The sequence below is a fragment of the Gossypium hirsutum genome, chromosome A03 (genome assembly GCF_007990345.1).
Source record: "Gossypium hirsutum isolate 1008001.06 chromosome A03, Gossypium_hirsutum_v2.1, whole genome shotgun sequence".
Lineage (NCBI taxonomy): Eukaryota > Viridiplantae > Streptophyta > Magnoliopsida > Malvales > Malvaceae > Gossypium > Gossypium hirsutum.
In genome coordinates, this window is record NC_053426.1 from 17,545,983 (window position 1) to 17,618,071 (window position 72,089).

At 34.0% G+C, this 72,089-nt stretch overlaps 1 non-coding gene across 1 annotated transcript; it reads right to left on the reverse strand.

Moving 5' to 3' along the window:
- Positions 1-29,814: 29,814 nt before the first annotated feature.
- On the reverse strand, positions 29,815-29,921 carry LOC121226124 (small nucleolar RNA R71). The gene has a single exon (XR_005924002.1). It is a non-coding gene; the product is annotated as a small nucleolar RNA R71 (small nucleolar RNA).
- Between the last annotated feature and the right edge of the window lie 42,168 nt (positions 29,922-72,089).

Below are 72,089 nucleotides of genomic sequence, written 5' to 3' on the forward strand. Positions count from 1 at the left end.
AGTTCGTATTAAATGCTGTTTTGATGAATGTATGTATTAAATAAGATTAATTTTGCATTATAGATCAAGAGAAACGAGATTCAAGTCGCGATCAAGGGAAAAACAAAGTTTATGAAGAATAGGCTCGATTGCTAATAATTTTGTACCGAGGTAAGTTCATGTGTAAATGTAGTAACATAATTGTCATTTTAAGCAATTTAATGTTGTTTATATGATATGATGCTGATTATTATCATGAAATATTATGCTTTGTGGCTATTGTTGAATAATATGTAATTATGTGAATTACTTGATGAGTATGAACTATCACCGAGTATCGGTTTCAATATTCCGTGGAAGACGGTAAAGATGTGTGATTGAAAAAAAAGCCCGTTTGAACCTTGGGAATAGATTAGAATACAAATGACATGTCACTAGGATATTTGAGTTCCGAACTCGTTGAGTTGAGTCCGAGTTCGTGAGATGTAACTAGGCATCCGAGCTCGTTGAGTTGAGTTCGAGTTCACTTATGGATGCGAACGCCCGAGCTCGTTGAGTTGAGTCCGAGTTCACTTATGGGCGGGTTACATGGTAGCTTTGGCTACATAAGTTCCGCAGGCTATTGAGTTTGTCTAGCTACGGGTATGACACTTACGTTCATGAATCCGTGTATTCGAATTATATTCCGATGTGTTCAACGGGTAAAGTTCTACTCAAATGGAGGAATACTCGAGATATGAATTTTTAAGCGACTGTGACGCAGATTGCTAGCTTGACTGGAAATTTTAAAAATAAATTGTTTGAGTTGTTTAAGTAATGAATTAAGTCTGTTAACACCTCGTGTTTGACTCCGGCGACGGTCTCAGGTACAGGGCGTTACAGTGAGCACACAAATCGAGAACATGTGGTAAACCGAAACTAGGCCACAAAAAGCCTGATACCTCTCCTAATCAACTTCAGGTTGGCGATAAAGTCTTACTGGATGCCGCAGATCCCCACATTGTCACTACTACACCATATGAGGAAATCCCTCTTACGGTACTCAGTATTTTCCCATTCGGTACGGTTGAGGTGAGTCATCCCAAGTTCGGCACTTTTAAGGTAAACAACACCCGATTAAAACCTTATTTTAAGATTGACAGTAGGAACGAGGAGTATGAACTCCTCAAACCACCATGATAAATCAACGAAGAGGTTAGTCGAGCTTAGACTATGAATAAGCGCTTCTCGGGAGGCAACCCGAGCACTAACATATTTTGATTTCTTTATTTTTAACTTCTCATACTTCAAATCAATTAACTTAGTCTTTGAATTGCAAAGTTTTTCAGTATATACGGCTAGGCACATGGGCGTGCCTAAAGTCGTCACCAAACAGGGGAAGAGACACAGCCGTGCGATACAGCCGTGTTGAAGCAAGACATGATTTCCCCAAAACACGAAGTGCGATAAATCCCCACGGCTGTGCGACATGGCCGTGGGTGAACTTGATAGGAAAAACACTTGCATGGGGATAGAAAACCATAGGCGTGCCAGGGACAAGGCTCGATTTTGTTTCTTCGACACGGGCATGCGACGCACCCGTGCCATTCTGCCGTGTACAACAATACATGGGCGTGGGAGAAGCGAACAGAGCTATGCACGGCCGTGTGACATGGCCGTGTTTGACACACGCCCAAGACACACAGGCTTGTGATAGTAGCCGAGCACGACCTAACTCACAAAATTTGAAAAACACGGGCTCACCCTCAAAGTACACGGGCGTGGCCCTAGGCCGTGTGACCCTCCCCTATATAAACAAACCATTGTTCATCTTCGTCCTCCATTCAAAACCCTAGCCAAAATCTACCCTCCCCCAACCCCTAATCCCTATTTCGGCCACCATTCCCCAGATTCTCACTTCTCCAACCCCCAAACCACCCTCAAATCCACTCCCCTTGCATTAATCCCCATTTTCTCCTCCCTATACCCTCTATTTTCCCACCACACGGCTTCCTCTCCGCGTCACATGTCCGTGCTCATCACCACATGCTCGTGCACCACCTTACAACAGCCTTTGGTTCACTTTCTCAACCTTATTTTTCCAATTTGTGTTGCTACATTAGTATTCTACATGCTTTGCATAGATATTGTTACTATTACAAATATGTTTTAGACAAGTTAGCAATTTGCTTTAAAATTTTCTATATTTGACTTGTTTAAGTTACTAAATAGCAAATACTAATTTTAATCCTATTGCTTAACTACTGATGTATCTTGGATTCTATCAATGCTCATGTACTTCCAGGTACATTATGTCTTCATCAAGAGGCAAGAAGGCCGCGGTCCCTTCCTCAAAGAGACGTAGGGGGCCGGGTTCTTCCTCGGTACGTGCTACAGCCAAAGTTCGGCACCCTTTCCTTGAATTTTTGCAAGCTTCCCAAGAGGAGCTATTTCAGATACTACGCGCACGAGCCATCACCATAGGTCGCTGCATCGACTGGGCTGCCGTAAAGCAAGTCTAGCTCGCTGATGCCATCCGTGCCCTTCTGTCCACAGACCTATGGGAATGGTTCTTCATTATTACCGAGCCCACTTATTTAGAGCTAGCTTTAGAATTATGTTCTACTTTTCATTTACAGGTGGTGATGACGAATAATGACGATCCAGGCATTATTCACTTTCGATTAGGCGGTCTAGTTCGTGCGATGAGTGTCCCAGAGTTTAGAGTTGCTCTGGGACTTTACACCGATGAGTTTATGGAGGAGGAGGACATGAATGCACTACTACGCAATATCCATATCTCCCCCCTTGTGCTGGAAGGCTTTGGCACCACTCTCTTCCACCTATGACCCTAGTTACTCAAAGGCCTCAGCTCTCCCCTTTTCCCTACAAGATCTCTATGCTATATTGGCACACACCTTGACCGGAAGGAGAGAGAGTATCAGCGTCGTCAACACCCACGATGCCTACTATTTATGGTGCATGGTGAATGCACACGTGACTAACTTGGCCTACTTTATTGCTTTCGCCATTCGCCATCAGACCGAGCGGCATAGGAAGGGGGTGATCTCCATCGGCCACTATGTGACGCGCCTTTCCAGACACTTCAGCATCCTCAATATTGTGGCCCAATCATCAGTGCTTACCCTGATAGGTCAGATGTCCCCACAGGGCATCACGATTATGTTACACATGAGGATGATCGAGCGCCGACGTGGGACTGATCCTCCTCAGTACCGTCTCTCGCATGCCATTGACGAGAAGGATCTTGAGGACATCCCTGATGATGTTCCATCATAACATGAGGAGCCTTCCACCGCACCTCCTAGGGAACGACTAGTTCATGCGGCTGCTTCATTGGCACATCTTTCCGACCGACTCGCCCACTTAGAGCAGTATTGCATTATGCAGTTCGAGATGATTCACGAGCGAGATCGGTGACGGGACCGACAGATGCACGATATGCAGGCCATGATGCAGCAGCTGTGCCAGCACTTTCTCATTGCCACTCCAGTACCACCACCTGAGGGCCCCACCGACGAGGATCATTGAATCCTCTTATTTTATTTATTTAGTTATTCTTATTTTTATTTTATTTTATTTATTTTATTTTTATTCTTCTTTTGATTTTTCTTTTCATTTCAATTTTATTATTTTATTTTGAAAGACATATCTATATTAGTAAATTTTACTTTTTTTTCCATTTTATGGTATTTCTAACAAGTAACTCCACTACGCTCTCTTCCACACCAACTCTTAATAAGCTCTTCATGGTTCTACAGACTTTCAAGCAAAGCTACTAGGAATATTTTAAGGAATGAGGAAACAAAAGGGAAATAATACCTCACAAGTGCCATGTTCAACGACCCAATTTCTTCATCTATCCAAGAACAATGGCAGCTACCACTTTCCCCGAACACTCTATCCTCAGAATCAAGCTCCACATCCATATAACAGGGAGTTTCACCTCCTTTCCTCTTATGATTTTCTTTATTTTGAATAATCTATCTCTGTATATTGAGGGCAATGTACATCTTAAGTGTGGGGGGGTGAACATGAAACCTAACTTTTTGCATTATTCTCAAATCCCTGAATTTGGTCTTGTGCTTAAGTGATTTTCTCATAATTTTGATAGAATGAATTCTGATTGATCTATAATTATTGTTGATATGTCGTGAATTAGACCAAGGGAATTATGCATGATTATTTGATTATCAGACCTTAAAGAATTGTGCAGGATAAGTTGATATTTTGAGAAATAAAATTTTTAGACTATTTCTCCTAAACTGAGGTATTATCTTGAAATCCTAAGTATACAGAATGACATCAAAAACTAAATTTTTTGTGAGATTTTTGAGCCTTTTAAGCATATAGCTTTCTTTCTTGCTCACTTCTTTTGTGGTTTGAGTGTGTCAACATTGAACTGTTATTCTAGAACTTGCTTTGATTATACATGTCGAGATCACGCGTATGATTTGATATACTGAGATGATAAATGCACTTAGGATTTAACCCATTTACTCCATAAAAAGCCTTCCCACATAATTAAACCCTTAGCGAACCCCCTTTGAGCCTACTAACCTTTTTTTTATTGATTAACCCTTATCATTAGCCCATTAACCCATTATTATTGAAATCCTCTTACTTAATTTACCTTTTTATCGAGATTAAATTTAATATTATTACCTCACTATGTTCCCATTTTTTGTTACTGAATCATGAAGTATGATTTCTGTATTGTATTGACTTGATTTGTTCTTAAAAAAAATGTAATTCTTAGCAAGCTAAAGTTGTCATGAACTCATGTAAAATAGTTCTAGATATTTGTTTATGGTTCAGTAATTAAGTTTTTGATAGTGGGGTAACATATTGAAATTATCTCGATTCTAACCCCTATTCTTCAGCTTGTATCCATACCTGTAACCTAAACCCCATTACAACCATGCAAAGACCTTTTGATTAGTGTATCATATCATTTACAAGTGGTGGAGATTTGATTTTCATGCTAGCCTATAGTAATAACTTTTCATGTTAGACAATCGAGTGCTTAATCTTGAACCTTAAACACTTTGAGTGATTTGAGTGAATCTTTAGTGAGGATGTCATCTCTTGTCTATTTAGGACTAAAGTTGATTACTTAGAGGAAGGAGATTACCTATGATTTTTATTATCAAAATATCCAATTTAGATTGTTTGAGGCTTTTAATGTCCATATAGTTAAATTCTCACTGTATAATTTTTTGTGGAATAGTTTGTAACATTATCAATACTGATCATGTGATTGAAAGAATGAATTCTAGTAGTAAATGAGAGTTTTGCTTGAGGACAAGCAAATGCTTAAGTGTGGGGGTATTTGATAAACACCAAATTATACAGAGTTTTACCCCAAATACTTAGCATATTTACGGATGTTTATTACTAGATTTGTAGATTTTGGTGCTCTTAATCCGGTTATTTCATGTTTTGTACTCAGGAGAGCACCAAGAGCCAAAAGGAGCCAAAAACGAGCTAAAAAGAGACAAAATGGACCAAATTGAGAAGATCACAGGGCCTAAGCCTTGCCACACGGGTATCTCACACGCCCGTGGCCTTCAGGGGTGTGGACCAAGGTTTCACGATTCACACAGCCTGGCCATTGAGCCCATACAGCCGTGGCAATTAACGAATCAAACACGGCCTGGCAATCATGTCACACGACCGTGGCACACAGGCGTGTCCCTTTTTCAAAGAGTTGTATTTTACACGAAAAAGGGTACTTAAGGAGGAAGAAAGCCAATCCAAAGCCTATATAAACAACCTAAGTATGACCCAGAGAGGGGGCCTCTTCCAGAACTTTTCTGGAATATAGAACCACATGCCAGGAATTACTTGAAGGAAGCCAGACGATCCATCCCAAAAGCCGGAGCTACTCCTAGACTGAAGATGTCTCTCAGAATTCCTTCAGGGGTTTTAGAGTTTTCTTCATGTTTTTTTATTTTTATACTTTTGAGATGTACTCTTATTTTATTATGAACTAAACCCCTTAGATACCTAAAGGAGATAAAACCTATGATGGATCTTGTTATTATTATCTGAACTGTATGATAAATACTTGATTTGTTCTTAATTATGTGTTCTTAATGCTTGAGTTAATATTCCGGATATTAATTCATGATTTGATGTGCTTATGCAGAGGAGGAATAGACCCTGCCTAAGAATAGATTTGGCATAATTAAGTAGAGTTGATCGAACGCCTAGAAATAGGGTTACGAGATTTTGCTGAATTAGGGTGAAACCTAATATGAGAATCCATAGAGTAATTTATTGCTTCCCTAGAGGTTTTAATTAAGAAAGAAATTTCAATTAATTCAACTGAGGGTTAGACGTTATTAGTCTCGAAAGGGATAATAACATAGGTTAGGGAGTCTCACGGATCAAGTCAAGTGAACAAATCGTCCGGTTCAGAATCAGATAATAAGTGAAATCTAAGTGGATTCCTCCTTGGGTGTCGTCTTTATCAATTGCTTCTCTTCAAGTCTTTTTCCAAATTTTCTCTTTACTTTAATTAAATTAGTTAATTAGTTTAGATAATTAGCTTAATAAACAAATCTTTTTATATCTAGGCTAGATAATAAAAAGATAGTTATTACTGGTACTTTTGGTTCCCTTGGATACGATATCCCTGGCTTGCCATTACTATACTATTGTTCAATAGGTGCACTTGCCTTTTCATCATGATAATGGTTAGTCTAGGTTTGATCTTCATTATAAATATTAATTACTTGTTACGAATCACGCGATCAATAAGTCTTTGGAGTGGCATTTTCGTTAGGTAGAAGACAGTGTAACAACCGATTTTGGGATCAACAGTGATGGGGTATTGTGCTTCAGTGGTCGGATCTGTGTACCGAATGATGAAGATTTGAGACTGTCGATTTTGAGAGAGGCGTATAGTAGCCCTTATACTATGCATCCCAGTGGGAGCAAGATTTATTGGGATCTCCGAGAGTTATACTGGTGGCCAGGATTGAAACGTGAGGTTACTGACTTTGTTGCTTGCTATTTGACGTGTCAGTAGGTTAAGGCTGAGCATCAGTTACCTTCGAGTTTGCTACAGCCAATTAAGGTACCGATGTGGAAATGGGAGAGAGTAACGGTAGACTTCGTTAATGGGTTACCCCTAACATCCACTAGGAAGGATTCTGTTTGGGCCATCGTGGATCGATTGACCAAGACCGCACATTTCATCCCTATGAGGACAGACTTCTCCCTACAGAAGTTGGCCAAGCTTTACATTTCTGAGATTGTGAGACTGCATGGGGTACTTGTCTCGATCATCTCTGATAGGGATCCTCGTTTCACGTCTCGGTTCTGGGGAAAACTTCATGAGGCTTTGGGTTTGAGATTGGACTTTAGTACTGCTTTTCATCCTCAGACAGATGGTCAGTCAAAGAGGGTGATTCAGTTACTGGAGGACATGTTAAGGGGCTATATTATTGACTTTCGAGGCAGTTGGGAGAAGTACTTGCCTTTAGTACTTGCCTCTAGTATACAGATGGCACCTTATGAGGCACTATATAGACGTAAGTGTCGCACTCCTTTATGCTGGACTGAGTTGGGTAAGCGATGAGTTTTGGGTCCGGAATTGGTATAAAAAACTGAAGATAAATTTTGTTTGATTCGAGAGCGTCTGAAAGCAGCTTTTGATAGACAGAAGTCCTATGCTGATCTAAAGAGGAAGGACATCGAGTATTCTATGGGGGACAGGGTTTTCCTTAGGGTCTCGCCATGGAAGAAGGTTCTGAGGTTTAGTTGCAAGGGTAAGCTGGACCCTTAATTTATTGGGCCATACCGAATTTTGAAGCAAGTAGGACCAGTCGCATATAAGTTGGAGATACTTCCAGGGTTAGATCGCATACACGATGTGTTCCACGTCTCGATGTTGAGACGCTACCGCTCTGATCCCACACACATTGTGCTTGTGGAGGAGATTGAGGTTAGACCAGATCTAACGTTTGAGGAGGAGCCGATTCAGATCTTTGATCGTGACATTAAGGTTTTGCGTAGGAAATCTATTCCTTTAGTGAAGGTGCTGTGGCGGAATCGTAGCATGAGGAGGCCACTTGGGAGCCGGAGGACTCGATGTGTCAGTAATATCCTCATATTTTCTGATCAGGTAAAATTTCGAGGACAAATTTTTCTTTTGAGGGGTAGAGTTCTAACACCCCGAAATTTATGTTTTTAATTCTGCTTGAATATGACACAAATCTGTATCTGCTTTAGTGGTTATGGTTTCTGTGTGTGTGAGAGGTCCCAAGTTTAAGCCTTAGGTTTGGAAACTTTTGGTATTTTGGTGAATAAAGCCTTACTCTTGTTCAGTGGACTTAAGTTTAAATACTAGTAGGACTATATCAGAATGGACATGCTGGTCTGGTGGTTAAGGTGTGTGTTGGAGTGAGAAAGGTATGGAGTTCGAATCTCTGCGCGAGTAAGGGATTTATTTTGTTACATTTGCTGTGTAGGAGTTTGAAATGGACTATAATGTTGATAGTGAAGAGGCTTATGGAGAAAATTAAGGGATTGGGATAGGGAAGTTATTAAAGTGTTAGCCTTTTCCATTTACCGAAATTTCTCTATAATTTTTCCCCTTCTCCATATTCTTTTTCTTTCTTTTTCTCTCTCCAACTAAAAATCCCTTTTTGCTGCCGTTTTTACTTTTTTTTAGTATTGATTTTTGGGCGTTTTCCTTCATCATTACCCATCTCTGTGGTTGGTGCGAATTTGGTAAGTGTAGGGATACTTTTGGGTCTCGTTATTGATTATGGGGTTATTAAAAGATTGTTCTTTTATTTAGAAGACAACCAAGGTGCTATGGGTTGCTAAAAACAGTGTTCTAATCAGTGAGGAACTATCGTTGTTCGTTAAAGGTAAGGTCGTCAGTAACTTTCAAGATTTGCCTATCTTTAGTAACTCGATTTAAGTGACTAACGAAGTGGCATAATGTTCAATATTAGGTTCTAGAGTGCTCGTGGTTGTATTAGCTTCAAAACGATACCAGGTGTGTACTTCGATTGCACAAAAAATGGGTTTCGGCGAAAGCCAAAATCGAAACTATCAACGCCACAAGAGCATGTGGACTACTCGTGTGGAGGCCGTGGGGCGATACATGATCGTGTGAAAGACGAGCCAAGCCGTGTGCGTGCTACACGGGCATGACGGACAGGAGCGTGTGAGGCTGGCTAGGCCGTGTGCAAGTCTAGGCCAATTTGGGCTGTGTAGGCCACACAAGCATGTGAGCCCATTTTTTTGAAATATACTGTAAGGTTGCACTGGTCTCCCAAGTCGACTGTGACCTATCCTAGGGTCGGTAAGCTTTACTTAAAGCCTTAATTCTGTGATGTGATATTGTGATGTACATGTTAGAATGTTATACCTAGAATGAATATCTGATCTGTTCTAGTATGAATGTATGATCTGTCTTTCTGCATTATAGCATGCCATTTTTGTATAATGCATTGCATCGGGGCGGGTTTGATTAAGTGAAGGAAGTATTGAAGGGCTTCATAAGCCCATTATCTGGTAGCTAAGCTGCATATTTATCATATGTGCTACAATGCAGTACCTTATGGTGTGTAGGGATGGATGGGTCGATTTTCTCCCCATATATGATGTGCAGGGATGGGTAGGTCGATTTTATCCCCACATGGTGTGTTGGGTTGGACAGAGTTAGTGTGCAAGGTTGGTAGGTTTATTCTGTTAATCTGATCTATTATGAATGCTATACCTGAGATGGGCTGAAGTCTTAAAACCATATTTGATGATGATTCTATAAGGGCCCAGGCCCGAATTATGATTGTATTCTATTGTCTGTTTGTATGCATGCTATTCTGTGGGGATGTACACACTGAGTTGCAAAAACTCACCCCCTTTATTTATTTATCTGTTCAAGTAATCCCCAGCAGTAGGCGGACCGATGCAGTGGAGGACTCGACAGTGACCACGTCTGCATACATTTTGGTTTTGACTTTTACTTTAGTTTATTCATTATCTATTTGGGGGTTTTGATGTGACTTTGGATTTGGATTCTTTTTGGATTTTAATTTGGGTTTTGAACTGTGGATGTGAATTATAGATTACAACATCAATATTATCGAATAAATTAAGAATTTTCGTAAATAGAATGGGTTCTTAAATTATAATCAGCAAACGAGTTTCAAATGCTTCCGTGATAAAGAAACGTTTTCAAAATAATATGACATTTTCATGTTTTCTGACTAGGTAAAAGATAAAAAATGATATGGTTTATGAATCGAAATGGTTTAGTTAAAAACACTCTCATGTGACATCGTCAGATTCAACCATAACATCTAGGTTGGGTTTGGGGTGTTACAAAAGAGGTGGTTAAAATAATCCTTCAAAGACTGTTGAAAATTTATGCTACCGATGTGGTTTGAAAGAGCATTGGTCATGTACCTGTCGTACACTTGAACATTTAGCGAAATTGTATCAAGCATCAATTAAAGGATATGGAAAGAATATTGGGACAAATTTTATATTTCAAAATGATGAAATGGAGGCAAAAGATGAATATATTCACTACGATACTAAAATCGACCATGCCTACAAGGGTGATGAATTTCAAGGTCTTAATGATATAACTCACCTAGATGTAATAGATTTATTTGAGAATTATAAGAAAAATTGGTGTTATTTTGACATTTTTATGTTGTTTTCAATATGTTTTATTTTCTTGCATAAAGAATAAGTTATATATTCAATAAATATTTGCAACGTTTCTAATGTCATATTTTGTTTATTTTTATGAAGAATATGAATATTCAACAAAATTTCGTTGGACCCAAAATCATTGGAGACATGTGTCTTACAGATAATGCTACAACGCATATGATACTCAATGATTAAAAAATAATTTTCACATTTGACAATAAGTTGTGTCCATGTTAATACAATATTGGGTAGTTTAAAACTTATTAAAGGCTTTGAAAGAGTTATTATATTATTACCTAAAGGTACAAATTTTTTCATTGATGATGCTTTATTTTCCACTAAGTTTCAAAGAAATTTATTGAGTTTTAAATATATTTGTCTTAATGGATATCATATTGAGACTATGAATGAGAAAAAAAATTGAATATCTATATATTATGAATGTTGAATATGGAAATAAATATGTTTTGGAAAGACTACCTATTTTTTTATCAAGTTTATGTGTAGATATTAGTGCAATTGAGACACATGTTACTACAAACCAGAAGTTTGTAGAACCACATATTTTTACTATATAGCATGACTGGTTAAAGCCATCCCAGATTTATTATTATGTGAAGAATAATTAAAATTTTAATTGGGCACTCATTAAAGAACTAGAAGATTCTTGAATTCAAAGATTTCTCTTATGTTGCTTATTTTCAAGGTAAATTGATTATTAAACCATCACCAGCAAAAAGTTAGGGTTGAGTGTCTCACATTTCTGGAACGTATTCAAGGTGATATCTGTTGGCCCATTCATCCACCATGTGGACCATTTAGATATTTTATGGTATTGATAGATGCATCTAGTAGATGGTCACATGTGTGTTCATTATCGACTCGCAACCTAGCATTTGCAAGACTACTTGCTCAAATAATTCGATTAAGAGCAAAATTTATAAATTATGGAATAAAAACTATTTTTCTTGATAATGCTGGTGAGTTTACATCTCAAGCTTTCAATAATTATTGTATGTCAATTGGGATAAAAGTTGAACATCCTATAGCTCATGTTCACACACAAAATGGTTTAGTTGAATCATTTATCAAACCCCTCCAACTAATAGCTAGACCATTGCTTATGATAACAAAACTCTCTGTTATAGCTTGGAGATATGCTATTTTGCATGCAGCAGCATTTGTGTGTATCACGCCAAAAGGTTATAATAAATACTCCTCATTACAATTGGCTTTTGGTCATGAGCCAAATAATTCCCATTTTGGAATTTTTGGATGTACGGTATATGTTCAATTGCTCCACTATAATACACAAAGATGGGTCCTCAAAGAGGTTGGGAATATATGTTGGTTATGGATCTCTTTCTATAATTAAGTATGTTAAACCATGTTAAGTATGACTCCTATTTCAGTCAAATTTGAGAAATAATCTTCCAATTAAACTCTGCTTATTTGTTTCAATCAAACTCTAATTAGTCTAGGTTATTTTATTATTATTTGACCAATGAATTTATCCTATAAATAGGCTCTTTTACAACCTTAGAAAATACACCCATTAGAAACTAGAACTCATAACACTTTTAGAGAATTTTGTGTTTACATTTTGAGGGTTATTTGTTTTTAAGTTTTTAGGGTTTAGTTTTTTTTATCTCCATCTTTTGTACTATTCGTTCTTTTGCTATTATAGTAAAATTGTCTTTGCCCATAATTTTTTATCCTCTTTGGAGGGGTTTTTCCATGTTAAATTTGTGTGTTCAATTTCTCAATTTCTTCTGCTATTTTTACTTGTTCTTTGCTTAATCGGGTTAATCCCCAATAAGTGGTATTAGAGCTAGTTCAATTTTCGTAAATTAGCCCGTTCAGAGATAGCAGCAACAAGGTTTGAAATTGAAAAGTTCAATAGTTTCACAAATTTCAATCTAATACAAGTTTAGATTATGGCAATTCTAGTTCAAACCAGTCTGAAAAAAGTTGTTATCAGGAAAAAGTCTGAGAATCTAAATCAAACAGAATGGGAAGAGTTTGATGAAAATACCTTGTCTACAGTCCAGTTGTGCCTCACGAATACGATATTGTAGGAGGTATTGATGGAGAAGACCTCATCCGACTTATGGAAAAAAGTTAGAAACTCTTTATGCGACTAAGTCTCTGGCTAGCTATTTAGTGTTGAAACAACGTCTATTTACGTTTCACATGAACGAAGGTGAGCTTCTTAGAGATCACATCAATCAATTCATTACTCTTTTAAATGATTTAAAGAACATTGAGGTTTAGATTGACAATGAAGATTAGGCAATGCTATTATTGTGCTCTTTACCCCCTTCATGCAAGTCTTTAGGGAGACCCTAATTTATAGTAGAGACAAACTCTTGTTCGAAGATATGAAGGGTCATTTGTTGAGTAGAGACAAACTCGACAATGAGTTTGGTTAAAATAGGCAAACATCCATTTTGGTAGCACCAAAGAAGTGAGACAAAAGGTGTCGTTATTGTAAAAAGTTAGATCACATCAAAGTAGATTGTTATAAACTGTGAAATAAAAGAACTGCTGAGGGTAACGAGGAAGATGTAGCTGGTGCTAATTTGGCCGATGAAAGCGGTGATGATTTCTTATTAGTGTCAATGAGCGATAACTTCAAGCTTATGTCCGATTGTATCCTAGATTCAGGATGTTATTTCCACATGTGTCCCAATAGGGAATGGTTCTCCACATACAATTTGGTTGAAGGTGGAGTTGTACACATGAGAAACGATTCATCTAGTAAGGAAATTAGTATTGGTCCTGTTAAAATTAGGATACACGATGGGACGATTAGGACACTTTCAGATGTTAGGTATATACCTGATTTACGAAAGAATTTCATTTCATTGAGTATTTTAGACTTGAAAGGATGCAGAATCAACATTGAGTCAAGCGATATTAAAATATCTCGAGGAGCTCTCATTTTGTTAAAAGGTAAAAGAACCAACAGTCTTTATATTCTGGAAGATTTTACAGTGGCTAATGAAATCGGATGTCCATCGTCTGTTATGAAGTCAACTCGTTTGAAGCGGAGGCAACTTGGTCATAGGAGGGAAAAAGGTATGACCGTTTTGTTGAAGAGATGTTCTCTTTTAGATACATATTTTGAAAAGTTAGGGCACTGTGTTCGTGAAAATCATACCCGAGTTAGTTTTGATTTGGCAATTTACAAGTCGAAGGATAGAAGTCTTTCAATTTCTAAGCACAAATTTGACTAAGTTAATTCCCTGCATAGCTCAAGATAGGCACGTAGCGGGCTTTGGCAAAGATGACATTGTAGAAATATGAGTCAAGTTGGAGATTTGTTAAGTATGACTCCTATTTCAGTCAAATTTGAGATATAATCTTCCAATTAAACTTTGTTTATTTGTTTTAATCAAACTCTGATTAGTCTATATTATTTTATTATTATTTGACCTATGAATTTAACCTATAAATAGGTTCTTTTACAACCTTAGAATATACACCCATTGGAGATTAGAACTCATAACACTTTTAGTGAATTTTGTGTTTATATTTTGAGGGTTCTTTGTTTTCAGGTTTTCGGGGTTTAATTTTTTTATCTCCATTTTTTGTACTATTTGTTCTTTTGCTATTATAGTAAAATTATCTTTACACGTGGTTTTTTTATCCTCCTTGGAGGGGTTTTTCCATGTTAAAATTACGTGTTAAATTTCTCAATTTCTTCAGCTATTTTTACTTGTTCATTACTTAACCGGGTCGATCCCTAACAAACCATTAATTGGAGATTTATTCATTGCACGATTTGTTGATTGTCACTTTGATGAAACAACATTTTCAACTTTAAGGGAAAAGAAAATACAACTAGTAAAAAAAATTACGTGAAATGGATCATCATTATTTCAATTAGATCCTCGTATAAGTCAATGTGAACAAGAAGTTCAAAAGATCATACATTTGCAAAACATCACCAATCAACTGCCAGATTCATTTACTAACCTAAAGAGAATTACAAAATCTCACATACCAACTGAAAATGCTCCAATACAAATTGATGTCCCAATAGGGCAAACTATTAGTGCAAAAAAAGTAATAAACGCCTGAAGTATGGAAGGCCATTTGGTTCAAAAGATAAAAATCCTCATAAAAAGAAATGAGTAAATATCTAATATGGTTATATTATGGAGGCAAGTGCCCAAGAAAAGGCAAAAGATATAACTAATAAAAAAACCCCAAAAGAGGTTCAGGTACTTGAAAATATTGATAATGAAGAGATCTCGATACTTTATGTTACTTTGGGAAAAAATAAAACAGAAAAAATATTGTTGTTGAAATAATTTTTCTTATAATGTAGCTATTGAAATGACAAAAGAAAGTGAGGATCCTGAGACTAAATCTATTGAGGAATGCAAAAATAGAAAAGATTGACCAAAATGGAAAGACGCAATTCAAGCAGAATTGATTTCATTTTTTAAACGTGAGGTTTTTGGACTTGTAGTCCAAACATCTAAATGTGTAAACTTGGTAGGATATAAATGAGTATTTGTGCAAAAAAAAATGAGACAAATAAAGTCGTAAGATATAAAGCACGACTTGTTGCACAAGGATTTTCCCAAAGGTCCGACATTGATTATGAATAGACATATTCTCCTGTGGTGGATGCAATCAAGTTTAGATATCTTATTAGCCTGACAGTACGTGAAAAACTTGATATGCGTCTAATGGATGTTGTTACTACCTATTTGTATGGTATACTTGATAGTGAAATTTATATGAAAATCCTTGAAGGATTTAAAATCCCAGAAGGATATAGAGTTTCTCGGGAAAATTACTCGATCAGATTAAAAAGAAGTTTATATGGATTAAAACAATCTAGACGTATATGGTACAATCATTTTAGTGAATATTTGTTAAAAGAAGGCTATAAAAATGACCCAATTTGTTCATGTGTCTTTATAAAAAGGCCTGGATCAGATTTTGTGATAATTGTTATTTATGTTGATTATTTAAATATTATTAGAACTCCCAAAGAGCTCTAAAATGCAGTAAATTGTTTAAAGGAAGAATTTGAGATAAAAGATCTTGGAAAAACAAATTTTGTCTTGGCCTATAGAGTGGGCATTAAAAAGATAGAATTCATGTTCATCAATCAAATTATACGGAAAAGATCTAAAAAAAATTTACATAGATAAAGCACATCAATTGAGTACCCCGATAGTTGTACGATCTTTAAATGTGAATAAAGATCAATTTCATCATTGCGAGAATGATGAAGAGTTTTTTGGTCTTGAAGTACCATATCTAAGTGCCATAGGAGCACTAATGTATCTTGCAAATAACACAAGACCTGATATAGCTTTTGCTGTAAACTTGTTAGCAAGATTTAGTTCTTCTCCAACACATAGACATTGGAATGGAATTAAACATGTATTTAGATATCTTGAAGGGACCATTGATATGGGGTTATTTTATTCAAATGATTTAAAATCCCTATTAGTTGACTATGCTGATGCTGGATATTTATTGAATCCACATAAAGGTCGATATCAAACATGATATTTATTTATATATGGAGGTACTGTCGTATCATGGCGTTCAACAAAGCAGACATTAGCTGTCGCCTCTTCAAATCGTGCAGAAATAATTGCAATGCATGAGGCAAGTCGAGAGTGTGTTTGGCTAAAGTTATCAACCTAACATATCTAGAAGATATATAATTTGCCTTTATAGGAAAAGATGCCAACTATCTTATACGAAGATAATGCAGCATGTATAGCTAAATTGAAGGGTAGTTGCATCAAAGGTGACAGAATGAATCATATTTCACCAAAATTATTCTTCACTCATGATCTTGCGAAGAAAGGTGATATAGAAGTTCAACAAATTTTTTTCTAGTGATAATTACATTAAAGGCATTGCCAACTTCAACCTTTGAAAGGCTACTACACAAGTTTGAATTGCGTCAACTTAAAGATATAATGTGATAAAGTCATTAGAGGGAGTCAAAAGCATGTTGCATTGTTTTCCTTTAACTAAGGTTTTGTTCAACTGGGTTTTCCTTGCAAAGGTTTTTAGCGAGGCAACTTGTAATAATAAATTATGTACTCTCTTTTTTAATTAAGTTTTTATCCTACAATGTTTTTCCTAATAAGGTTTTAACAAGACATATTGTCTTTGATGGACATCCAAAGGGGAGTGTTGTAAAATGGATGTCCATAACCCCCAAGAATTCATTTTCTTGTAACTCTTGTAGCCCCTAAAAATTTATAGGGTACCTTAATTACCTTTATTATATGTTTGTAACCTATAGTGATTGAGGCCCTATAAATAAAGGGCATGTATAAGCTTATTTGCATCCCAAGTGAAAGTTGAAGCACCCTTTCATTATTCTATTCTTCTTTCTTGTTAATTCTATAGTTCTCTTTGTTTTCTAATAGTAATATAATATTATGATTTTTAAAAACTTTTTTGTATATTGTTTATACTATGTGAAGCAAACACTCCTAAATTAACTTTTTATTAAGAGTTTGTTTTGAAAATAAAGTCAAACTTCAAGAATTATTTTTAGGGTAAACTATAAAAATAGTCACTTTTGCTTGCCTCAGATTACATTTTAGTCACTTATGTTTGAAATGTTACATTTTAGTCACTTATGTTATCATTTTGTTACGAAGTGGTTACTCTACCGTTAAACTTCATTACCTCCTTAATGACAGTCTTACGTAGCAATCCAAATGGGTTATAAATGCCAACTTGGATGCCCAGTTGCTGGGATGAAAATAGGTTTTTAATTAAATAAATTTAATTTGAATTGTCACGTAGGCCATCAAAGTTAGAATTTAAAACTTATTTGGACTGCCATGTAGGACCACCGTTAGGGAGGTAAAGGAGCTTAATAGTAGAGTGACCACTTCATAACAAAATAATAACGTAAGTGACTAAAACGTAACATTTCAAACATAATTGACTAAAATATAATTTCAGGCAAACAAAAGTGATTATTTTTGTAATTTACCCTATTTTTTAATCATTATTATTAATATAATTGAGATCAACATGTAACATTAGAAACTAGTTTTTATAAATATATTTGTTATATAATTTTTTTACTCACATATAGGTAGTCATAATTTAATCTATATATATATATATATTATATATTAAGCTCTTAATTGAATTGATGTCACGAATCAAACTGACAACAATTTAGTTTAGAATTAATTAAAATATCCTTTTATATACAAAGTAAATTAAATTATTACAATGATATTTTGGTTTATTAAGATATTTTTATTAAAATTAATAAAAACTTACTTATGATGAAATTTGAACTCTAACACAATAATAAATTTTAAACTTTTAATGTTACCATTTAATTAAAACTGTATTTAATTTTTATATCAACTTTTAATAAACATATTTATTATATAATTTTTATCTGCATTCTATTATTTAATATTTTATTCATTATACTCATTTTTTAAAATAATTTCATGATAGGTTTTGATAATATTTGTTCTTTTTGACACAATACTTAAAACTACTTATAATTTTTCCTAACCAATAAATAAAACGATAATGCGCTTTAGTGCACTCAAACTCACATCTTTCTATATTGACAACAATACTCATATTAATCAAACTAAAACTCAATCAATTCATTATATTCCTATTTAAAATAATTAAAAATGTAGTATGAACAAACTTCATCATTGAAAAATATAATTTTTAATATTGGATTTATTTAAATCTCTATGTCTACAACAAATGAAGTTACATTATTAAAACTAGTAATCAATTTACTATTAATAAGAATCATGTCAGAAATCATAAAGGTTTATGAAAAGAAAAATGTATAGTTTGGTGATCTCTTTAGCATATGCAACACTGTACTATATTTTATATTATACAGAGAAACACAATAACATGCATTTTTTGATGCAGCATATATAAAATAATATTAATGTAAGATCTCATTTTCTGTGTCTTTTGTCTTAAATTAATTTGTTGGATGCTTTAAGTTAAGTCGGTGAAGGAAAGGTATTGATTTAGGCTTACTTGATTAACCAAGTTCTTAACCCTTAAAAACAGGATCAACATTTTGTTTGATTAACTATCCAATTTTATTGAATGATAGGATGGAACATATCATCTAGATTAAAGAATATGAAACTCTACATTTGATTCGAAAGGCGATCGGATGGAAGATGTTGTATTAATTACATTAGTACCAATAAATAAAATGAAATAATTAAATTTACATGGTTAAATCACAAATTTAACAATATCGTATCTTATTTATAAAGATTAAACAAATAATTTAGCGACATTCGAGGCCTAATATATGGAAAAAAAAAAACAAGGAATAATGTATTGATACTTGTATTAGAAACTCAAAAAGACAGTTATAAGGGTACAGGTTCCAATATATGAGAGCCAACCTATATGCTCAAATATACCAAAAACAACATTAAAAATCCATAATCTACCGGTATTAAACAAATGACATATGTAGATCTTAATACATGCTCAAAACTAAACCCAAAGCGTAAATCGAATATGGCCGCTGATCCCCTCCTTAACGTTTCTTCAACTTTAAATAATCTCTAACATCAAATATATGCTCTCCCAAAACAAATCTACATTCTCTCTCTTTTTCCTTGCTTCCTCTTTCTTTATTAACCTAATTCCATCGCCAAAGAAAAAGGTTGTCCGGTTTTTGGCTACAGAAAGCCATGCCTAGTGGCCACAGATAAAAATTTTTATATTTATTTTAAAAAAAACTAAACTGTTTTTGGAACTTTTTTTCAATATTTGTTTGTAAACTGTTGACTTTGGAGAGATCCCCTCACGATTAGGGTTTGAGACCTAAAAACACCCCAGAATAGAAACTCTAAAACTAGACTTTATATGGGTTAAAGAATGGGCCTGAAACAAACCTAAAATTTGGACTTTGACTTTGTGCTTTGGATTTGGACTCTAACGGGCTCTAGTATTGGACCTAAATAATTATAATTTTATTTTCTAAACAAACCCAAATTCAATTTATTTTTTAAAATAATAATAATTTCTATTTTTTTTCATCACCAAATTTCCCAAACATGTTCAGTTAAATCAAATTTGCTAGATTCAGATACAAAACTTAATTCAAACCCCAAACTTAAACAAATTCTAATTTAAAGAAAACATAGGACACTCCTTTACATTTCATCCGAGATTTAATTAAAATTACAAGAGTGAAAATTAATTTAATCTCTATTTTTTTAAAAAAAATCAATTTATCCATTATTCAAGAATAAAAGTTTTTATTTCAATTTCAAAACTATATTAAATTTAACTTTTAAAATCAAATTCAAAAGTAGCCCTTAAACACCAGTGTTGAGTTATTTTGTCTCGTATTGTATCAATGAGAGCATTCGGGAATTTATACTATCACAGCTCACAACCTAACCCTATTGCTTTGTCTTGACCCCATTGTTCCTAGGACTGATATTCTGAGGGGGCTCTAGTCTTGCTGGACACGTGTTTCGCCCTAGGTTGCCTGCAGTGCACGTGGTCTCCTCTGTTCCTAGGACTGGCATTCTGTATAGGCTACAGGCCTACTGGATACATGTTTCGCCTTGGGGTTGCCTGTAGAGCCTGCGGTCTCTTTTCTGTGAGCTAAGTCTGCGAACTCCCCTTGCTATCCACTCGTGGTTTGCCTTGTGCTCAATCGTCTAGTGAGACCTATCCGAGTTGTGAGTAGGCGACCCAAATCCTATCTAGAATTCGGGTTGATGATTACTAATATATAACAATTTAGTCCCCCCTTTAGTGAGGCTAAGGAGGGTTACAAAGTGGCGTTGCTTAGATCCATCATGTCGAGTTTAAATGCAGCTTCTTGGGTACACTACGAGCTATTAGAACCTGACGCCTACCTTGCCACGTGCATGAGTGGATCGTGCTAGCATGGATTTGACCGTTGAGACCTTTTGGTTATTCGAATCATCATATCATAGGGAAAATTTTTCTTTAAGAAGAGGATCCTCTAAAACCCTAAAATTCATTCTTAACGCTTTTGAAATCAGAAACAGTCAAAGATTTCTCTCAAGGTAAAAATCTTTCTCTGCTTGTTTCTTTTCTTTTCTTCATCGAACATGTCAAGAATGAGAGGAGTCGGTAACCGAATAATCCTAACTCATCCACCACGAGAACGATCACTAAAGGTTCCTGTGAAGGCCAACTTCTACACCTGCACTATGGAAATGGAGGAAATGCAGTGAGTTTTGGCTGTGCAATGGATAAAGATTCCTCATTTCACCTAAGAGTTTTCTATCCCAGTGGGTTCCTATAGGTTGAGTGAAATCATCGAGGATAGCTTCCTCCTCCCTCCACATGTACTCGAGGCTAGGTTCCATCTGCCATTGCACCCTTTCTTCTGCAGCTTGCTCAATGACTATAAAATTACCCCTGGTCAAATTTTGGGTTTCTTCTAGTGGATTGTGGTAGCATACTTTATTGATTGCTGCCAGTGCGACGAGGTTCCTCTGCTTGTTATTTTCCAACACCTGTATCAACTGAAAAGCCACAATCGAGAGAACCCGTTGGGCTTTTACTACTTTTCTCCCCGTGAAAAGGTAGAGACTATTATCTCAAACAATTGTCTCAACCTTCACCTAAATCGAGGGAAGTATATCTGAGTCCAAAATAAATTCGATAATGGTTTGGATTTCCAATTGAATGGTCTACGCCAAGCCGAGACAGGTACTCTTTTCAGCGATCCTTCCCTACAGACGATGCTTTAACCCAATTTCGTAGGTTTCGCACCGGTCACCCGCTGATTCTGGAGGACCTTCTGACAGTGAGGAATGTGTTTTGATATTGTTTGGAGGTTTTTAGCCCCAACGGGTGGAGGCGCAATGGCAATAGGAAGGTCGCCCAGTCCATTGGTGCACAACTTGAAAGTAATACGTGGCCTCAAAACTCTACAGATGAATTGGGTTTAATATTACGGGGTTACAAAGAGAAACTAATGAACTTCTTTTATAGTTTTTGTGTAACAACCATTTTTCAATGGTGTCCGAAATAGTGGTTTCAAGGCCACCAAATCCGACGAGTAAGTTTGTAAATATTATTATTTAATATTTACGAGTCAAATGTGACTTTGAAATGGTTTTTTATTTGATATTTTATATTATTTAAGTGATTTATTAAGTTCGAGTGGTAAGACCTTAAAGTCAAGTAGTTTTAGAAAATGACGTATCGGGACCTTGTTTCTATAAAATGAGCCGTAAATATTTTTATGAATATTTACGGAGTTTTATTAAGGTGGTATTAAATTTTTGTTAAAAAATTTTAATGTTTCGATAGTTAATTAAGCAAAAAGGACTAAATCGTAAAAGTTGAAAAAGTCAATCGCTATTAGTTTAAAGGTGTAAATTGATTAAATAATTATATTTGGATGACCTTATTGGGTAATTTATCCATACCTAGATGGTGAGACGGTTTTAAGCTTTAAAACCTTTTAATTTTATATGTTTTATAAGTTAATTTATTATTATTAATAAAGTAAAATGGTTAGTAAAGTAATAATAATACAAAAGTGGCCATCTTTAACCTTAAGTTTTATTTGTTTCAACCGAAAGCCATGGCTATGGAGAATTGAGATTCGACCATGTTTCATTTTGTGCATGTAAGTCGATTTTGCACTCATTTTTAATGATTTTCATGTTTTTTGAAATCGTTGCAATTAGGTCCAGCTATCTTGTACCTTCGATTTTGAAACTGTTAAAGATTTTGAATGTTACTATTGATGTGTCTAGTGATTTTTTTATGTTAAATGATTAATTTTAAATATTAGTTGTTATTTAAAAGTATTTTGTTAAATGATTTTTGATGAATTTATCGATTAGGATTAAATTGTTAAAATAATGAAAATACAAGGATTTGTTGTGAAATTTTCATATAATGGGCTGTATTGAATGCCATAAGTATTCATCTAGGCTCAATTTTGGGAAAAATGGTTAAATTGCATATTTTAGGCTTAGGGACTAAATTGAATAAAAATAAAACTTTAGGGGTAATTTTGTAAAAATATAAAAAATAACTAAATTGCATAAAATATATTTTTTTAATGTATAAATTAATAGATTAAATGTAATTATTAATTTAGACCAAGATCGGGTGGAAAATCAAGGTGAATGGAAAATTACCAAAATGCCCCTATACTTTGACATTTTTGCAATGTAGCCAAGTAAGTTGGTTTGAACTGTACTATGTATAATGTTGATTAAATTGAATATTATTATATGATTTTATAGAAAATGAATCAATATATTTATGTTAATTATACAATTTATCGAGTAAAGAAATGATGAAAATTCAATGACGTACTACGACTATCGAGCTCTGTTTGAACCTTAGGAATATATAGGATACAAATGACATGTCATTATGGTTACCATGTTTCAGGCGATGGTCCTAAATGTCCTACTGGTGGCTGACTTTCGACATGTGTTACGGATACTTGACAGCTTATGTGAGTAGCACCGTGTAGCTATGTTCTGACCGGAAGCTTGTGTGAGAAGACCCATTTATGGCTCGAAAGAGAGCATCTAAGTAAAGGAAAAGGAAAGAAATGGTTTTGACCATATGTTAACACACAATGTGTGAAATTCCCGCATATCCGATATTATTCTATGTGGTTCAATGGGCATACAGATGGAAGAAACGGTAAGTGCTCCGATTGGCAATATCATGAAAGTATTGAGAGGTATGAGTTATTGATGATTAAAGTATGTATAGACATGTTCATGAAAAGTCATGTTCATGAAAAGTATGAATGCTTATATGCTATATTCATGAAATTTATTTTATCATGTGGTGATTTTTGCTAAGTTATGTGTTTAATCACCAACTTGTGACTATAGTTAATTCTATGTTTATGTCTTATGTGTCATGCAAATGAAATGGAAGTGTTCAATATGAATTAAGATATATATGCATGAAACTCATTGAAATGGTGATACATGGAAAATATGATATGTTATGAGATGGATGATAAATCCAATTGAATCATGCTCTAGTATAATGGTTATCCATGTCAAATTCATATAAATCATGTTTAAATTAACTAACATGTGTTGTTGATGTGCTTAGGCTTATGCCAAGCTTATAGCTATGATTGATGTTTATGATTATGCTTGTACTATGCAAATGAAACGGGTAAGAAAATGGAATGAAATGGTAAGTACATAACCGGGGTGTGTTATGATGTTATAAAAGGTTTAATGTGATAAATAATATATTTATATGTGAGCAAATTGCTTATGCTATGGATGAATCTACCTATGTCATGGATAAATACAATGAATTGGGAATTAATAATGTTGCTTAGACTTATGATAAGCATTAGGGACAGAATGAAAAGTAAGTAAATAGAAAGATATATAATCTTATAAATAGGTTGATGATTATATATTATGTCTCATGAAATCCTATCATGTTATGAATGGTCAATAAATATGCGATATTAATGAACTTATTCATTTGTGATTTGATGATTATGGTTTGATAAATCTTGAGACATTGGTATATTTTTATATTTAATGTATAAATTTCATTATTGAAATGTAATATTATGCTTATGGTTTATATGATCTTACTAAGCATTCATTGTTTACATAGTTATCTTTCTCTTATTTTACAGATTATCGGAAGCTCGATCAGGTCGGAAACTAGTCAGAGATCCATCACACTATCCATCAACTATATCGGTAGATTTTGATGATTTTGAGTCATGGTTATAATGGCATGTATAAGTGTTTTGTGTTTGATGAAATGGTCATTATATGACTTGTAAATTTGGGACTTTGATTGATGAATGGGTTGTTATGTTGACATGTAAATGTGATGTTATAATTGTTGTCATTTTGGCATTTTGGTGCTTAAATGGTGAATGATGGAATGGTAAGTTAAATGCATGCTATGAAATTTTGTTTTGATATGGTTGAAGGTTGTCATTGAGGTATGGTTTGATATGGAAATAGATAGTGAGTATTGAGTAGATAAATGGCTATTTTGGTAAGTTTGGATGTAGTTAACATATGGCTAAGTTTACTAAGGTTTAGTGATGATAATTGTTGAATGGTCAAATTGTTATATTCATGATTGGTATGTGAACATTGTGGTAAACGTTGGTATAGAATTAGTTCCAATGGTTGGTTTATTTATGGCTAAACTTAGCAAATGTATAATCAAGTTCCATTGTTGTGATTGAGGTGCCTTTTAGGCATATTGGTTGTATGATTAAATACTATGATGGTCTAGCTTGAATATGCATGTGTTAGGAATAATTTGGATGCATGAAAATAGGTGCAATTGGCTTGTGTAAGGGACCAAGTTTTGGGCGAGGAAAATGACTTGAAAAGGGCCTTTTTTTGTTCACACGGCCTAAGACACGGGCGTGTGTCTTAGCCATGTGTGACACACGGCCATACGACATGGCCATGTGTACCCTGTAGGTTTCAAAAGGTTGCAAGTGAGGCAGTTACACGGCCTAGCACACGGCCTGACACACGGGCGTGTGAGGCCATTTCGAGGGGTACACAGCCTGGCACATAGGCGTGTGGCTTGGTCGTGTGACCCAAGTAAGAGAGTTACATGGGCACAAAGATGGGCTGGAACACGGCCGTGTGACCCCTGTAGTATGAATTTTTCTATCTTTTGCCATAAAGTTCTAAATGTTTTCGATTTAGTCTCGAATCATTTCTAAAGTGTTTTTAAGGCCTCGAGGGCTCTAAAAAGGGACGTTATGCATGTGTTATAATGGAATATGATGTGTTTTTATAAATGATTGTAATAGAATGTTTTAAGTTAAAAGTTTTCGGTAAGGCTCCGTAACCCTATTTTAACGACAAATATGGGTTAGGGGTGTTACATTCTGTGAGATGATACCTCACCTATAGATCTTTGTTGCTTCTCTATGTAGGGAAAGTGGTAGGCAGAGTGTTAATTTGCTAACTGCTCCCACTAATCTTAGAATTGTTGGTGATGCAGGCATTGATCGCAGCTCCAGGAACGATTCGTCAGAGACTGATAGAATATTTCGCGAAATAAACGAGGCGATGGACATAGAATTTTTTATAAAGAACGCACATAAAAAGCGATAGACAACCGTAGGGACTGAAAATGTTGCTTCCACTAGTGAGAAGGAAGGAAATAGTGGGCGTTTGGAGCAGTGTCGCAAGATGAGGATGAATCCTTGGAAACAAAAAAAATTTATATACTTTTTCATACCCATTTTTACTTAAATTCATTCAAATCAAGTTAAATTCTTATCGAAAAATAATTAAATATTATAAAATAATTATATTGTGTTTAAAATATAAACATGGTGAATTTATTTAAATTTATACTTAATTTTGAGTAATTTTGACTATTTTCGACAGATTCGCACAAAGGGCGAAAATTGGCTCCGCTGACACTACTGATAGCACAAAACCGAGAAGCAATTTGAAGTTTTGAGACACATTAATTTCCAACCTAAGACGGTCCAGAAATGTGTATTAATTCATAATTTAATTAATTTTAATTTATTCCTCATTTAATTTGGGTTAAATAAATTATTTTTAATTAATTATGGAGAAAGGGTCCAGTTGAACCGCACTGGTCGAACCATATTGAGTGAACCGAACCAGCCACAAATTGGGAAGCCCAGAACCATCCATACGCTGACCCAAATAAGCATTTTAGCTGATTAAATATGCTTGCAAAAAGGGCCTTGAAGAACTTTCAAAATGCATTCAAACCCCTCCTTTAATTGTGGCTTTATGAAATTGCCCCAAGCTTAAAATAACAATGTTGAAACTCTCAACTTTACCATGTGTGTGGCCGGCCAAGGGAGGTCTCTTAGGCTGATTCTTTTTTCTATTTTTAGCTGCCATATTCAGCTATAAAATTCACCCTTGCTGATCATTCAAAGCATCCCTCATCCATCCCTCATTCCACAACATTCTCTCATTCCCTCTCTAATTTTTCTCTCATTTTTCCTTCCTATTTCCCTCTTGTTCAAGTGCTGATTTATTCTCTTGTGAAAGAGGCTCCCATCAGCTATTTTGGAGCAGAAATTAGATGTTCATAAGCCACCTTGATAGCCGAGGGCAACGAAGAACGAAGAACGGACCAAATAGTCAAGCCACGGAGAAACACCGGATTTGCTTCTTATTCCCTATCTCTTTAATTTTTGTTGTTGTTTTGACGGACATGTTTATGAATATTTATGCTACTGAAATGATTATTTTAATAAATTTAACTTAAACTTAAGTTTGTGTTGGGTTGATTATATTATGCCTGCTTGAATTGTTAAAATGATGTTTATGTTGTTATAGGCCTCGGTAAATTGCTTGGTTAAGTAAAATCATGCCAAAGTTATTCTTGCGTTACGACTGTGAGGTAGCTAATGAATTAATTATTTAAACGGATTGCAATTGTAATTAATTGAAACAGTACTTAATCAGTGCATGTTTATTCTTCTAAGGTAGCTGAAGGTTAAATTAGCAATGTATCTGGCGATATTATTGCCTTGCATAACTTGCAAGATTATTCAGATTAAACTGTTTCAAGGTAGGGATGCCTTGTTACCTCACATAGTCTTTTTTATGCTTATTAAATTAATTAATCATTTGAATTGACATAGGGATATGCAAGAGATTAGTTCAGTTTAATGAGTATGGATATGTGATAAACCGTAATTTATACATATTTTACCCCATACTTAACACATTTTATGGATGATTTTTCCTTAGAATTGGTGAATTCGATGCCCCTAATGCCTTAATTTCATGTTTTATACTTAGGCGAGCATAGGAGAGCAAAAGGAACGAGAAACGGGCCAAAAACAGAGAAAATGAGCCAACGTACGAAATCAACACGGCTTGGACTTCCTAACACGGGCAGACCACACGACCGTGTCAATTTGGAAGAATCGAAGCACGACTTACACGGATAGAACACATGCTTGTGCCATTCTAACAGGCTCGAGCACGGCCTGAAGTAATCGTACACGGGCGTGTCTCACGGGCGTGTCCCTGCCGAGCCCAAGTTTAGTCCAATTCGAAAATGGCCAATTTTGAGGGTTCTTAGGCATTCCAAAGCCTATAAATACACCCTAAAGGAGGAGGAAAAAGGGGAGGCATAGGGAGGAAGGAAGGAATTACTCGAAGAAAGCCGATTGATCCATCTCAGAAGTCAGATTCATCATCAAGACTGAAGATCTCCCCTCAATTTCCCTTCAAGAGTTTTGGGTTTTCTTTATGTTTTGTATTCATTATTCTTCTGAGATGTTTTCCTTTTTAGTTATGAACTAAATCCCCTAAATACCTACAGGGAATGAAACCTAAGACAAACCTTGTTATTATTTTCTGAATTGTATGATAAATATTTGGCTTGTTCTTAATTATGTGTTTTTAATTCTTGTCTTGATATTCCATGATATTGATTCAAGTTAAGCTCTTATTCAAAGGAGGAATAGACCCTGTCTAAGAGTACATTTGTCATAATTAAGCGGAGTTGGTTGCGCGCCTAGAGATAGGTGACAAGTTTTTTCCAGATTAGGGTGAAACCTAATAAGGGGATCTATAGATCGAGTTAATGCAACCCTAGGGAGTTAATTAGAAAGAGATTTCAATTATTCAACCTAGGGTTAGACGTTGTTAGTCTCGAGAGGGATAATAATATAACTTAGGGATTCCTACGGAACAAGTTAAATGAATAAATCGTCCGATTCGGAGTCAGAATAACAGGTGAAGTCTAGGTGGATTTTTCCTTAGGTATTGTCTTAATTCAATCGTTTTTCCAAAAGTAATCCCCCAATTCTATTTCCTATGGATTCTTAGTTAGTTAATTAGTTAGTTAAAAACAAACCCATTATTCTTAGGCTAGATAATAAAAAGACAGTTATTACTAGTACTTTTAGTTCCTTTGGGTTTGATAATCTGGTCTCGCTAAAGCTATACTACTGTTCGATACTTACACTTGCCTTCATCGTGATAATAGTTAGTTTCAAGAACGATTAATTATAAATATTTAAAACCTGTCACAAAAATCACGTATCAATATGTCAAGAGATGAATGGATTTTTGTATAAAATTTTGTTCATGAGTTAGTAAATTACTGGGTTACTGTGAATTTATTCGTAACAGTGTAAAAATGAGTTTAATAATTCTGAGTTCAAGAAATATAATTAATCCAACAGAAGTATGTTACCTTAATTAAATCTTTTTTGAAATCGTGCATTAGAACTCCTTTGTTTATTTTTAATTATTTACTTAGTTTTTTTTAAACAATTTTTGACCATCTTTTAAAATCAAATTATTTTTACTTCACCAAAGTGTTTTAAAATTAATTTCATAAATAATTCTTTGTACAGTCCCTGTGGGTACGATAACTCGACATTTACTTGTCACTTTATTACTTGTTGCGATTGTGTACACTTGCACATTTTCGTTGTTCCAAGTTTTTGGCGCCGTTGCCGGGGGACTGTTTTAAAAAAATGTAATTATTTGTGAATTTGTTAGTTTTACATTTTTGTTTATTTTTCTGTTTAATTTTTAAATTAATTTTTCTTTGATAATTTCAGGTGTTTATAAGTATTGACCAGATTATTGACTTACTTCCTGTAGACCCTAAGATAGAATGAACCTTTCGACAGCGAAGAAGACAAGCGAACCAGAGAGGACTGAAGGAATGAATTTCGAGAATATGAATCAAGGAAACAGAGCAAACCTTGCTCAAAATCCTATCCTTATTGCTGACGATAGAGATAGATCCTTAAGACAATATGCTCTGCCAGTATTTAACGGTCTTAATCTGGGCATTTGGAGACCCGAAATTGAGGCACAACAATTCGATCTAAAGCCAGTCATGTTCCAGATGCTTCAGATGGTGGGCCAATTTAGTGGAATGCCTACTAAAGATCCTCATCTTCACCTAAGACTATTTATGGAGGTGACCGACTCTTTCAAGTTAGCTGGAGTTCCTGAAGATTCATTATGATTGAAGCTGTTCCCGTACTCATTAAGGGACAGAGCTCGAGCCTGGTTGAATTCATTGACACCAAACTCAATTTCTACATGGAAAGAGTTAGCCGAAAGATTCCTCATGAAGTATTTCCCGCCAAGCAATGACTCTATGTTGAGGAACGAGATCACTGCCTTCCAACAAATGGATGATGAGTCCTTGTATGAGGCATGGGAACGATACAAAGAACTATTATGAAAATGCCATCTCCATGGAATCCCACATTGCATCCAACTTGAGACATTTTATAATGGTCTCAATGCTCACACGAGGATGGTAGTGGACACTTCTGCTAACTGTGCTCTCCTTTTTAAGTCTTATAATGAGGCTTACAAAATCATTGAGAGGATCGCCAGTAACAATTATCAATGGCCAACTAATGAAGCCGCGTCAGGATGATGAGTCGCTGGAATACATGAAGTGGACGCTCTCACTTCACTTGCATCTCAGGTATCTTCAATCTCTTCAATACTTAAGAATCTTACCACTAATGGGTCTAACAGTTTTGCAGCTCAACCACCTCACCAATTTGAGAGTATAGCCTGTGTTTATTGTGGGGAAGGACGTTTGTTCAAAGAATGTCCATCGAACCCTGAATTCGCATATTACATGGGTAACCATAACCAAAATCGAGGAAGGCAAGGACTACAATCCAACTTCTATAACCCATCATGGTGAAACCACTCGAATTTTTCCTGAAGTAACCAAGGGGCTGAAACCAGTAACAACTACGCTCAACCTAGACCGACTCAGCCGCCTAGTCTTTCCCAACAAGCTCAAAAACCAGCTCAGGCTGAATCATCCAATAGCTATTTTGAGTAATTAAATTCTTGTCGAAAAATAATTAAATATTATAAAATAATTAAATTGTGTTAAAATTTATAAACATGGTGAATTTAGTTAAATTTATACTTAATTTTGAGTAATTTTGACTATTTTTGACAGATTTGTGCAAAGGGCGAAAATTGGCTCAGCTGACACTGTTGAAAGCACAAAACCGATAAGCAATTTGAAGTTTCGAGACACATTAATTTCCATCCTAAGACAGTCTAGAAATGTGTATTAATTCATAATTTAATTAATTTTAATTTATTCCCCATTTAATTTGGGTTAAATAAATTATTTTTAATTAATTATGGAGAAAGGGTCCAGTTGAACCGCACTGGTCGAACCATATTGAGTGAACCGAACCAGCCACTAATTGGGCAGCCCAGAACCGTCCATATGCTGACCCAAATAATCATTTTATCTAATTAAATATGCTTGCAAAAAGGTCCTTGAAGAACTTTCAAAATACATTCAAACCTCTCCTTTAATTGTGGCTTTATGAAATTGCCCCAAGCTTAAAATAGCAAAGTTGAAACTCTCAACTTTGCCATGTGTGTGGTCGGCCAAGGGAGGTCTCTTAGGCTGATTCTTTTTTCTATTTTTAGCTGCCATATTCAGCTATAAAAGCCACCCCTTGCTGATCATTCAAAGCATCCCTCATCCATCCCTCATTCCACAACATTCTCTTATTCCCTCTCACTTTTCTCTCATTTTTCCATCCCATTTCCCTCTTGTTCAAGTGCCGATTTCTTCTCTTGGGAAAGAGGCTCTCATCGGCCATTTTGGATCAGCAATTAAATGTTCATAAGCCACCTTGATAGCCGAAGGCAACGAAGAATGAAGAACGGAGCAACTAGTCAAGCCACGGAGAAACACCTTATTTGCTTCTTATTCCCTATCTCTTTAATTTTTGTTGTTGTTTTGAAGAACATGTTTATGAATATTTATGCTATTGAAATGATTATTTTAATCAATTTATCTTAAACTTAAGTTTGTGTTGGGTTGATTATATTCTGCCTGCTTGAATTGTTAAAATGATGTTTATGCTGTTATAGGCCTCGATAAATTGCTTGGTTAAGTAAAATCATGCCTAAGTTATTCTTGTGTTACGAATGTGAGGTAGCTAATGAATTAATTATTTAAACGGATTGCAATTGTAATTAATTGACACAGTACCTAATCAGTGCATGTTTATTCTTCTAAGGTAGCTGAAGGTTAAATTAGCAATGTATCTGGCGATATTATTGCCTTGCATAACTTGCAAGATTATTCAGATTAAACTGTTTCAAGGTAGGGATGCCTTGTTACCTCACATAGTCTTTTTTATGCTTATTAGATTAATTAATCGTTTAAATTGACATAGGGATATGCAAGAGATTAGTTCAGTTTAATGAGTATCTATATGCAATAACATGTTTGCTTACTAGAATCTGTTTAGTCAGTTGAATTGACATAGGGATATGTCAAGAGATGAATGGATGTTTGTATGTAAGTTAGCAAATTACCGGGTTACCGTGAATTTATTCGTAACAGTGTAAACATGAGTTTAATAATTCTGAGTTCAAGAAATATAATTAATCCAACACAAGTATGTTACCTTGATTAAATCTTATGTGAAATCGTGCATTAGAACTCCTTTGTTTATTTTTAATTATTTACTTAGTCTTTTTCAAACAGTTTTTGACCATCTTTTAAAATCAAATTATTTTTACCTCACCAAAGTGTTTTACAATTAATTTCATAAATAATTCTTTTTACAATCCCTGTGGGTACGATAACTCGACATTTACTTGTCACTTTATTACTTGTTGCGATTGTGTACACTTGCACATTTCTGTTGTTCCAATCCTACTGGTCCTACCCCTACAACAGTTAATGTCCCAATTTATCCCTCGGTGACCATGCAACCAATGTCCCTCATTTTCTTGTTGATCCCTATTGATGAGGACTCTCCTCTTGTTACTTCTTATGTTCCTCTACATGTGCTTGTTAATGAAGAATCACCAGTTGAAGGTAACAAAGACTCGTTCTCGTGGCGTGGTCATTTGAACGTGTAGGATTATCCCTATAATCCTACTAATGTGACAAAAATATGGAAGGCTTCTCTACTTAAGGTTACGAGGTCATCAAGTAGTACGTAAAACCTTCAGTTTTTCGTCTCATTTCATCTCTTCAATTTCTTCTTACAAAGGGTAGCATGATTTGTGTAACAACCCATTTTCAGTGGTGTTAGAAATAGTGGTTTTGGGACCATAATTCTGACGAGTGAGTTATTATTTTAATATTTATTTAATGTCTACGAGATTATTTTAAGGTTGTATTAAAATGTCGTTAAGAAATTTTAAAGTTTAAATTCTATTAGTTAAAGAGGTCAAATGACTATGAAATCTTAAACTAATGGACTAAGATAGTAATTATACTATTTAAAGAGTTAGTGGACAAATATGGACAAGGTTAACTTGAAATTTTTTATTATTAATAAGAGTAAAATAGTAAATTAGTAAGTAAACCTAAAATAAACTAAGTAAATGTTACCATCTTCCCTATTTCTTTTTTGTTTTGGCTGAATTCACCATTGTTGAAGGGGAGAGAGCTTTGGTTTGATTTTTTTTGTATGGTATAATTTTATACCCTGTTTTTAATTATTTTTATGTTTTTGAGTTCATTTTATCATAATCTAGCTAGCACTGGGGTTAATTTGCAAAAATGTTAGAGGTTGAGAGACTTTCCATGGTTATTTTTGAATAGATTTTTGAAGTTATTTGGTAGATTATTAATCTTGGTTGTAAAATAATGTTTTGTTAAGTGATTTTTGATGAAATTGCATTTAGTGATTTATTTGTGAAAATAGTAAAATTTCATGGTAAAATTATGAAATAATAATTTAAGAGGGTTATGGGTCCCTAAGAAATTCGACTAGCTTGTATAGAGGATTAAAATGGTTAAATTTCAAATTATAAGCTTAAAGACTAAATTATGAAATGTTAAAATGTTAGGAGTAATTTCATAATTTTACATAAATATGAATTATGGATTAAATTAAATACTAGACGTACTTAATTGAATTAAATTATCTATTTAGATCAAGATAAACAACAACTGGACTTAAATCAAGGAAAGGCTAAAGCTTCAGATTAGTCTTCAAATCTACCTCTACAACCAAAGTTATCAAGGTAAATTTGTATAAATTATGATCGTATTAATGTTAGCTAAATTGCTTATTTGCTGTGTTGGGCTAATATAAACAGACTTGAAATTATATATGTATCAATGTATGAATATTTGACAGATAACAAATCTCGTTTGAACCTTAAAAATTCTTAGGACACGAATGACATGTCATTAGGAATTTCATGTTTTGGGTGTTGGTCTTGAATGTCCTACCGATGGTTGAGGTCCTGTATTTGTTGCGAATTCTCCACAGCTCGTGTGAACAGCATCGTTTAGCTAACATTTCGACCCAACCAGTGTGAGCAAACCCATTTCACAGCTCATGTGAACACTATTGAAACGGAAAGGTTACGGTTATATGGAAAGGCATACTATGTGCGAGCATTTTTGAGTATCTGATGTAATTCTAGATGGTTTAACGGGTAAAAAAGGGAATGCCATGGTAAGTAAATAATGAGATATTGAATCTTGATCTATGAAAAGGCTAATGTAATAAATGATGTGCATATGAAAGTCTATTTATATTATGGTTGAATTGATATGTATCATTGATGAATTTACTAACTTGTGATGTTGATGATGCTTGTATAGGCTTAATATGGTCTTGGTAATGATATTATCCTTATTTTATATATTATGCTAATGAAATAGTAAGTTAGGTTTGAATTTATATAAGCTTATTAAGCACTCATTGCTTACGTAGTTACTTTCCTTTGTTTTATAGATTATCAAAAGTTCGACCGGTTGGAAGCTACACAATCCATCAACCATTTTGGCAGTTTTTAGTGCATTTTGGCCAAGGTTATATATGGCATGTATTGGAATTTTTTGTAATGGTATTTCTTGGATGTGTAATGGATGTTTTGGTATGCATATATTTTGAAGTTTATGTTTGGTTTGATGAACTTTAATACCTTACCAAGTTAAATTACTTTAGCCACTTTTATGTGCTTGTATACAAAATCCTTTTGGTATGTTTGTAATGGCTTGTAACTGATCATATGTGATATCATTTGGTAGATAAAAGAACTAGGTTTTATGCTTGAAATGTGGATATGTTGCTTTGATTTGACCAATGATGTGTTGGTACAAATGTGGTGCATTTAAATGGCATATTGGTTAGATGAAATAGGACTTTTTTAATAGTATGTTTATAAGTGTTTGCATGATGCTTAGGTCAATTGAATGTGTGCACAAATTGGATGTATCGTTACATTTGTTTTAGCCTTGAAATGGCATGTTTTTAGGGTTAAAATATGGATAACATAGCTTGGGACACTGGCTGTCACTTGGTCATGTGACAGACACGCCCTGGCGACACGATCGTGTGTCACTTGTAAATTCTTAGTGTATCAAGTCAGTGTGTTACACGATCGTCTGACCCTAGTTAGTGAGTTACATGGGTGAAGACACGAGCGGGGATACGGTCATGTGTCCCTTTGTTCGATTGTTGCACAGCCTGGGCTATGTCACACGGCCATTTGACCTCTATTTTTCAATTTTTCCAACTTTTTCCCAATTCTTCTGACTTGTTTTGATTTAGTTTTGAATTTCTTCTAAGCTATTTTTAGGGCCTCGAAGGCTTGATTTAGGGGCCAAATGTATATGTTTGATATGAGTTTTTTGGATTAATTTATTAAATGTTGTTTCGATTGTTTAGTAATGCTTCGTAACCCTAATCTAAAAACAGAAACATGTTAGGGGTGTTACGTTTAATGGTATCAGAGCTACAATTTTGTTGATTCTTAGACTAAACGTAGCATGTGTGGAGTCTAGAAATACATATCATTATATAACCTATGATAGTGTGATATCTCTTGACTAAAAATGAATTATGTTTTCATATAAATAAAAGATGTCATGCAACCGAGCTGATTTCTATGAGGTTGAAAGTAATATGCAAGCCTCATACACGGAGTAGCTAGCAGTGGCCCCGTAGCTGAAGGTTGGGGAAGTGAGGCAAAAGAAACTTTCTTCTAATTGATGTCTGAGTGGTTCTCTGAGTTCGTTAGAACGAACCTGATGACATAGCGACCTCCACCTCCTCCCGTACCCCAACTTGTCCCCTTTACTCCTCAGGGTTTGGAACAAGTACGTGTAAGCAAGCCTCCAGTTGACAAAATTCGTAAACATAGGGCAAAAGAGTTTCGAGGAATAGTTGAAGACGATCTTGAAAAAGCTGAATTTTGGTTAAAAAATACTATGAGGCTTTTTGATGAACTGTATTATTTTTTCGTTGAATGTTTAAAATGTGCAGTATCTTTGTTAAAAGATTCAGCGTATCAATGGTGGAATGCTTTGATTGCTTTGGTACCAAAGGATAGTGTAAATTGAGATTTCTTTCAGAAAGAATTCAGAAAAAAAACTATGTTAGTCAATGATATCTTGACAAGAAGTAGAAAGAGTGGCTTAAGTTAAAATAGAGTCGTATGACTATAGCCGAGTATGAAAGAGAATTCGTGCGACTCAGTAAGTATGCTCGGGAATGTATACCATCAGAAGCTATTATGTTCACTCAGCTTGAAGACGGTTTAAACAAAGATATCAAACTTTTAGTTAGGATTCTGGAATTGAAAGAATTCATGGTTTTGGTGGATCAAGCACATAAAGCCAAAGAACTTATTAAAGCTAAAAGAAATATGGATTTAGATACTTGTGACACTGGTAAATGACCTATGGGAAAATCATTTTCGTCTCCATCGAATAAATCAAAGGAATTTCACAGTCGTACATCAGCTTTAGTAGGATTCCTAAGAAGAGATAAAGGGAAATAACATTCAAATTCGAGACCTCAGGCTACTTCTGTAGTGAGTGTGGGAAGTTGTAGAAATAATAAACCTGAATGTCAGCAGTGCAATAGACGTCATTTCAGAAAATGTAGATTAAGAGATGGATCGTACTTCAAATGTGGTTCCTATGACCATTTCCTTAGAGATTACCCTGAAAGATGTGATAGAGAGAAAGCTCAGAACTCTCATTCGAGTAACAAGGCTACAAGAGGAAGGCTATCTAGAAATAGTGGTAATGCGAGAAATAGTCGAAGTGGAACAAAAGACTCTACAATTAGATCTGAGGCACGGGCACCAATAAGAGCCTATGCAATTCGAGCTTATGAGGAAGTTTTAGCACCTGATGTGATTATCGGTACATTTTCTATCTTTAATACAAATGTTAATGCTTTGATTGACTCGCGGTCAACACACTCGTATGTATACATAACCTTAGTGTTTGATAAGAAAATACCTTATGAGTCAACTGGATTTGTGATCAAAGTAATGAATCCTTTAGGTTAGTATGTGTTAGTTAATAAAGTTTGTAGAAATTGTCCCCTAATGATTCGAGATTGCAACTTTCCTGCTAATTTGATGTTATTATCATTTTATGAGTTCGATGTAATTCTTGGTATAGATTAGTTAACTCTACATGATGCTATTTTGAATTGTAGATGAAAACAAATTTTATTGAATGTCAGAACGGTGAAATAATTTGGGTTAAATCTGATAGATTTGATGGTATAGTTAATATGATTTTAGCTATGTCAGCTCAGAAATATGTCGGAAAATGCTGTGAGGTGTATCTAGCTTATATATTTGATTCTAAGGCTTCAAAATTGAAATTAGAGTCAGTTTTGACTATTTTTGAATTCTCAGATCTGTTCCCAGAAGAGTTACCATGATTACTACCAATTAGAGTTGAGCTAAATCTGACTTGATTCGAAAAATCCGATAACAAATTCAAATTTTGAATTAAATAGTTCGAGTTATTTGAGCTATTTGGATCGACTAAAAAAATTCAAAATTTTTAATTTAACTCGGATATGAATTACACAATTCAATTTATCCGAAAATCTGAATAAAAAATGACAAAACTACGTCATTTTGATAATTTTTTATTTTTAAATTAAGAATTTTTTTCATTAGCCTTATAGCTTATTTTCTTTTTGGCGTTCCAAATTCCCCTCCCCCCCCCAATTTTTCCTTTCTTCTTTACTCAAAAACTTTAACTTCCGTACGCCTAGTGACCCCCTTCCAATTATTTACTCTTTTTTGATTTCTTATTTTGTCCCATGAGGCCACGACCACAGTTCCACAGGCCACAACCACCATTAGTTGTTTAAGCTGATATTGTAATTTTTTTTTTGGCTTTGTGCGTGTGAGTGAGTGAATGTTTTCAGTTTTTACCTTTACATTCTAAAAATAATTACTGTGCTCTTTTTGAATCTTCTTGCTCCTTACGACAAGCAAAATCAAAATTCCAGCTTTGAATTTGATTATCAATGCTAGAGGGAATCCTAACTAAGTTAGCTCATCACACGTTAAGAAATTCTCATTTGTAGATTGCCTTGCCTGCCTGCCTTGTATGAATTTAAGGGTCTATTTTTACTAATAAAGGTTTCCAAGTTTTTGTTATTCTTTCTTATTATTCTAGGTTAATTAAATTAACCATTGTTAGTAGGTTTAACTTCATTTAAGTCATGCATATATATACCGTTTAACTTCATATAAGTCATGCATATATATATATTATAAAAACCAATTCAAATTAAATCAATCAACTCTTTGAATAAATTAATTTTGCAAAAGTAAAAAAGAAATAGATATAACTACTTTAATGCAACATTTTAGATGAAGACCAGGCCATTGACAGAGTTTTTGTATTCACGTTTATTAAAGTTGAGAATAAACGTGACCTATTGCATTATTTGTTTCTGATAAGTATAAGTTAGGCATGCACTTTTTGATCTTAAACAACATATGAACCATAATTCTTGAAATAGTGTGTTTGAAAAATAGATGAGGACACAGTGCATCAAATGTGCCAACATGAAAGAAAAAAAATGCTTTACGCTATCTTGTCACTTAGGTCTTCAACTTAATCCGACTTTTTATATTGTAACAAAGTATGTATTGGCCAAAACTAGAAATTACAGACCTTTAACCTGTTGATGCCTAATAATGTTATGTTTATTACATTTATCTAAGTAGTATGTGACAAATGTGATGGAATTTTAGTTCCTTCAAATTCTATTCCTAAACATGTGGGTGAGAATGATTTGAAGGCTAAAATAACTTGTTAATCTCTATCCATTATACACATTAGTTGAAATGATTGGAAATCTCACTCTAATCTCCCAAAATAAGTGTTATGGACTTATGGCTTCTTTCATCTTTGACTATTTATTTATTTTTATATTATTTATTGTAAACTTTATTTCCTTTTATTATTATTTATGTGAACCATAACTCTTCAAATAAGAGTTTTAAAATTTTGGCTTTTTATTCTTTTTTTTTAAATTTTGTTACGTTTACTCAATTATAAGTTTCGTCAATATATTAAATAAGTTAAATTAGTATATTTTATAAGTAAGTTACTCTATTATTTTTGTTTGGAGTTAATTTTGAATGCTTTAATTTGAATTGTTGATGGATATTTGTATAGAACATATCTATGAGTATAAAACTTTGATAGAATTATGGCCCTTGACCATTTTTTAATTTTAATTGATTATATTTATTTTTGTAGATGAATGACTCAATATCATCGCAAAAGTCTCAAAGCAGAAAGGCATTACAAGAAGCTACACCTACTTCTCCTACTAAAGTTTTCTGCATAAAAAAGAAGGGAAATACTTGAAAAAAGACCAAACCAAAGGCACCTTGTTGGCAACATTTCAGCGAATACTCAACAAAAGATAGGTAGAATAAGGAAAAGTGTAATTATTGCGATGCCACTTACAGAATGGAAACCGGGGCTTCTACCACCAATCTAAATAACTATTTGAAGACTTGCTCAAGAAAACCCCGAGGTAATACCTCTGATCTTAAGCAAGCAGAACTTGCATTTGCAAAATCTAGCCAAAAAATGTAGATTTGTCAACTTTGATGTTTAATCAAGATGATATTAGAAATGCATTGATTCATATGATCATTGTGGATGAATTGCCTTTTAAATTTGTGGAACGGGAAGGTTTTAAGTTCTTTATTTCTATAGCATGCCCAAGGTTTCATCTTCCATCTCATTGGACAATTGGACAAGGTTGTCTTGATTTGTTTAATTCAATGAATAATACATTAAAGCAATCTTTTCAAATGATATCCTTACAATTAGACAATTCTGACGAGTGATTTATTATTTTAATATTTATTTAATGTCTACGGGATTATTTTAAGGTCATATAAAAATTTCATTAAGAAATTTTGAAGTTTAAATGGTTAATAAGGTAAAAAGGACTAAATTGTAAAAGGCGTAAAAGTTAAATTATATTAGTTAAAGTTTTCAAATGGCTATGAAATCTAAAAATAATGGACTACGATAGTAATTATACCATTTAAAGAGTTAATGGACAAATATGGACAAGGTTAACTTAATTTTTTTTAATATTAATAAGGGTAAAATTGTAAATTAGTAAGTAAACCTAAAATAGACTAAGTAAATGCTATCATATTCCCCATTTCTTCTTTGCTTTGGCCGAATTCATCATTTTTGAAGGGGAGAGAGCTTTGATTTGAGTTTTTTTCTTGCATGGTATGATTTTATGCCCCGTTTTTAATAATTTTTATGTTTTTGAGTTTGTTTTAGCTTAATCTAGCTAGCTTGGGGGTTAATTTGCAAAATTAAGGTTGAAAGACTTTCCATGGTTGTTTTTGAATAGGTTTTGAAATTATTTGATAGATTATTAATCTTGTTTGTAAAATAAACATGTTTTGTTAATTAATTTTTTATGAAATTGCATTTAAGATTCATTTGTGAAAATAGTAAAATTTCGTGGTAAAATTATGAAATAATGATTTAATAGGGTTGGTATGAGTCCCTAAGAAATTTGGCTAGCTTGTATGGAGGATTAAAATGGTTAAATTTCAAATTATGAGCTTAAGAACTAAATTGGAAAAAGTTAAAATGTTAGGGGTAATTTCATAATTTTACATATATATGAATTATGGATTAAATTGAATCCTAGAAGTACTTAATTGAATGAAATTATCTATTTAGATCAAGATAAACAACAACCTAACTTAAATCAAGGAAAGACTAAAGCTTCGGATTAGTGTTCAACTCTATTTCTATGACTAAAGTTACTGAGGTAAGTTCGTATAAATTATGATCGTATTAATGTTAGCTAAATTGCTTAATTGTTGTGCTGTGCTAATATAAACAGACTTGAAATTGTATATGTATCAATGTATAAATATTTGATGGATAACGAATCCCATTTGAACCTTAAGAATTCTTAGAATACGAATGATAGGTCATTAGGGATTTCATGTTTCGGGTGCTAGTCTTGAATGTCCTACCGATGGCTAAGGTATTGTATTTGTTGTGGATTCTCCACAGCTCGTGTGAGCAGCATTGTGTAGCTAACATTCTGACCTACAACTCGTGTGAGTAAACCCATTTCACAACTCATGTGAGCACTATTGAAAGGGAAAGGTTATAGTTATATGGAAAGGTACACTATGTGTGAGCATTCCCAAGTATCCGATATAATTCTAGATGTTTCAATGGGTAAGAAAAGGATGGCGTGGTAAGTACATAACGAGATATTGAATCTTGATCTATGAAAAGGCTAATGTAATAAATGATGTGCATCTGAAAGTCTATTTATATTATGGTTGAATTCATATGTATCATTGATGAATTTACTAACTTGTGAGTTTGATGATGCTTGTATAGGTTTTTATTAAGCTTACGGTCTTGGTAATGACATTATGCTTATTTTATATATTGTGCTAATGATATGGTAAGTTATGTTTGAATTTATACGAGTTTACTAAGTACTCGTTGCTTACGTAGTTATTTTCTTTTGTTTTATAGATTATCAGAAGTTAGACCAGTTGGAAGCTAGTCGGGGATCAATCACACTATCCATCAACCATTTCGGTAGTTTTTAGTGCATTTTGGCCAAGGTTATAGATGACATGTATAGGATCTTTTGTAATGGTATTTCTTGGATGTGTAATGGATGTTTTGGTATGCATAAGTTTTGAAGTTTATGTTTGGTTTGATGAACTTTAATGCCTTACCAAGTTATTTCATTTTGGCAACTTTTAAGTGCTTGTATACAAGATCCTTGTAACACTCCATTCCCGTAACCCACACCAGAGCGGAATAAGAGCATTACCTCACTTAAACTCTTGCTTACAACTATTTTCGAGTCTCCAAGACTTGGAAAAATTTAAAACTTTCTCAAAATTATCAACATGTCCTTAATAAGGGCCTTCGAGGCCCAAAACACACATAAAAAATCACTCGGAACCAACTCAAGTTCTTTTGCCAACTATAAAATAATATCACTTGACACAGGGGCACACGCCCGTGTGAAAAGGGCAACACGCCTGTGTGGCCATTTCAACATGGTCGTGTTGATGGCCCGTGTAGCTTACACATCCTAGGCAATACAAGGACACGCCTGTGTTCTCCACCCATGTGGAATTAATTCTAAATGCACACCTACATGGGTTTTGACACGGCCTGACACACGCCCGTGTCCCTGGCCCATGTCCTTCACACGGCCATGACACGTCCGTGTCTTAGCCTGTGTGCAAAAACCTGGACATTCTATTTTTGATGTCAGCAACCCCAAATTGTCACATGGCCAAGGCACACACCCGTGTACTAAGCCATGTCCTTCACACGATTGAGACGCACGACCGTGTATTTTCCCGTGTGTTTACTACCAAGCATACTGACTTGAAAATTTTACGTGCAGGGGATACACGGCCGGACCACATGCCCGTAGGGTAGGTCGTGTGTCACACATGATCTAGACACACGCCAGCGTGTCTAACCGTGTGGACAATATAAGGCTATTTACCAAGCCTCATTGCCACCCTTATATACACAACTTACACATAAGCAACAAAAACCGAAACCAAATCAGCCATAATAAACAACATTCTATTAGTGCATTTTACTCATCCATGAAAATAACATCTTTGCCTATAAATCAAAATGAATAATAGCAACATTCAAGGCTTAATACAAAATGAAGGGTTTCCAGACCAAGCCAATACAATTGACCAACTCTCAATGACACAAAACACAAGTCTAGCTCTCTATACATGCCATACTCAAAAATATAAATCAGACTATACCGAAAGCTTCCATTGATAGTGTGATTGATATCTCTGACTTCCGTTGATCCTTGAGCTAGAAAGGCGACACTATAAAGAAATTGAAAAAGGAGAGGGAGTAAGCATAAAGCTTAGTAAGTTGGACATAAATAAATATACAACATAACTTTACCATTCATCAACAAGTATCATAATACACAAGTGGCCTAAGCACAACTTACTCATCAATATTCATTACACCTCATATAGCATATATCGAGCTCACAGTTCATACATACCATATAGGTACCTGTACCACTCACAACACAGTTATACTTTCCTTGTTAACTTGAAATCATACTTCCACCGTTGAACCATTTTAACTTTATCGGATACTCATTTAGACTCAATCATGGGGTCAGATGCTGATACCGTGTCCCAGACATGGTCTTACACAAGCTCTGGTATATCTGCCAATGCCATGTCCTAGACATGGTCTAACACTGACACCTTTCGTAGCCGATACATGTCCCAAACATGTCTTACACTGGCTTACGTCTCGAGGCCGATGCATGTCCCAGACATGTCTTACACTAGCGCTTGTCTCAATGCTAATGCCATGTCCCAGACATGGTCTTACACTAGCTCTCATAATATGGCCGATGCATGTCCCAGACATGTCTTACACTAGCTCACAATAACCCATATGTTAGGACATGAATATCCGATTTATTTCCTATGTTCAAACGAGAACTCTACTATCTCTATTACCATCATGCTTTCTCAATTCCACAATCAAGCAATTCATGCTATATTAATCTCAAGTACAATTCAACACATACATTGACATTGTAGTTGTATTATTTACATACAACTTACCTCGGATTACAAAATATGGCGACTAGTCGATTTAATCGATTAGCTTGGCTTTCCCCCGGTGTAGATTTGGATTCGTTATTTCTTGATCTATAATAACAAAATGTACTTATTTTGTCACTAAATAGAATTTAGCAATCGACAATTCACATATTTGGTAAAATGACCATTTTGCCCCTAGATTTTGGCAAAATGACCATTTTACCCCTAGGTTCGAAAATCAATTTTTATCTATTCTTCATGTCTTATGCCTAGCCGAATACTTTTTACACCTATACCAATCCAAAATCCCCATTATTTCACACACTTATCATCTATTTTACAACTTATACAAAATGGTCATTTTAGGTGTTTTCATGCTAACACCTTTCACAAAAGTTGTTTATAAGACACCCGAGACTCATTTTCTTCTGTAAAAACTTAGCAAACATTAAAAATCCTTTTATGGAAAAACCCAAAACTCTTAATCATTTTGCAAAATAGTACCATCATTTGTAAGCTCATGCTTCAAAGTTCTCAAAAATGTAAAAATCATTGAGAAACTCATAAAAGTCACTTACTTGAGAGTGCTTAAAGTTTCTGATATTTTTGGGATTTCAAAAACCCCTAAAAATGGCTGAAAATCAGTGGTAGAGAAGAAGATGAGAATGTGATATCATCTTTTTCTTATTTTATTTCAATTTTAGTCAAATTAGCCACCAAACCCAACCAAATTTAGACTTTTTGACCAAATTGTCTCCCATGGCCGGCCAAGCTCTAACTTAGGGTCTAATTGTCTTTTAAAGACATCCAATTTAGGTCCTATATCTATTTGAAACTTTTAGCTATCAATTTAGGACTTTTGCATTTTATGCGATTTAGTCTTTTTTCACAATTAAGCTCGCAAATGCTAAAATTTCTTCACCAAATTTTCCATGCATTCATATAATCATGCTATAACCTCAAAATAATTATAAAATAATTTGTTCGACTCTAGATTTGTGGTCTCGAGACCACTATTCTGACTAGGCCCTAAATCGGGCTGTTACATTTCTCCCCCTCAAGGATTTTCATCCCCGAAAATCTTACCGGCGAACAGGTTTGGGTACTGATCTCTCATAGTCTTCTTGGGTTCCCATGTGGCTTCCTCAGCTCCATGCCTATGCCACAAAATTTTCACAAGTGCTACGCTCTTATTCCTCAACTATTTGACTTCACGAGCCAATACCTTAACCGGCTCTTTGCCTTAGGTCACGTCTGGATGAATCTCAACTTCCATTGGCGCAATCACATGCAAAGGGTCTGATCTATTTTGGAGTAGCATGGACACATGAAATACATCGTGAATCCTTTCCAATTCTGGCAGCAAAGCTAATTGATAAGCAACCAACCCTACTTTCTTGGTAACCTCATAGGGTCCTATGAAACGAGGACTTAACTTGCCCCTTCTACCAAATTTGAGAATTTTCCTCCACGGGGATACTTTCAAAAACACTCGATCACCAACTTGGAATTTGAACTCTTTCCGTTTTAAATTTGCATAGGATTTCTGCCTATATAAGGCAGTCTTCAAACAGTTGCGAATTACTTTAACTTTCTCCTCGGTCTCTTTGACTAAATCAACCCCGTGAATTTGACTTTCTCTTAGTTCAGTCCAATATAATGGCGTTCGGCACTTTTGCCCATACAAAGCCTCATAAGGTGCCATTTTCAGACTTGATTGATAATTGTTGTTGTCGGCAAATTCAACCAATGGCATGTACCTTTCCCAACTAGCTTGAAATTCAAGAACACAACACCGCAACATGTCTTCTAAAATCTGAATCACTATTTCCGACTAACCTTCGGTTTGTGGGTGAAATGCCATGCTGAAACTCAACTTTGTTCCCAATGCCTCTTGCAACTTTTTCCAAAACCTTGAGGTAAATCTCGAGTCTCGATCTGAAATAATCGATAGTGGCACTCCATGAAGCCTCACGATCTCGAATACGTATAAGTCAGCCAATCTTTCAAGGGAGTAGTCGGTACGCACTGGTATAAAATTAGCTGACTTTGTTAGCTTATCCACAATAACCCAAATAGCATCCTTTTTCTTTGAGGTTAATGGGAAACTTGTCATGAAATCCATAGTAATCCGATCCCAGTTCCACTCAAGAATCTTGATAGGCTGAAGTAGACCTGAAGGTACTTAGTGTTTAGCTTTCACTTGTTGACACACTAGACACCTAGAAACAAACTCTGAAATGTCCATTTTCATTCCCGACCACCAGTACATTTTCTTAAGGTCATTGTACATTTTCATACTACCCGATTAGACGGACAAACAACCATTATGTGTCTCTTGTAGAATCTTCTGAATAAGCTCGCTGCCCTTGGGTACACAAACTCTATCTTTACACATTATACATCCATCAGTACCAATACGAAAATCTGACTCGATGCCTGACTCATACTGAGTTATCTTGGCTTGCAAATCACTATCGTTATTCTGAGCTTCCTGAATCTCTTGTAGAAACATCGGTCTAGCTCTCAACTCTGCCTGAACTGAACCATCGTCAGACAATGCCAGATTGGCATTCATTACTCTCAATGAAAATAACGATTTTCTACTCAGTGCATCGACGACCACGTTTGCCCTTCCCAGGTGGTAGTCAATAGTCAACTCGACATTTCTCACCATACAAATGGAATATTCTTCTGTAGTAGCTTGGTCATCGGTAAGGCTATCTTTGAAAATCCGTTGACGAATCTTCGATAGTAACCAGCCAATCCGAGAAAACTTCGTACCTCTGATACATTCTTAGGAACTTTCCACAGAATAACTGCTTCAATCTTCTTTGGATCCACTCTAATTCCATCCGCTGATACGACATGACCAAGAAACACAACTTCTGATAACCAGAATTCACACTTGCTCAATTTTCCATACAATTGCTTTTCTCATAGTATTTGCAAAATAATCCGGAGATGTTGCTCATGGTCTTTTTCTAACTTGGAATACACCAAAATATCGTCGATAAAAACTATTACAAACTGATCCAAGTATGGCTGAAAAATCCGATTCATAAGATCCATAAAAGTAGAAGGGGCATTTGTCAGTCCAAATGGCATTACTAAGAATTCATAATGCCCATACCTCATACGGAATGCCGTCTTCAATATGTCACACTCTTTTAGTTTCAACTGATAGTATCCCGACCTCAGATCAATCTTTGAAAATACGGAAGCTCCTTTCAGTTGATCTAACAAATCATCTATTCGGGGAAGTGGATACTTGTTCTTGACAGTCAATTTATTGAGTTGTCGATAATCAATGCACAACCGCATCGACCTATCTTTCTTCTTAACAAATAACATTGGAGCTCCCCATGGTGATGTACTAGGTCGTATAAAACCTCTGTTCAATAAGTCTTGCAACTGTACTTTTAATTCCTTTAGCTCAGTAGGTGCCATACGGTACGGAGGTATCGATACCGGATCTGTACCTGGGTAGACTTCAATCACAAATTCTACCTCTCGATCAGGGGGTAATCCAGGTAATTCCTCAGGGAATACATCAGAAAATTCACATACAGTCTGAATTTTACTACACTGACTTTCAACTGAATCCGAATTAATCACATATGCTAAGAAAGCATTACAACCTCGATGAAGAAGCTTGCTAGCTTTAATGGCCGAAACAATATGAATTGATCTACTAGTCCGAATACCATTTACTTCAATCGTATCTTCACTTTCATTCTGAACAATAAACTTCTTCTTATAACAGTCTAAAATCACTCCATGTTCTGATAACCAGTCCATTCCTAAAATAACATCAAAGTCGCCAAATGGCATAATCAACAGGGAATATTCTATCTTGAATCATTAACGAACATCTTCGACATATATGGTTCACTAAAGTAGTTTGTCCCAGTGGACTAGGAACTTCTATCATAACTTTAGATAATTCAGACTCTAATTTTTTTTGTCTCAACTACTTTCGTATTAACATATGAATGTGATGACCCCGGGTCTATTAAAGCATAAACGGGTGCTGAATTCAATAAGAATATACCTGTCACCACATCGTGAGCATCTTTCTCTTCTTGAGTCCTCACAACATACGCTCGAGCTGGAGCTCTAACTTCAGATTGTTGTGTAGCACTCTCACTAGTTCTTCTAGTACCACCTCTAGCAAACGAACTACTTCGGCCTGATCCCCGGCCTCTGGAAGCAAATTCAGATCTTTGCATTACTGTCGGTGTTGTTCCAGATATCTTTGGGCAATCTTTAATAAAGTGATCGGTAGCTCCACAACGGAAACAACCTCCAGTCAACTTTCTACATTCCTCTTTGTGTCGGTTTCCACAATGCTCACATATTGGAATTTCAGTATTCTGAACTGGACTTCAGATACTGCCAGTAGACACAGTAGTCTGTCTTTTCTGACCTCGATCACTTCTTTCTGATCGAGAACTAAATCTCTAATTACCTCGTGATTCCTTTGACCGCTTAGGCTGCGGACTTGAACTAACCATTCCGGGACGTTTTTCAGTCGAACGAGCAACTTCAGACTTTTTATCCCTTCCGAGAATTTGTTCAATCATCTTAGCTCTTTCCATTAAATCCGCAAACTCAGTGATTCTAAGAGGCATCAACTGTAGTCTAAATTCATCACGTAATCCTCTTAAAAATCTTTTACATCGGTTGGCTTCAGTCGGTACAAACTCAGTGGCATATCTGCTCAATCTCAGAAATTCTCGTTCATAATCCACTATAAGCATCTCACCTTGTTTCAGTGTTAAGAACTCTTGTCTTTTGTCCTCTATGTACATTTCTCCCAAATACTTATTTTGAAACTCTTTTTGAAAGAAGTCCCAACTTATCTATTCCTCAAGTACATTCTAAATCACTGATTCCCACCATACTAAAGCTTCCTCTTGTAGTAATGAGACAACACACACTAAGCTTTCTTGTGGTGTACATTCAAGTTGCTTCAGAACTCTCTTTGTAGTGTTTTTAACCAATTTTTAGCAGTAGTCGAATCAATTCCCTTTGCACCCAAAAATTCTGTAGCTCCATATTTTCTCAATTCTTTAATTGGAGCTCTTCGGGTAGTAGGGATAGAGGACATAGCAAGCATAGTTCCTACCGCTTTTTGAAGGGCATCGGCGATTATTCTAAAGACTTCAGTATTATCACTTCCAACATTCGGTTGATTTCCTACTGGATGCACACTTGGAGTTGCAGACTCCGATTCATTCACATTATACGGTTCATCATCTTCACTATACATCTCTTGATCAGTATCCTCAATGCTTTTATCAGACATTCTTAATGCTATAAAACAAAAATATTCAACAAACATATCAGCATCCAATCCCAACTCAAATTTGACTCAGTAATGGCATGTACCTCTAGATTCACATTGACATTCGATTTAGTCCTAGAACGAACTAAACCTAATTAGCTCTGATACCAATCAATATTGATACGTCCCCTTACCCGAGACCGTTGCCGGAGTCAAGCAAGAGACATTACAAAACTTATCTTAGCACTTAAACAGTTTTCGTAGTAAACTATCCATCTGCGTCACGGTCACTAAAAAAATCATATCTCGAGTTACCAAACTCGAAATCCAATTCTGTAAATTTTTCCTGAAACTAGACTCATATATCTACTTATTAATTTTTTCTAGAATTTTTGGTGAGGCCAATTAGTACAGTTTATTATAAAAAGTCTCCCTTGTTTCAGGGTTCGGCTACTCTGACCCTTGTGCACTACGAATCAAATTTCTTCCTGTAAAGAAATCCAATGACTATTCCATTTGTTTCAATTAAAAAAAATACTCAATAAGGAATCCATACATATAAAGTTTGAGTCCTAATTCTTAATACACAATTTATGGTGAATTTATAAAGTCAAAACAGGGAATCCAGAAATTGCTCTAACCCTGTTTCACCAAAACGTAAATATCTCATAAAAAACAATTCTTTTACCTATTTTGTTTCTTTCATATAAAAATAGATTCATTAAGCTTCAATTAAATATTTTATTCATCATCTAATTCACTTTATACTATTTTTGGTATATTTTCAAAGTTGGACTAGTGTTACTGTCCAAATCTGTTTTAGTATAAAATGTTGATAACTAAGTTTATAACATCTTCATTTCTTCTCTCTACAATATTTACCAACACTTCCTCTTATTACTCTTCACTAACATATCAAAACATACCATACTTAAGGTTTTGGTAACATTTAAAAAACATACCAAAATATCACTTAACAACTTAGATACTTTCAAAATGAGCAAAAGACATCCTAGGTACAATGCCATTTTCCAAAAAGATAGAAACTTCACCAATTTGAGTTCAGGGATCGGCTTGTATGCTGAGTCCTTATACTTTCGTACCTAGCCTGAGCACGGAAACAAACCGTACGCTGAGAATACTCTCAGTGGTATTTCTATAAACAATAGCTTAATCGACTTTAAAACATGGTAATTCAAACACATTATTGCTATTATTCAATATCAATCAGTACTTTAATAATCTTTACTTTATTTACCCTTATTAACATAACTCGGACACTAACGGATACACGGATCCAACCCACACTCCGGGATAAGCACATAGTGCTTCATCGGAACAAATCTGGAACTTTAACAATAATCGACACATAGTATCTCATCGACTCAATGTCGGAATATCCCAATACTTCCAATTCCTATAACATGTCAACTATATCCGACTAGCCCGACACTGTTAATATGGTATTCAAAATCACATTCATTTCAATATGGTAAAAATACTTACCTCATTCACATTTTCATACAATATAAATATCAAATATAGCAATAACGATTAAGCTCGGTTTATAGAAATACAAACCACTATTTATCGAATTTAATCGATATCTTTGTTCACTTTCTCTTTTCCCTTCTTTGATGACGTATCCGGTGCTACGTTTGCTACTAACAATCATACAATTAAAAATCATCAATAAACTAATTCATAAAACACATTTTCACTTTCTATCAAACTTTTACAAAAATTCCAATTTCGTCCTTTTTCCATTACTAATCTTTTTTCTTTAACTTAAGCTTCATATTCTCTTTTAATCAACTCATTAACAATTTCTAACTCATAAAATTCATTATAAAACATAAATTTTGAGCTCTATTCAACTTAATCCCTATTTAAACCTAACTTAGAATTCTTTTAATAAATCACTCAATTTTCACTTCTAACTTCAATTTCTATCAATTTAACCCATAAAACCTCAATTTATTCAACTAAATCAATATCTAAAAATTTTCTATTTTTCTTCATTTTAACCTCAAACATGTAGAACTTTGAATTAGGCATCCATAAACGTAAAAATTATAAGAAAATAAGCTAAAACATCTTACCAATCAAGCTTTAGGGCCTTAATCCTCAAATTTCCCTTTTCTATTTCTTTCTTTCTTTCTTTCTTTCTTTCTCAAGTTTGCTCTCTGTAACTCTTTCTATCTTTCTTTCTTTCTTTCTTTCTTTTTAACCTACTCATAAATCTATATTCAATATAATAATATTAATAATATAATATTATTCTAATAAAATAACTTAATCTATAAGAAAAACTACTTTAACACATTTAATATCTTTACCAACTATTACACATGTTATATCATACATTCACACACATGGCACTTAGGGTCTAATTGCTAGATTAGTCCCTTTACTAATCTTTAATCTATAATTAAACTTTTATACCGTATGCAATTTAGTCCTTTAAACTAAATTCAAGCTACTTCACTTAATTAAACACTAAATAATCATTCAACTATAATTCATAAATATTTCTAATAAATATTCATAAATTAATTTCACGGAAACAGTACTCAAGACTCAATTTCCTATACCATAACTTTCGGTTCATTACACGTTTTGTGAAAAGGAATAAAGTGAGCCATCTTTGAAAACCTATCAACAACAAAAAAGATACTATCTGTTTTGGTTTGTGGCAAACCAAGAATGAAATCCATGGATAAGTCTACCCATGGATAAAAAAAAAATCGGCAAATGAGTATAAAGTCCATGAGGCATTACCTTAGATTTTGGTTGTTTACAAATAATACAATTAGAACATACCTTTTCAACGTCTTTTTTCATGTACGACCAATAAAAATGTTCATGTAGAATATCTAGTGTCTTGGCGACACCGAAGTGTCCCATTAGGCCTCACTATGTGCCTTACGAATTAATAACTCTCTCATAGAACATTATGGAACACATAACCTGTTTAGGTGAAAAAGAATCCCATCTACAAGATAAAACTTGTTAAAGGAATCATTCTCACAATTAGAAAAAAATATTAACAAAATCAATATCATTTAATTATAAATATTTTTGTATTCAAACCCTAAGACTTTAGCATTTAATGTAGTTATCAAAGAATATCTACAAGATAAGGCATCAGCAACTACATTTTCTCTACATGTTTTATACTTATTGTATATGGAAATGTCTTTATGAATTTTACCCATCAAGAGAGTCTTTTGCTTAACTTACCTTATCCCTTTAACCATTTTAGGGATTCATGATCTATATGGATAACGAACTCATTTGGCAGCAAGTAATGTTGCCAAACTTGTAGAGCTCGAACTAATGCCAGCAACTCCTTATTGTAAGTTGAGTAGTTTAATTGCGCCCCTGTTAATTTTTCACTAAAATATGCGATCGGCCTTTTTTCTTGCATCAACACGGCACCAATTCCAATACTTGAAGCATCACATTCAAGTTTGAAAGTATTAGAAAAATCAAGTAATTTAATAACCGAAGTAGAACATAAATTATCCTTTAAAGTTTGAAAAGCCTTTTCCTGAGCTTCTTCCCACTTAAAACCCACAGTTTTTTTAATAATCTTGTTAATGGAGTGGCAATAGTGGAGAAATCCTTCACAAAATGTCTATAAAAACTTGCTAAACCATGGAAAGATCTCACCTCAGTAATTGATTTAGGAGTGGACCACTCTCTAATTGCCTTTTACTTTGTCCTCATCGACATGAATACCTTAAGCATTTACTATAAAACCTAAAAAGATTAGTTTATCACAACAAAAAGTTCATTTATCAAGGTTGGCAAATAATTTTTTAGTTCACAGAATATCCAAAATAGATTTAACATGAAAAACATGGTCATCTAAAGAAGTTGAGTAAATCAGAATCTCATCAAAATATACTACCACAAATTTACCCAAATAAGGTCTCAAAACATGGTTCATCAAGCGCATGAAAGTACTAGGTGCATTAGTCAAACCAAAAGGCATGACTAACCATTCATATAAACCAAACTTAATTTTAAAGGTTGTTTTCCATTCATCCTGCTCTTTCATTCGAATTTGATGGTAGCCACTTTTTAAATCAATTTTTGTAAAGATACAAGCACCATAAAGTTCATTAAACATATCATCAAGCCTTGGAATAAGATGTCCATACTTAATAGTAAGTTGGTTAATTGGTTGACAATTGATGCACATTCTATACGTACCATCTTTCTTTGGCACCAAAATTACCGGCACTACACAAGGACTTAAACTTTCACGAAGGTGACCCGTCGCCAAAAGTTCATCTACTTGCTTTTGTAACTCATTCATCTCCTCGAGATTACTTCGATAAGCTAGTCGATTTGGAATTGTTGACCCAGTTACTAAGTCAATTTGATGCTCAATACCTCTCAAAGGTGGCAACCCTTTAGGTGCTTCTTCAAAAATATCTTCATATTCTTGTAAAAGAGACACAAAAATACTAGGCAAAAAGTTGTGAAGGTTAGTCAAAGATAAACAATTTTTCCTAAATCAAATAATGATGCAAGGCTATTTAGTGAATAAGGCTCGTCGCACATCTTTTCCACTCGCATAAAAATTATGAACCACTTTTTTCTTCTCACAAAAGGATGCACTCACCATTAGTTCATTATTAATTTGGCTATTTTCACTAGAGACCTCTTTTCTCTCATCCTTTTTTAAATTTTTTTCTTACTTCCCATAAACTCCTTACAAACAACATCATGTCGATTTGATCATTATGAATATCTTTCAGATTCAAAGGGGAAAGTGTACTTCTTCCCATAGAAAATAAAAAAATATCGATTTAGTTTACCATGATGAATAACATCACGATCGTACTGTCACGGTCTACCAACAAGTGGGCAGCATGCATGGGAACGACATTGCACCAAACATCATCAATGTAAGTCCCAAGTTTAAAAGTGATCAAGCATTGTTTTATCACACGGACCTCCGAACCTTTGTTAAGCCATTGAAGATGGTATGGTGTAGGGTGTTTGCTACATGGAAAAGCAAGAGAATCTACAAGGTAGCTGCTCACAACGTTAGCACAACTTCTATTATCAATGATAAATGAGCAAAGTTTACCTTTAATCAAACACCTTGAATAGAATATATTACTCTGTTGAAGATCATGATCATCCTTCAATTGGATGTTGAGGGTGTGCCTCACAACTAGACAATGGGGATGAGTTAGTGGTTCCACCAATTCTTCTTCACCATAAAATTTACCACTATTATTGACATTATCAACTAATTCGAGCATATCTGGATCTATTTATCGAAATCAGAAGTATAATCACCATCTTCTTTGATCAACAAAAGTCTCGTGTTGGCAGAATCACGGCTATAGTGCTCACGCCCTTTGCACTTAAAACATTCAATTTCACGACCTCATTGTTGTTTTGGTGAGGTAGTAGAAGTAGGCTGCTTAGAAGATGAAGAAGAAGGTTTTGTAGGAGCCCCACTTTTCCACTCAAAAGGTTTAGTCTCATCATGTTTTGGCAATAACTTATTAGTAGCAGAAGGAAATTTTGAATTCTTGAAAGTAGAACTAGAACTCATACCTCTATAATATTGTGAAGTACTAAATAGATGAGATTGACGTTGTTGAAACTATCGCTCAATCTTAATTGTCTTGCGTACCGTATCTACAAGATCAATGTAGGTTTGAAGATCAAAAACATAGGCTATCAAAATGTTCAAACCATTTATAAACCGCACCATGGTAGTCTCCTCATCTTCTTGGACATTTGCTCTATGCATAAGCATCTCCATCTCCTTAGAGTACTCATCAACAGATCGATTTCCTTGAACAAGGTGTTGAAGTCTCCGTTTAATATCCCTAAAATAATGAGGTGGGATAAAACATTTTCACATGATTTGTGTCAACTGTTCCCATGAATCAACATCTCATTCACGATTCCTTTGGTGGTTCAACGTAAGTTAAGTCCACCAACTCAATGTATAATCCGAAAATGCCAATATAGCTGATGGAACTTTCTCCTCCTCTAGGCACTTATAACAACGGAACATGATCTCCATTTTATCCTCCCAATCACAATATGCATCTGGATCCTATTTTCGTTGGAATGGTGGAATGTTGAACTTTGGTTTAGCGACAGAAGGATGTCCTCGATTAGAAATACCTAAAGCTTCATCAATGTGACGATATTTGTGTCTACCAGTATTAGAACGAATACGAAGTTGTTCATTATCCTTATCATCATCACTATCATGAGCACAAGATCATCGATTCAAAGAAGTCTCCAAACGAGCAACAGCTTGAGTTAGTAGTTGAATATGATTGGAAAGCTGATTAATGTTCTCTTGTAGTTCCGTTCGACACGTAGTCAAATTGGCCTCAAATATATCACGTATCACGTTCAATTTTTGATGTTGAAAATTTACCATCCCTACAATATTCTCCAATGTAACATCTTGTTCTTTGTCATCAGATGGTATCTCATCATGGTTTTTACAGGCACGAGTGTAACGAGTCATAGTGAAAGCCTAGAAAAGCACAACACTTCAAAAGAAAAAATTAAGCAAACCTCACCTATATGCACTCAAAAAAAAAATTCTCAATGAGGTAAGAATTAATCTTGTGATTCTTTTAAAAAGTGTCTATATCAATCAATCAAAATGTATTAGAATCAAACTATCAAAGCAAACCAAATAGCATTATGAGTCCAAAATTGACTTAGACATCAAAGCATTTGTTGCACGGAGGAAGGAATATGCAACATGTTTTAACCTACTAACACAAGAAACAAGAAAGTGTTACAATGCATAAAAGAACAAATAAAAAGTAAAAACAAATGAAAACTTAAAGCTAAGAGTCAATGAAAATTTCTGAAACCCGAAAACCACCAAAAAACTGTGAAGCAATTTGACAAACTTCGTTTGAGGTGTTCCTGATTTCAAAAAATCACGAAATTTAAACTGGAGCCTCTTCAAATAATATAGATCTAATCTAGAAAGTTTCGGCACAAAATTCAACCTATAGAATATTTTTTTTATTTTTCATATTTTATTTTTTGTACTTTTTTATCACTTTTTTTGTGGGAAATATTTTTTTATACTCTAAAATAATTCCAATAAATAGTATGTAAATTTTTAGATCGTTTGAAAATCGTTTACCCACTAAAAAATATTTTTTTCTAAAAACTGTATGGTTAAAATTTGTTTTAAGGTTGTTTTCTAGAAATCAATTTATAAAATAAAAAGAACACTTGAAATGCCTAAATCTGATACCAAATGATAAAGGATGAGAAGGATGAACGTGAAAGCAGATCGTAAAGTTTGTCAAAGTCGTGGATTTGACTTAACGCTCTAGACGTTCAGAAAGAAACTTGGATTTTGACACAATTGAAGCGAAATTGAATCCAAGTCAGATAAAAAAATTAAAATAAATAACTAAAATAAAATAATAAATCAAAGATTAAGGAAGCAAATAAAGAAGATAAATGGAAAGCATGTAGAAGTCCTGAGAAGCCTTGGTAACACGAAGAATCCACAACCGCCTTCAAATGGCTCTAATTTCCCCTCCAAGATAGAAACCTTGGCAAGAAAAAGTTTGAAGATGATCCCCACAATCTAAAAAGATTATTAAAACTCTTCTAAAAGAAACTCAAGAGGAATTTTTGAAAAGAAAAACCCAGAGAGAATTTATTAACTCAAAAGAGAAATAGAATAATAATGAATTGAATGTATTGTGTACAATGCAAAGGCCTATATATAGGCTAGCTAAATAAATTTAAATAAAACTCCTAAGTATACTAGAACTCTAATTTAATCTAAACAAGAAGTAGTTTTAAACTAAACTTTCTTGTTAACATAAAATTCTTAAATAACTTAAAATACTTAATAATTATAAAAAATTCAGAATAAAATAATAAAAAATAATAAGAGCTAATAAAATATTGGGCTCATATATAATAAAAATTAAGCCTAAAACTCAAACCCAATATGAAATGTCTATACTTGTAAGATCAATTGGGGTTCTTGAAGTGAAATGCCTAAGCTTGTTAGCATTTTCCACATGGGCTTGTCATCATAGATTGAGAGTTTAGGCCCACGAATATAATAGTCTCTTCTAATTCATCATTACTCCAGAATTTATCGTCTTGAAACTTCAACTCTTCTTCTCGAATTTTTTTCGTGATAAAGTCTTGAACAACTAAATTGAGTTTTGACTTTATCTATTTGGATTTGGATCTCGTAATTGGGCCTTGAAGGAAACTAAGCTCATCTTTATTATGGCCTTTGAATTAGGCTGAGTTGCTTGTATTACCTTGTTTAGGTTAGTGAAATCAATACACAATCTCCATTTGTCATTTTCTTTCTTCACCATGACCACATTTGAGACCCAATCTGGATATTTTACCTCATTGATGAAACCTGCTGATAACAATTTAGTCACTTCATGTTGCACTGCTTCCACCACCTACGACGCGAATTTCCTCTTTTTCTGCTTCACTGGCTTTGCTTCTAGGAGGACATTCAATTTGTGGACGATTACCTAGAGGTCCACCCTCGGCATATCCGCTGCTGACCAGGGAAAGACGTCTGAATTCTTCTTCAAACACCAAACCAACATGCTTTTTTCTTTCGCCCTCAACGCCGATGAGATTCTGATAGTTTTTCCTTCATTTTCACAAAATAGTTGCAAAATGCTCCACGGCCTCGATTTTTTGCTTCTCTCCTCGTCTCTTACATCCAACTGTCTAAATCCAAAACCTGATTTGCTAACACTGCTCCCCAAAAACTCTATCCTTCTACAACAGGTTCACATGCTTGATTAACAGATAACTCAGTCTTGGACTGTCTATCCTCCCTCTAAAAGGTGCCACGAGACACCCTATTGATTTCTTCCACCTCCGCAAATTTGTAGGCTCGCTCATATAAGTTAGCCAAACTTTGCGGTTGGTTATCGGTAAAGGATTATTGCAATTGATTATTTTGTACTCCCATTATTAAAGCGTCTATGGCCCACTGAATCTTCAAATTCTTAGTGTTGAGGGTGGCTGCATAGAATCTCTTCACATAATCTTGGAGTGACTCACTCTATCTCTGCTTTATTGATATTAACCCTAAAATGTATTCATAATTACTTTGTAGGCCCTAAATCTTTGTAAAAATATATGCACCAACTGCGAAAAACTCGAAACCAAGCTCTGAAGGAGGGACAAATACCAATCCTTGGTACTTCCCTTGAGCATTATGGAGAAAGCCTTGCACTTTGCTGCATTTGATGCTTCTAATATAGTCATGTAGTCATTGTATTGCATCAAATAGGCTTGCAGATCCCTTTTTCCCTCAAACATATCCTTCAAGACCTTGAAGCCATGCGGTAAGCTCACTGCTGCAATCTCAGGGGCTAATGGATTGTTAGAGCAAAACAACCAATCCATGTCCTGAGATTTAGGGTGCAATGCCCTTACAACCCTCCGTCACTTATCCATCTCATTTTGCCACTCTTTTACCTGGGTGCTCGGGACCTCGTCCTGCATGTTCATGTTGTCTTTAAAGCCAGAGTTGTCAGAATCCATCTTTCTTCTTAACTCCTTGTTCTGCTTCAGTAGCTCCTCCTAAAAAGCCTGTTGTTGCTCAAACCGTGCCTCCTAAGTAGCCATTTGCTCCCTCATGAACCTTATTTGCTCTTGAAGAGCAAAATACTGGTGTAGGGATGCCTCCTGGTTAGGAGGAAATGGTAGCCCCTAGCCAGTGGAAACATTTAGGTCTAGAGGGCCAAAAACTCCCTGATGAACTGCATTGACGAAGTTCTCTGGTTTATTGGCAAACCACCCGACAAAAAAAATTGCTTCATTGTGCTGACTGCCAAAGCCTGAGGCTCCGGCCTATTATGATGAAAGGTTGAAGGGAAAATTCTCACTTATTTAAGCCATTTCTACTTTGAAATTGAAGAAATCTGATGATCGAAAGTCTATCCATGCTCACCTACCAATTTTTGAGTCATTTTGTCTCGTATCGTATCAACGGGAGCATTTGGGTATTAATATTATCATAGCCCATGACTGACCCCACTGTTTTATCTTAACCCCATTGTTCTTAGGACTAATATTCTGAGCGGGCTCCAAGCCAATTGGACACGTGTTTAGCCTAGGTTGCCTGCAGTGCACACGGTTCCCTCTGTTCCTAGGACTGACATTCTGTACAGGCTTCAAGCCTGCTGGACACGTGCTTCACCCCGGAGTTGCGTGCAGAGCTCGCGATCTCCTTTCTATGAGCTCCTTGGGTATACACGGATTGAGACTGTAGCTCTCCCTTGGTTCGTGCGAGCTTACTTTGGGAGCTAGGTCTGCGAACTCCCCTTACTGTTCACTCACGGTTTGCCTCGCGCTCAATCGTCTAGTGAGACCTATCCAGGTTGTGAGTAGGTGACCTAGATTTTATTTAGGGTTTGGGTCGGTGATTACTAACGTATAACAACCAGATAAAATGAAGAATATGTTTGGACAATGCAAAATAATTGAATGAAAGTGTAATTACTAATGCAGTAATTACACTCACTTGAAATCACAAAGAATTGTAATTCCCTAAATGTGTTTAGTTGGCAGTGTATGATTATATCGTAATTTCCTATGTTATGTTTGGTAGTACAAATTGTAATTATACAATTACATCATTTATATTTTTTAAAAATATTAATTACTATAAAAATTATTTGTATGATAAAAAAATTTTCTAAACAAATAATAAAAATTAAAATCAAATCATCATATGTATTATGTTAGTCTAAAAAAAAGTAGTTAATAATATGATTACTAATAAAAATAATAAGAAAAATAAACATTATATGCAATTTTATCTAATTGTTCTAGTGCCTATTTGTTGGGTTATTCCCTCTTTAATATTTAACATATGTTCATTTTCATCATCTGTTGGTCATTAACTAAGTTTAACATCATCTGAATTTAAATATATATCATCAAGATCTCCTTCTTCCATGTAATTTTTGAAGTATAAATCATCTCAATTCTACCTATGATTAAAGTTTCGAAATATGAGACATGCTAGTATGACCTAACATTGTTTTTCTAGGAAATATTTTTTAGAACAATAAATGTCTTCTCAGCCTGGGGTGGATCTAGGGGGGCTGGTAGGGGCCTCGACCCCTATAAAATAGAAACTTTTCCTTTTAGACCATTTATAATTTATAAAATTTTAAATTAGTAATGGTAAAATTATACTTTGGCCCCTCAAAATTGATAAAAATTTGATTTAATCCTCTAAAAGTTTAAAGATATAGACTATTAAAATGACGAAATTGCATTTTTACTATCATAAAAATATATAATTTAATTTCCATCCCCTAAAAACTTTTTTGACTTCACCCTTGCCCTCTAAGTCGTATTTTTGGATCCGCCGCTATTTTCAGCGACAATTTTGAAGCATTAAATATCTCAAATTAAAGAATTTGTAACTTATCTATGGTGCTTATGTTTAGTACCATTATTTCAAATGGTATCATACACTATGGTATAATCCAAAAAATAAAAAATTTATTTACATAATTAGCGTTGACTTTATAATATTTAAATTTATAATTTAAATTATAAAACCTAACATAAACTTAAACTTAATTTAAAGAAAAAGAGTTTTTATGTATGAAAGTGAGTTAGTATGAATGGTGAATTCATTAACTCCTTTCCCAATGCTCAACACAAGCTGCAATACCATTTCATTCAAGAATGGCCATACCACACAAATGATTGCAAATGATGGAAAAAGCTAAGCATATAAAAAAAAATACAAATATGGTCATAAAAATATAAATTAATTTTTATATGAGAAACATAATTAAGTTAATATCGAATTAATTTATAACACAAATTCAATAAAACATTCAAAATAAGGATAGATATATCGATTTCTTAACCTTATTTATAGAATTACAAATTTCTATCATCATATCCATCATTTGATATTTTTTTAATACTTGTTTCTCCTTCTCAAATTTATTTCTGTAGAAGACCCAAGTTATTTTCTTCCCATCAATTGAAGCAACGAAGAAGTAATTGGGCTCAAAAGATGGCCGCGTAACTCACAATCATCCGGGGCTCAAATCTGATTCTAGTGGAAGGAATTCACAAGCAAAGGGCCAATAGTGAATTAAAAAAAACCCAAAACTAATTACAACTCATAAATTAATATCAGTTGTACCCATTTTAATCAATTTTTAATTCGATTTAACCGATTTTTAATAATTTTTTTTAATATAATAGGGCTATTGGACTTGCGAGTTCCTAGTACAATTGGGTCTAAATCGGTTTTGATAATATAGATCAAACATGATTTTTAATTATTATTTTTAAAAAATTTTATGACATTTAAAGAGAATTTATTATCTTTCACCCCATCAACCATGAGAGACTTTCATAAAAGTTGTTTTTCTTGAAGGCTTAATTTATTGCTTGTGTTTAATTATGTGCTTAATTAAGTGTTATTTTCAATTAATAATTTTGATGGTTGAATTATTTTATAGAAAATTTTCATTATATTAAGCCTATTTTTTAAATCAAATAACATTTTTATTGTTTTTTAGAGTATTTTATAATTATTTTTTTTAACTTTTGAACATGATTTAAATCTAAATCTTAATTCAATAATAGGTTTTAGACTTAGAGCTTGAACATTAGATCAATTTGATATATACTAGTTTCAATGTCACGTATGTTGTACATGATTTTACGTGTTTATTTTTTAATTCATTAAATAATATAATTTTATAAATTTAAAAATTTATATATTAGAATAATATTTGGTACAAGTAGAGTTTTTAGACTGCACAAATAAAGTCGAGGGGTTGTATAGTAAAATATTTTAAAAAAAACACATGACAAATTTTTAAAGCTAAATGTGTACCAAATATTAACCTATATATATATAATAATTAATTAATGATTGGTCTAATTTATAATAAAACTCTATTGATTTTAATAAATAATTAAGAGAATAAAATATTTTAAAAGTAATGAAAATGGAAATAAGTAAAATATTATATTACCTTATAATAAATTAAAATAACTTGCCATCTCTCACCGGCTCTCTTGTATCATTGTTGTTCGGATATGATTCGATAGTGCTTTTTTGAAGAATCATTGGTGCTTCATTCTTTTTGAGTTATTTTTAACTTATTATTGTTAACAATCTGTATTTTCTTATTGATATTTTTTCTTAAATGCTACTTAATTGAATGTACTAAACTATTAGATATTATTTATAGAGCAAAAACTTAAATTTTAATTAATATATGATTTTAATATTAATTAAAAGATAATTAATAGATAATTTTTTTACTTAAAACTCTATTCAAATTAAAACTCAATTTTTACGTCAATCTGTTTTTTTTTAATTGAACAAACATACTACTATAGGTCTAATAAACCGACCTTAAATTATAACTAGGTAAATGTCAAGTGATAAGTCTAAATTAAATTATAATAATACTTTGATGTCAATACAGTTGGTAAAGCATTATTACTACTTTAGGTTTACATATCAGTTAATAATTTTAAATTAAATTGTAATTATATTTAGATATCAATAAATCTTGTAATTATCATAATATTGAGTGACAATTAAAAATTTAAATTAAATTAAAATTACTTTTAGATGTTAATTTAAAAATATGATAAAAAAAGTATTCTCGTTAATTAAAAAAATTTTAAACTCATATTTATATATATAATATAAAATATTTTAATTCCACATGCGTTATATATGATTTTACGCGTTTAATATTTAATTAATTTTCTAAAAATTGTACTTTTAATTACAACAATTAGTATAAAATAATATTATTTATTTTTGCATTAATTCATCTGCCCAACTATCTTGCTCATGGATACTTCTTCCTGCTCTACGACTACATCCTCCTCTCCAATCAATTGGATTTCTTTTTGCATTCTCCATGACGTATTCTCCCCCTCTTTTGGTGAATTAATATTCTTTAATTTTGATTCAATACTTCCTCTATAAAAGCATTGAACCCCCACTTTTTTGAAATTAGTGTTGAGTTTTATGCTCTCCTTTCCAATTAAATTTGATTCTGACTTGCCAGCATATAAGGTGGATCATCTTTGAATTTGTTTTTCTCCTCAGTATTTAACACAAAATAGTTATTAATACCATGTCCTATTCTTCCACAACCAAAACAAAACATCTTTAATTTCTCATATTTAAAAGAAATCCACGATTTGTAAGAATTGCTAATTGAAACGAAAATACCTCGACGAAGAGGTTTTTGCACTTCTAGATTTATCCGAAGTCGGCATAACTACCTGTTAATTTCAAATATGATCACCCTTCTAAACGTAACACCTATGGCGTGCAGAAGATCTTTTTTTATCAAATTCTGGTAAGCAGGAGCCAATCTTAATCCAGAATGGTGAAGACGTGAGTCTAATTTGAGTTCGTTCCATCTGCTGATTTAATCTGTCAAATAGAATAAGGCTTTTTCGAAAGAGGCATGGCCTTCCCTCCATAATAATCTCTAAATCTTCTTCTGAATCGAACACAATCAAAAATAAATTTTGCCCTATCATCTGAATCTCAAATTTATTCTTTGTCTTCCATATGCTTTTTATTTGTGCCCCGAAATTCTCTCTGGGTAATTGCGTTTTCTTGTCCAAACAGTACAGATCAAAGTTGGTTTTGAGTTTGGCATCACCATCGATCCCTTAACTGATAACTGAATAAGTTCTTCTGCTAGTAGAGAGATCTCATCCCTCTTCTCTCGAACATCATCACCACTCTCCTCCCTCCCAAGCCTGAGCAGAAAAAACTTTTGTTATAATAGTAAATTATAATTTATCACAACTTTTTTAACCATTAATTGCAATTTAAGTTCTAATTATTTTTAAATTTGTAATTATCACAATTCTTATTAAATTACAATTATTTTAAATATACAATTATTTCAATTTTTATTTTATTTCAATTTTTTATCTAATAATTTTAAATTAAATATTATAATTATTTTTAGATGTGACTTTAGTAATATCATGAAAAATAAATAGTATTCTAGTCCGTTTAGAAGTTTTTCTAAACTCATGCTTCTACATAAATTGTAGATTATCGTTGTTATAGTATTTTTAAGTTATAATTAATAAAAAAATTATTTCCAAAAATAATATTTTAAAATTTAAAAATTTAAATCTAAATTTGAATTATTAAAAATTATTTTTAACAAAGTCAAATAAAATTTAATTTTTAAATAAGAATTTCGAAATTATTAATTTTTAATTAAAAAATAAATCCATATTTATTAAAAAGTGGAATAGAAGGAGTATTTGGTTTATATTTACGATTATTTTAGTAATATTACATTGAAAGCATAAACGTTAAAAGAGAATGATATTGAAACTGAAAATAATCCAGCTGGACATGCTCTCCCTTTCTCACTCCTAGGGTTAGGGTTTTAGGGTTATAGGGTTTAGAGTTATTTGGGTATTTTGAAAGCTTTAGGGTTTCTAACTGAAACTGTAAAAGTTCATAGGTAGATTTGAAGGGTCGAGAATGTAATAATGCGCCTCAGAACACATATATTTCATATGTCATGTCAGGATAAAACCATCACCTCAAAAACCCATCGTGGGGAAATTAGGTTTCGAGGTAATAATGCTTGATACGGCCAGGGGTCGAAGTCTAAGTGAAGGTTCTAGTCAATGGTCGTGATACGGTCACCGGTTCAAGTATAACAGGGGGCTAGGTGACGGTTGTTACGTAGTTAGCAGTTCAAGCTTTTTGATACCTACAAACAATGCCCTATATATACCATATAAGATTAAGGCCATAATCATACGGAAAAATTCTAGGGACTTCCAGTGTAATCAATGTAATTTTTTTCTCTATTTTCAAGAAGCCGGTAACTTTAACCTTTCATTCTTATCCAAAGGCTGACACCAAGGTAGACACGAGATGGCTTTTAGGTGGAGAGAGGATATTCCAGCGCAAAAGAGGTCAAACTCGTGTTGGCACGGTAGCAATTGTAATTATTAATAGGTTGTTTAATAACGACAACCGTCATCGCCTCGAAAGGAGCATCACCTTTATTGCATCGCAATAGTCGCTCCCCACCTGAAAGTCCTCTTATGTCCACGACGGTGCTGACCATTGAATAAGAAAGAAGGTTAAAGGCACTGGTTGCCTCGAAATGGAGAAAAAATTACATCAATTTTAGTGGGAAGCCCTAGAGTTTTTCCGTATGATTATGCCCTCAAACTTTTGTATGGAATATATAGGGCATCATTTTTAGGCACCCGAAAAGATTGAGCCTGTGGCCGTGTCACGACTGTCAATTGGCTCCCCCTTTATACCCCGATCCATAACCTTAGAACCTAACTTCCCTAGGATAGGTTTTGGAGGTAATGGTCTCATCTCGGTAGGATATAGGAAATGTGTGTGTCTCGGAGCAATATATATCACTGACGACTCGAGAATACACTCAAATATTAAGAAAATATTTTATAGATAAGGGTTGGAGAGGGAGGAGAAGATGTTTGAGGGACAATGAAGCTTAGTGTATGTAACCCCTTTTGTAGGCGCAGAGAAGGGTTGGTCTCTAGCTAAGCCAATGTTATTATCATCCTTCGTGGTAGACTGTTGTGTCGTCTTAGCCTCCCATTGTGTATCCTCCACTCTCGTGGTCGGTGCTTGCGCCGATGAGCCACCCCGATAAAATAGTAATGTATACGATGTTTGTGTAACTATTGATGTGTAACCATAAGGTGCCTCAAATCCCGGGTATATCGGCGTTGTCTCCGGCATTGGCAGTGACATCGACTGTTGTATAGGTGTTTGTATTGGTGTTGTCATCGGTGTATGCGCTTGCATTTGGATGGACATCTGGGTCGACATCGACGTCTGTACAGGGTGAAGACGTACCCCGAAATATGTACCTACATGAATAGAAGAATCGACTAAGTGCAACAATGGTGCGTAGTGCGATGCTTGTGAAAAAAACATTAGGTTAGTGAAATGAAAAGGAATAAGTAAAGTGAACTGTAATACCCCCTAACCCTTATCCGTCGCCGAAACATGGTTACGGAGCATTATTAGGCTTTTCAGATCAAATACAAACATTACATAATCATTTAACATACACATCATAATTTAATCATATTTTCCCTCTTTTAAGCCCTCGAGGCTTAAAATATGAGTTAGAAACAAATTGGGACCAAATTGGGTACTCTAGAAATTTTTCGTGAAATTTTAATTTTTTTTCTAGGTGTAGGGGTCACACGCCCGTGTGGACAAGGGACACACCCGTGTGGCCATTAGACATGCTCGTACCGTAGGCCGTGTTTGACCTTATGTAGTTCTCTGACTTATGCCACACGGCTAACCACACGCTCGTGTACTAGGCCGTGTGCCTCACACGGCTGAGATACACGCCCGTGTCTCTGCCCGTGTGAAATTAACTGGGCATTTTATTTTGAAATTCTAAGGTTGCAGGGGACGCACGGCCAAATCACATGCTCGTGCTTTAGTCGTGTGTCTCACATAGTCTAGTTACATGCCCGTGAGCCTAGCTGTGTGGACTTAGAATAAGCCTTAAATGTCAAGTTTACCATACCCTGCAATCTTAAATATGAAGCAACTCAAAAACCAATCATTCAACCAATCCAAAATGCATTCAAATACATCTAAAACATGTTAAAACAATCAACTTAATGGCGTTATCAATGTACATTCATAGGTACTTCACACATATTTTCATAACCAATCCAATAGTACATCATTCAAACCAATTCTAAATTCATACTAATTTTAACCAAAACATACCATTTGATAACTTTAACATAACACATTTGTTCATATATATATTCAACCAATTTCAAATTATACCATCATTTACCATCATTTCCCAAAATGACATACTTAAGACAACCTAGGTTCATGCCATTACCGAAAGAAATATACTTTACCACGCTTGAGTTCGGGTTCTGTGATGGATGTTGAGTCAATGACCAAATCAAGTACCTAACCTGCGTACGGAAAATAAACCGTACGTTGAGTATATACTCAGTGGTATCTCTATAATCTGAGTGCATAAAGGAAAAATAATATAACATATGCATTAAATCATGCTATAGCCATAGTTACACAATTAACCAAATTTATAGATATACATTTAAAACACATTCACATCTTATCATTTGCTATCTCAAATAGCTTTTCGTAATAAATTCCCCAGTTCCATGCATCTTATTTGCATTTCACTTTCTATATTTTCCATTTCCAATCGTAATATCGTCTCATTCCATTATTCCTATTAACATGACTCAGACTTGGACGGATACACAGATCTAACCAAAACACACCAGTTTGGCACCCTATGCCTCATCGGATAATTTAAAGTAATAATTTGAAACCTAGTGTCTCATTGGCCATGCCGAAGTAAATTGGTACCCAATACCTCATCAAATTTATCTGAAGTATCAAATTGACACCCATTGTCTCATCACTCAAAGTTGAAGTACCCCTTAACTCTTCCAATCTTATGGAAAAAAATCAGACTCAGCCCGATATAGTTAATAGGGTTTCAATTCACTTTTCAAGTATAATAATATTCAATGTTCAATTTCTACAATAATCACATAATCATACCAATTTCATCACACACCAAATCAATCCATTCTTAATTGTAAACTCAATAATTCTCACCTTCCATACTCACCATATACAAGAAATCAAATAAAATAGTTTTAATAATTACATTCAGATTATAGAAATAAAAACCGTAATTTTTGAGCTACTCCTCGTTGACCTTTTTCTTTTCCCTTCTTAGTCGAGGTTTCAGGCACAACGTTAGCTACAGAATTGAGAAAATTAAAATTCATCAATATAATACAATTTCACATCGAATATTTCAATTTGTATTCAACTTTTACCTAAATTCCAATTAAGTCCCTAAATCGAGACTAACTTTATTTCTTCAAAACTAGTTTCATATTTTCATTCAATTTCCACTTTAGACTAAATTCAACTCTCTAATTTTACTTAAATTCCTAAATTTTGAAATTTCTCAATTTAGTCCCTATTACTCAAAACTTGTAATTTATTTTACAATTTAATCCCTTTTTCATTTCTAACATAAAATTCTATCAATTTAGTCCCAAATACTCAAATTATTCAACATGAAAAACATTTAAAAATTCAATATTTTCTAAAATTTCAACATAGATTAAGTAGCATTTGATAATAGGATTCTAAAAACATAAAAATTTCAAGAAAATGGACTAAATTGACTTACTAATTGAACTTTGAACCTTAAAATCTCTAATTCTCCTTCTTTTTTTTCTCCTTTCTTTTTCTTTCCTTTTCCTCTCCTATTCGTTTTCTATTATATTCTTTTCTATTCCATTTTCTATTTTCATTTCTCTATTTGTTTGTTTTATTCATTTAATTAAAATAATATAATATAATAATATTAATAAATTTACTTAAATAATAAGTAAGTTTAACTTATATTATTAAATATATGTCTATTATTTATACACATGGAATTTATTTTTACCGTACACTTGTAAATTTTAGGTTTAATTGCTTAATTAGTCTCTTTACTTTTTCTTTAATCTATAATTAAACTTTCACTCTTTATTCAATTTAATCCTTTTACCTAATTATCCTTAATTCAAGCTAATTCACCTAATCAAAACCTAATTGACCACACTACTAACTTCGTAAATATTTTTAATAAATATTTACGAATCCCTTTTATAAAATAGAGACCTAAAAACACACTTTTCGATACCCGTGACTATCAGGTCGTTACATAACTAACCCGGATATTGCGTAAATATAGATAATACTTCTTTTATAGGAACCGATGACAAACCCGTTGTTCGACCGCATCCCTCTTACGCTACTGCTGTGGTAGTCGTCGTTGCCTTTTTGGTCGAATTTGCCTACTCCTCACCTCCGGCGATAGCAAATACGGCTTTCCAGTGACTCTGAACCACGTCATGTATTCGATATCTATCATCGTATCCGCTGAGAAAAATAGTTCACAGACAAGTAAGGATTCCATCCTACGATCTCAAGCCTGGATGTGCTCATTGTGCTTCTCTGCCCAGCTCTCGTCGTTTTTCCTCCACATGTCCACATTGTGCTCCTTCATGTCTTGCGGTGACAACGAAATATGTTGCCTCCACCCAAAATACCACAACACTCGGTTTGATTCATGCATTTCCACTGTTATGTATACTATCAAAGACACATTCGTGTCCCACATCTCCCAATAGGCAAACACTTTCGGCGGAATGCAAGATATGATATCGGTGTTGACATACGACATCCATTCAAACTGAAAAGTACAATTGCAAATATTGTTACGTATAATTTTTTTACTAATCATTGCGTAATTAATATAGGTTTGAAAGAATAAGTAACTAACCTCAGCTTTGGAATGTTGATCTAACAGGAACCTAAAATCTTTAAGCTCATTGGGCAATCCCACGTAACTCGGCCTATGGTTCCACTTGTACAGGTAATATGTTACTCGAAACATATAATAAATCAAAAAATTTACAGTACAAACTACGTATTATTAATAAATGATGTTTACCTCATCACCAATGGGAACACGTATGGGTCAGTCACTCTGAGACATAGAAACAGTAGTTGTCACCAGGCCCACTACTGCAGTAGGAGCAAGCAACCATCAATCGACATCATATTTGGTGTAAAACCTATTTCAGGTCAAATCAGAACAGTGGTTTCAGGACCACAAATCTGAAGTAGAAATATTTATTGTGATATTTTTTTAAGGTCTAGGTATGAGAATGATTGTGTGAAAATTTTGTTAAAAAATTTTATCGATAAGATGTTTAATTTAACTAAGAGGACTAAATTGTAATAGGTGTAAAATGTATGTTCTAGAAGCTAGAGGTGTCTAATTACTATGAAATTTTAAATTGGAGGTCCTTAAATGGTAATTAGATCATTATACTTTAAGTTGGACAAAAATGGACATGGTAGGGTGAAATTTCAAAGTTTGGCATTAAGGGCATTTTGGTCATTTGGCTAATAAAGACAAAATTTAACAAATAAAAGATGTCATCTTCTCAATTTCATCCTCCCATGGCTTAAAATCACAAGAGAAGACATAACTAGGGTTTTCCAAGCTTTCAAGCTCAATTGTAAGTCCGTTCTGGCCCTCGTTTTAACGATTTTCATGTTTTTGAGATCATTATAACCTAATCTAGCTATTTCAAGGAATAATTTGAAAGAATGAAGTTTAAAATTTTACCTATGTTAGATATTTGTATATTTTAATGTCTAATGGTAGAAAATGCATATTTGGTGTTAGATAAGCAACTTTGGCTAAGTGATTTTCGGTAAAAATGTCAAAAAGGATTTATTTATAAAAGTTATAAAATGAGTTGTAAAAGTGTGATTAAGTGGAAAATGTGGGCTGATATGAGTATGAAAATGGTTCGGCTAGGCTTTGGTTTTGAAGAAATTAAATACATTTCATTTTACGAGCCTAGGAACTAAATTGTAAAAATGTGAAACATTAGGGGCAAAAATGTAATTTTTCCATAATATGATTTTTTTGGATAAATTTAATAATGTGAGTATTAAATGAGTTAAATTTGTGATTATAGATCAATAAAAACAAGGTTTGGACCTAGATTGGGGGAAAATAAAGTGTTTGATGATTAGGTCCAATTCTACTATTTTTGTACCGAGGTAAGTTCGTATGTAAATAATACAATGTTATATTTATGTTTTAAATTATTTAATATTGTATGAATTGTGTGATTGACTCTTTGGACGTATTCGACAAAGTTTTGACAAGCAAGAAATCCCGGTTGAACCTTAGGAATAGCATAGGATATAAGTGACATGTCACTAGGAACCCCATGTGTATATATGTTTATATGATCCGAGTGCTGGTCTTGTATGTACTACCAGTGGCTGGGTATTTCGGCATATTTTGCGGTTATCTAATAGCTTGTGTGAGTAGCACTGTGTAGTTACGTCCAGACTGACAGCTTGTGTGAGTAGGCCTGTGAATAGCTTGAGAGCGAGCTTATATGTGTTATGAGATATGAGGTAGTTTTGACTACATATGTGGCACTTACATGCAAGATTTTTTGAGTATCCGATAATATTCCAAATGTTCAACGGGAATGTCCAGAAATTGTATGTTTGATCATGTGACAAGTCCGGTAATGCCTCGTACCCTGTTCTGGCATTGAGTACGGGTAAGGGGTGTTATAATGACATTTATGTTATTTTACTTCAAGTTAATTGATTAAGTGCAAAGATTAAATTAAATGATAAAGGTATGAATTTACACTAAATTATAAAGTGAGACTAGGGTGAAGGACTATTTAAATAAATAGATCATTATGTATATGAGTTTGTTAGTAGAGAGATTATTATTGATATTTTGTTTATAAATAACTTATATTATATTTAATTAGTAATAAACCATGTTTTGAGAATACAAAAGAAGAAATAATAATAGATAAGAAGCATTAAGATAGTGGAAAATAGAGGTGAGTATTCGGTCGAGTCGAGTCGAATCGAGTCAAAAATTTACGAGTTAGTTGAGTTGACAAATACTATTTTAGCAATCGAACTCAATTTGAATTTTTTTCAAATCGAATTGAACCAAGTCAATAAATTTCTAGTCAAATCGAATCAAGTTAACGAATCCTATTATTTATACTTAATGTTACATTTAGATGGACCAATTATTTAACTAGTAGACGAAGTACAAGATTATTTAACTACATGAACAATATAATGATTTAGTCTTTTAACTTAATGGGTAAACATTTATCAAAACGACGTAGTTATACCTTTTAACTTAATTATTTTGAATTTTACCTTTTAAAAAGTAAACATTTATCAAAACGACGTAGTTTTGTCTTTTCTTATTTGGATTTTTGGATAACTCGAATTGTGTAATTCATATTCGAGTTAAACCAAAAATCTTAATTTTTTATTCGAGTTTATCCAAATAACTTGATTAACTCAAATAACTTGAACTATTTAATTCAAAATTTGAATTTTTTATTGAGTTTTTCGAATCGAATCGGATTTTGCTCACCCCTAGTAGAAAATTATAGAAAAATAGAAAGTGACCTTCATCCTCTTTGCATGCCAAAATTGAGAAGGAAGA